The sequence below is a fragment of the Ochotona princeps genome, chromosome 11, assembly GCF_030435755.1.
Source record: "Ochotona princeps isolate mOchPri1 chromosome 11, mOchPri1.hap1, whole genome shotgun sequence".
Classification (NCBI taxonomy): domain Eukaryota; kingdom Metazoa; phylum Chordata; class Mammalia; order Lagomorpha; family Ochotonidae; genus Ochotona; species Ochotona princeps.
In genome coordinates this window covers 45,317,867-45,389,955 of record NC_080842.1, presented here as the reverse complement: position 1 = coordinate 45,389,955, position 72,089 = coordinate 45,317,867, and the positions used below count along the sequence as shown (strand labels likewise).

General features: G+C 35.4%; 1 protein-coding gene across 1 annotated transcript; it reads right to left on the bottom strand.

Annotated features, from left to right (window-relative positions):
- Window positions 1–15,014: 15,014 nt before the first annotated feature.
- Window positions 15,015–66,072, bottom strand: GABRG1 (gamma-aminobutyric acid type A receptor subunit gamma1). Its single transcript, XM_004579126.4, has 9 exons — window positions 65,829–66,072; window positions 50,461–50,609; window positions 40,388–40,455; window positions 34,315–34,535; window positions 32,842–32,924; window positions 30,782–30,919; window positions 30,503–30,655; window positions 25,873–26,084; window positions 15,015–16,051 (listed from the first exon to the last, which is right to left on the bottom strand). The coding sequence occupies exons 1-9, from the start codon at window positions 66,011–66,013 to the stop codon at window positions 15,782–15,784; spliced, it is 1,479 nt and encodes a 492-aa protein (XP_004579183.2). The 5' UTR covers window positions 66,014–66,072; the 3' UTR covers window positions 15,015–15,781.
- Between the last annotated feature and the right edge of the window lie 6,017 nt (window positions 66,073–72,089).

Here is a 72,089-nt window from a genome sequence, read left to right as displayed (position 1 = left end):
GCTTTTAAAATTCATTCCTACCTGGTTTCTTTAAACATTAAAATAATCATTGTTAAATCCCTCCCAGTCCATTGCTTTTTGCCCCTGATTTGTTGTTTGTTTGTTTTGGCTAATAGTTTTGTATGAATGTAGAATACTTCTTACTGTCATGTCTCTGTTGTGTAGTTGTCTCAAGTCTTTCTCATTTCATGACGATATAAGCCTCCTCTATTCTCAATTATTCCAGTTCTCTCTGGAGGCAGGATCAGAGGTCACAGGTTAAAAGATCTGTCCCACAAGACCACTTCACACATCAGAGAGCAGCTACAAAGAGCAGGTTGTCACCTACAGCTCTGACCTATCGCCTGTTCATCAGAGATCCTTCCATTTGAGTCCCAAATAATTTGCCGAGCAGCTCGCAGAACTCATTGAAGCTTGTATTTATTCATCCCAATGAGAAGCATCATGTAAATACATAGGCTGTGACATTATGTAGAAAATCCTGGGTTCTAGCACCCAGAACCCCTTAACTTCTAAAGAAAAAAAGTTACCATTCCTGTTTAAAAAGATACCTAGACCTAATTGTGTCATATACTATCATTAATAGGCTATTTTATTTAGGTCAAGAATTCAGAGATGGCACGGTGAGGATGCTTTGTCTTGCTGTCCCCACGTCTGGGGCCTCCCCTGAGCAGACAGGGAGTCTAGGGAGCAGTTCAATACTGACAGGCAGCACTTCTCTAACCAACTTTCAGTGTTGTGTTCAGTTGTTGATTACACATGTCAGCTTGGGACCATAGTTGCTCTAATAACTAAAAGCGTTCACATTGAGAGATTTTCTTGTATGGACTGTATTGGGCTTCCTCAAAGCATGCTGGCTACGTCAGAAGGTCAATTACCACATGAAAATTTGTGAGCAGTCGTGTTTCCTTGTATGATTTACTTTTGGACAGCTTATAATATGACTTTCACTGGACTCCTAATGCTACCCGAACTATAAAGTAATAACAAAGTTCTGACCCCTTAATGGGAGGAAGGTCAAAGTCATATTTTAAGAATATATGAATTAAAAAATATTGTAGAAACCATTTATAGAAAACATAACCCACCAAGCATCAGTTTAGTAAATTAATGGGACTCTAGAATTGTAATAGGATTCATACATCTTTCAAAGAAACAGAACATCTTTACTCCATTGAACTTTTCATTTCAGTTTAAATGCTATTTTAATTTTCGTCTTGATAGTTTAAGCAGTTCAGGTCATGGTTGAAAACTATGTCATTTAAAGACCATTAGGAGACATACATTTTCCAGAATAGCAGAAAAATCATTTTAGCTCCCTATTAGCTTTTCCTGTGCCGAATCATAAAATGAATCAGCTTTACACTAGGAAGTCACCGAGGCTCAATAAACTAATCAATGAACTAAGGCTGGAGCATATGGTAAACATATCTACTCCCCCCAAGATATTTTAAGCCTCATCAAAATATTCTAAACCAGATGTGTAACCAATCTTTTTAATACGATGCTGAAATCCATATAAAAGATTTTTGTTAAATTCTTACAAATATACACACTTGAGTTCTTGCCTGACTGCTTTCTCTATATGTCCAATTATTCACAATATATTGGAGCTAGATCTAGAGAAATTAAGGAGAGTCTGTAATACAATTGGCTCTTTGTGATAATATTTGTATTGGCAAAAAAGTTGAAAGAATAATGAAGCATACTGGCTTATGGCCCATAAGTAGATTGCTACCAATACAGCATTCTTCTAACAGGTACTCAGCCCAATAGATTGTGGAAGAAAGGTCATATGAGGTATATTCAAATGGCTATGTGTGACTGTTAACAAAAATAATATGTTGATGACAAGTTGCCAACTATATTAGCTTTTCCATTAGATTCCTTTAATCTTAGAGCTGTAATAAGCGAATGGAGTGTTTTTTCCTTCATCCGTGTGGAAATGACAGCTCATGTCAAATAGACAGTAGTATAAGTGATTCATGTTGTCTTTTGCATTAAACTAATGCCTCTAATCTTGTGTCTGGGTTCCAGAAAGGAAGAAGATGAAGTCAAAACTCTGAAATCTCTAGAGGCTCCTTATATTATCCTAGGATTTTTCCTAAGAAAAATAGTAAGACCTTGATAAAAATGAGAGGCCACTTGAATGTGTTCACAACTCATTAGGGGGCCTTAACATTACAAGAAATTTTGGGCAAAATAGCGCCACTAGTTTCTTTGCCTCAACAGTAGAGAAAGGATAGGAAACTGAATCTAAGTGTTTTAGAAGTGATATTAATACATAAAAGCTTAAAACATCATTTGAATATTTCCTGGGTTTTCTTTCCTCTCCTGCTCTGAAATGTTGTAAGAACATTTAATTTGATTTATTGTCTTGGCTTTCTATTTTTAAAAAGTAAAACATCTTATTTCTCCAATTTATTAGATCCTAATCAAATCATCTATTTTTAATCCAGTACTGGACACATGTATTCTGTTGAGCCAACCCTCTAATGCCAACAATTTCAAGAAATACAATAGAACAGCGTTTACAACTTACGTTACCTATGTACAGCTTGGGCATGTATAAGGATATAGTTTTGTAGTGTATTCTCAAGTGCAGGGTCCCAGGTACAGGTATGCATGATGAGTTAAAAGCAAGTGCAACTACTGGCTTTCGCTGGGACCTTAAGCTACTATCAACTAGATTGTGCTTCAGCTTCCTCATGTATAAATTTGAGATTGTAGTAATATCAACTTCTTCACAATGTTCTAAGAATTCAACCATATTTCATGAATAAAGTTACTGGAACAAAGCCAGATTCAATGCTTTATTATTAATTTTTCTTATTATATTATTTTTATCTCTCATTTTTCATTCTCAGAAATGATCTCATGAATTTTCCTAGAAAAGCATGTTTATTATATGTACATAATTACTTCAGTGGCTCATTTTCCATGTCCTATTTTACAAAAAAGTGAACAAATTACAGTTAAACATTTGTGTTCGGTTAGCATCACAGATGTTCATTCACATGACCAGTGAATACTACCAGTATATTCTGAAAATAATGATGTTGTTAATAACTCTGATAGTTCGGTAAAAACCCAGGTTGTACTTCTTTCTCTGCATGATTTTATAATTATCAATGACTCTTCCCATTATGGGTTGTCTGAGCATTTATGTCTCTGCAAGAAAAAGTGAACCAATCCAACCCGAGAGAAATTAGGTGCATCACACATTATTTTAAAATATTTGAAAGGAAGAATTACACAAGATGAGGGTGGGCAGTGTCCCCCAGAAGTATACTTGCTCCCCAAATAACCACAAAGCAGGAGTTGAGCAAAGCAGACAACAAGGAGCCTGCAGCTTCATCCAGACCTCCAACATGTACAGCAGGGACTCAAACATTTGTATCATCTTCTGTTGATTTCCCAGACCATTCGCAGGTAACTGGGTTGGAAGCTGAGCACTCAGGAAATGAAATAGCACCTATTTAGAATTCCAGCATCACAGGTAGTTATTCAACTCATTTTGCCACAAAGCCAATACCAAGTTGTATCACATTTGAGATAAAAGGCATATCTACATTAGTAATTGTAGAACTGCCCATAAACTATCTTATAAAATGCACCAGATTTTCTATTTCAATGTCAAGTTGCACACACAAGCTAGAAGAGACTGTGCAATTATTTTTTAGCATATGTCAGGCTCAAAATAACATCCATCAGGTCATGATTTGAGAAAGAGGGTTAACATCAGTGCTGGGAGACAAGAAGTTAAGCTGCAATTGTTTACACCACATCCTATTATGGTGCAAGTTCAAGTCCTGGCTGTCTTGTTTCTGACTCAGTTGCCCGCAGTTGTGAATGCTTCACCCCATTTGGGGAGTGAATCAGTAGATAGGAGATCTCATCATCTCCATTTCTTCCTCTTTTCTGTTTATTTGCCTTTCAAATAAACTGGTTGACTTAAAAAAGAAGGGTAACTGCTTTTAGTTTGATTAAACACAAAAAAAATAGATATTAGATAAGTAACAGTTTCAAATAGTTGTTATAATTTCAAGTGAATTCAGTTGCTTTCGTTTTACATACAGACAAGAAAATTGAAAAACATCATTAAAATCACATCTTTTTTTTAATGCCTAAATGCATGTGTGTGTAGGTTTCCAAGTTTTCCTTGCTAAGCCTCAGCCAAAAGATACTCATTCAAAAGTCTAGGAGAGGGTGTAGTGATTTAACAATTCTGGGCGTTCATAGCATTAAGATTAAAGATAACTAAACTGCGCATTGTCATAATCTTTTGCCAAGGAAAATTCAATTTTAAAGTGCTTTTCTGTATAAAATATTGCAGATTGTTTACACATGCATTCCAAAGTAATAGAGACTGACTTTGACACATGGAAGTAAGAGGGAAATGGAATATTAAAACAATCATCAACAATTTATACTCTGTTCGACTGCTTTCTACAACATTGTCCAGGGTGGCCAATTTTTAATAACCATTTAAGTATTTATTGAAAGGCAGAAAGCAGGGATTTTCTTTCTACTGATTCATTCCCCCAGAAGCCTGCAGCAGCTAGGGGTAGGTTGAACTCGGTCTGTGTCTCCCACATGGATAGCAGTGACCTAAGTGTTCAAGTCTGTGTCTCCCACATGGATAGCAGTGACCTAAGTGTTCAAGTCTGTGTCTCCCACATGGATAGCAGTGACCTAAGTGTTCAAGTCTGTGTCTCCCACATGGATAGCAGTGACCTAAGTGTTCAAGTCTGTGTCTCCCACATGGATAGCAGTGACCTAAGTGTTCAAGTCTGTGTCTCCCACATGGATAGCAGTGACCTAAGTGTTCAAGTCTGTGTCTCCCACATGGATAGCAGTGACCTAAGTGTTCAAGTCTGTGTCTCCCACATGGATAGCAGTGACCTAAGTGTTCAAGTCTGTGTCTCCCACATGGATAGCAGTGACCTAAGTGTTCAAGTCTGTGTCTCCCACATGGATAGCAGTGACCTAAGTGTTCAAGCCATTGCATGATTCCTTTTAGGAAACTGGAATGAGAGAAGAGTCGGACTTGAACCCAAACACTTCAATATGTGAAGTGGGTTCTCCACATGGTATTTTAACTCTTTTACAAATTTTTTACTCCTAATCATCTTTTTTGTCACAGGTTAGTTTCCTATCAGCTACTCCTGAATTAAATGCATTTAATTTAAATTAATTTAATTTATTAATTTGTTCTCCCCATAAGCTTCAGATTGCTTTGTGATTATTAATACTTATACATAATTATTAATTATATATTTATTATATAAGATATTTGATCAATTTGTGATTATAATTTTTCATTATATTCTAAATCAGTTGAGGTGATACACTGTGTCTAGTATGGCTATAATTCTATCAAGAAAGTAAGATCCAGGAAGTCTCTGTGTGTCTAGGCCCACCATGCATTCCTCCAGCTTATAATTTTACTTTCACTCAATGTGTCATAGCGACAGTATCGCTGAGGACAGCATCGCTGAGGACAGATCTAGACACAGACAACAAACTTCTGGGATGCACTAGCCAAGCTTTACTGAAGCCCAGCTCTGGCTTTCAACTCCACAACATGAGGCAGGGAGTTATTGTTTCGTGTTTTAAGGTAGGAGCAAAAAGTATATATAATCATAAACTATAATCATTTTAGTTGATCCTGAACCCCCAAAGTGTTCTTGACTGTAGCAATTTTCACTTTCCTTTGGAAATCAGGACACCACCCATTCCATTTGCCCTCTTTTCTGTGTCTCAGAAGAACGATTTGTCTAGATTACATCCATGAAACTCATTCACATTCAGACGGGGAGCACTAGAAGCACCAGAGAAAAGGAGGCGTAAAATAGATGAAGAGCAGCAAAGGGTGGCCTTGGGGTATGTGTACCACAGGCTTCCTCCAACAGGGTGATCCCCAGCAGCCAGCAACTGTGTGTTCAAATGATGCGGGCCGCACGTATTACAAGATCATTTGGGTGTTTTCTTCATAGCTTCCTGCAACTTTTCTATCCTTGTTCATTCTTTTGCCTCGTCTCCTTTTGTAATTAGCTGTAAGATTCTAGAAGATCCCTGGAGATTTTTACAACTCTATCTAGTCCACCTTGCTCCTGCTGGAGTGTCTCCCAACCATGTAGGTGATTGTCATTTTGCTCTGAGCTTATTAAACTCTGAAATCACGTTTGTACATCATGTTTTTCTTCTAAATTTATGATTGAGACATGTACTAAAATATCTTAAGCAAGAATATGTTTTCTGACCTTCCTTACTCTGTCTTGGGAAGATAACGTCAGGAAAACAGGAGGGATTAGCATAAAACAGTGTGACTATTTTGTAATAAGCCTTAAAGCCCAGGGTTTCCATTGCAAACACAGAATCTTTAAGTAAAGCTTGAATATGGGATTGTGTCATGTTGTGCAGTGGACCCAAAATCTCTGGCTCAGTGTTTTCTTATTCAGCAAATGGAGTGCTAATCAACTCCTCCCTCATATTCCATAGATTCTGTCAATGATCCGTTGAAATCAGTAACATAAAATGTCCACATAACAAAATTATAGGTATGTATTTTATTAATATCGAGGCAGAGTAGTCATCAAATATTCAAATTTTGTTATGATAGTAATCTTTGAAAGAATGATGTCAAAAATAATTGTGCCACACAATGATTTGAAGAAAAAAAACTAATTGGGAATTAAAACCTTGAGTCATATTATACATATATAAAAATTTTAGTAGATACTTCAATCAACATCAGATACATGATATGCCTAGAGCACGTTATTTCTAAAATTTTCTATTCTATGTAACTATTTTACAGATATGTTTTATTAAGTTGCAATGTTTAGCAAACTACTCTGTTATTATTTGAAATAAATTTTAATAATTGAAATGCACATATTGAAATACAAAAAGAAATTACATAAGTAATATGCAAGGTGAATTATCAATTTATTCAAAAGGGGTTGCTTAGTTTTAATGCTGTGAAATATTGGTAAAAGCAAGATTCTATATTAACAAAAACAATTTTAATGAGAAAACACATTTCTTGACATCTCAAGGGAAAATCATTAAAATTATCTTAACATTTGCATTTGTCACTTTTTATTATTTAAAACATTATATGTCACTTTTAGTGGTAGCGGCAACTTCTCTGTAGATTAGTCTACTTTTCCACTTCAAGTAATATTGAAATAATTATGAAGATGCATGGATTTTTGTTAATTAAACAGACATAAAAATAATTTTCTGCATATTCTAAAATGAGAAACCTAGCTTTAATTAATTTCTTTTGGGAAAAGTTAGGAGTATAAAGTACAGTGCAAGGGAAATTAAATACTTTAATTCACTTAAAACATTCTTCTACTCAAATATTTTTCTATTTAAAATTTCTTAAATTAAGTAAAAGCTTTTTGAGAATGTGGTGATTTTTAATTAGAGCAGTTAATGTATTCTCAAATAGGAATTATCCATCTTTTTTTCTGAAAAATGTCTGGCAGTAAGTTTTTAGGTTTTACAGGCTGCTTGATTCCTCTTGCAGTTACTAAACCCTGTGTTTATATTAAAAACCAGATTTCAACAAGGGGGATATATATGAATGGTTTTGTCTGAAAAATGACTATTTTTTGGCATAATTATCAACACCTTTTCAAAGTGGGCAACACTCTATTTTCTTCAATTTGTTTTTTGTTGTTGTTGTTTTGCTGCCTGTCACTGTTTGCTTTGGCAGGCAGTTGGAATCAGCAACCAGCGACAGAAATCAAACTAAGGCACTTGAATGTTGTAACTGCTGGTGAAATAGCCACGTTTCTCTCTAGCGTTGCTTATTTCAATATTGATAACTTTTACTTAAAACTTGATATATTACACACTTGAATTGAGAGTATTTTCACTTTTTACTCTAGGAATCAAATAATAAGAAATAATCTAAAGTTCATTTAGGAACAACAATTGAACAGATAATACAAAATAGTTGAGACATTCTAATTAAGGAAAGTGCTCTTTAATTGGAGGGGTGCTGGAGACAAGGCAGGAGACGCCACAGGCTGTGGGATGTGCTAAGCTGACCCAGAACAACCACTGGCATGCTCAGTACTGGCCTGGAACTGGCCTGGTTGGGGAACTAGGGGAAGGCCCTAGCTGGGTGGAGTTTCCCAATAAGGGGCACAGGAGCTGGAAGGGGGCTGAGTTCTGGCCGGGTCACGGTTGTAATCTCTCTTGGCATAAGTGTCGATTGGGACAAGCCGCATCGTGCCGGGTTAGACCGCAGCACAGTTTGGTGCTCCAGAGGACCAGGGTGGATGAGGGACGGATTCGGCCAGGTTTCAACCCCAAATGAGCCATATATGAGCTATACGTGGGTATGGACGAGCCGTGGCTGGGCTGAAACTTCCAACCGCAGGAACCAGAACGGGTTGAAGACCAGTTAAGAATGGCCGCTGCTCGTGCTGGGGCAAGAGATGGAATGAGTGGTGCTGGCCCATGGACCTGCTGGTATGCGTGAAACATGACTCCAGGAGGGGTCTAATGGAGGAACCTGAACAGTTCCTCTGACAGGACACTGACCCTACAATAAGCGCAGGAAGCATGGAGGTAAACAACCCAGAAGAGGCTATGGAAAGTGTCCCACTGGCATACATCTGGCTCAGGTTGAGGGCGGACCTGGCTGAGTCGGTTCGTGTCATCCACTGGTAAATCTGAGCGCTGGAGCTGTGTGGGGGTCTGGCCAGGTTCGGTTGTGATAAACACAGTACACAACACAAAATGCCAAGGCGAGGCTGCCTGTGCCTGTTAGGAACACAGCACCCAACTAGCACACATCCCACTGGTTTAGGTGAGGGTCGAGTGTGTGACGGGCAGAGCCGGGATGGACTGCAATACTCATTGGTTCCGGTGGAGGTCAGGGCTGAGAATAGAACCAACCCAGCGGTTGCAACCACCAGCTGATGGGGTGACGGACTGAGTCGAGCACTGTGTTTGCTAATACATATAGGAACCTGATCTGGGAAACCTCAAAGTCTTTTTGGGGATCCCTTCAATCAAAATGGAGGAAACAGAACATTAACCAAGAAAAGATGGAAGATGGAGTAGATCAACCAACCACCTCAGCTATATGTTGACAGCGAAACACTGGGCAAGGGGAGACTCTATGATGAACTATGTCAATCAGTGGACTCTGCACCTGCCTCATTGTACCTGGATTGCTGCTGATGGTATGTTGGAGCTTTTGACGGAGTGGGATGATACTCTGCTGGCTCTGCCTTCAGACCAGAGGGGGTCTCTCTGAGAAGGTGTTGAACTTGACTGGGCAATGGGACGCTGGACTATATGTTTGTTATATGCTGGCAATGAGGGAATCCCAAATGAACTTGAGCTGTGGTTATGCAACGGGGTGGAGGAATCCACCATGGGGGGAGGGTTTGGGGAGGGATGGGGAAAATCCCAGTACCTATGAAACTGTCACGTAATACAATGTAATTAATGTATAAATTAATTCAAAAAATGCAATAAAAATATTAAAAAAAATTGTAAGTATAAGTTATTCAAATCTGTTTCCAATCATGAATGTATCCTGACATAAAACTTTTACTTATTTCATGGTGCCATGTGTTGTTTTGATATATGTGAACATTGTTTAAGAGTTTGATTGGATATCAGAAGCAAGTTTTATATACTTTTAGTATATGGCAACAATATTGCAGCTGAAACGTGATCCATGTTTTTTAGATTTGTATTTTATTTTATAAGTGAAAGAGAGAGCTGGAGAGACAGTGAGAGAGCATGATCTTCTGTGTGATGCTTCACTCTCCAAATTGCCGCAAGAGCCACAGCTGGATCAAGTGGACACCAGGAGCCAAGATTTCCATGTGGGTTTTTCCTATGCATAGCAGGAGCCCAAGTACATGAGCCATGCCTTGCTACCTTCCCACGTGTATGAGCAAAACAGTGAATCAGAAGCAGGGCAGTGGGACTCGAACCAGCATTTAGATAAGTGATGCCAACATTGCAAATGGCTGTTAAGCCACTGTACTGCAAAGCTGGCCCAACCATTCACTTTTAAAACAAGAGATAACATAGATGATGCTACTATAATGCTAATAAGGGATAATGCACTAGTGTGTTTTTGTACTTTAAATATGATTGTTCTTCAGGTCTACTTCTCTTTTAGGAAGAAATTGTATTCTGAAGTTGGAATGCAAGCAATCGGTTTGCCATAAGAGTAGTTCTATGTTATTGAATGATGAAGGTCTTTAGAGTTGGGGGCATTTAAGTTTCATTTTAGTATTTAGGCTTATGAACATGGAGACTTTATCAACAATACTAAGTTTTAGTCTTACCATCTGTTAAAACTGTATCTTTGCTCTGAAGACTAAATTATTGGTTCTAGCTTCTAGTCAAGAAACGATCAATTCTCACACTTATTCTTCAGATTTTTAATGAAAACAGCATATCTCTTCTTTCAGATCTGAAGAAAAAACTGTCAATATTTTTTTGTCTCATACTGCAATGACAGAAAAGATCTAGAGTGTGTAGAAAGTAAAGAAGATTTTCTGGCTTTTTCTTTAGGAACTATTTCCTCGAGAGAAATAGAATGTTTTCATGACAGGCAATATTTTCGTCTAGGAATTGACTGGCTATTATGTACTGCTTTCAACTGTAAATGAGAATCTAGCAATTCTAATTAAAATGGAATCTTTCATTTTTGGAATAAACTATACAGTCACAGTTTTGGCAGTGAAATATCATGTATAAATACTAATAATTATTCCCTAATGTTTTACAATTCCACATACTTTCAAATGTCTGTATTGACAGGAGATCCTCATAAATTATTTTTAATTACATTGTAGTAATATAGATTGGAAACATCAGTTCCAAAGTCATGTTGACATATGGGGAATCAGTAAAATGAGTTATCTTTAGGAAAACTACCAAAAAACATGGTAATCCTTATTTTGTAACAAGTTATTGGGTTTATTTTGCACTCAGTATCATAGTAGTACAGAATAGCTTGAAACTTCAGATACTTTTGCCAAACATTTACAAATATTCTTCAAAACAATCAGAAACATAATAGAAGGCATTATAATTACAAGCCATAAAAGAAAAAAATGTGACTACATACACTTAATGGATGCAAACAATTGCCATTATACTGCTTTATGAAGACCCGAACTGTTTCCATTTAGTTAAGCCATGTCTTTTAATTTTATCTTTGTTATATTGCTTTCTATATATCATGGCCTTCACTATTCAGATGCAAAGTCCAAGACATTTTATCAGCCAACAATTACTTTTTTTTCCTTATCTTGAGACAGATATTTTAGAAATTGCCTAAGATCAAATATTAGCTTCCAATATTTATTGGCTCACAAAGCATCTATCCCTCTTCAAAATTCTAATCTCTTTCTCCCATTCAAGAAATGCAGAAGGTTCGTTTCTCTTTTGAAAAGATAGCAGAGGCTATTTTAAGGAAAATCTTTTTTATGGGGTTGTTATTTTTTTGTTCAGCCTTAATACAACAAAGGTATAGATTAGCAAAGAAAAAAAAACATGTGATTAAATTTAACATGAAACAAAATTATAAAATCTCCATATCTTCCTTGCAGTGTTTTAATATCTACTCACACACAGATGCCATTCCCCTGGTTGACACCAGTCACAGCTAGTCTCTTGGTTCCTGTTGCATGTGGATTAAACTTTCATGTTTGTCGCTTCTCCTTCTTATTCAGGTCTAGCCTTCCTGCTTCCTGACTGCAGCCTTGGGTCATCAGTGTACATCAGTTTCTCAGTCACAATCACCTTCTGTATACAATTGTTTCCCAGTTAGCTTTGCTTAGACCAAACATCACATGCAAGAGAGAGGAAGCGTTTACAGTTTCAATAATGGTTCCTTTGTCCCCAGGTATCTCCATGAACTCTTCATAAGTATGTGATATCAGCTTGCCTGCTGAAATTTGTGTTTTTGCCACTGTCTTTTTAGGCTCAACTCCTATTGAGTCTGTATGAATGTTAACCTCCACTTGAAACAGAACCCACATTCATTTTCTTGATGCAGGCCTCTTGTGTGATTGGAAACTTTGATCTTTCCACTCAGATTCAATGCATTGCATCCTTAAGCTCCGACCTCTAATGAAACCTTGCCGGTGTCATCCTCTGGACTTGAATTGTAAAGTCAACCCTTTTATCTCTATTGTTATATTCTATATTCCTTGAGAGTGCATCATCCAATTGCATTTAGAACAATACTTATTATGTGAAAAAAATACATATAACTATTCGAATTAGGTTACTCTGCTTTCAAAGTGCAAACAAAAGAAGATAAAGTGGGTTTTAATTTTTTAGACCAATGAGGTCATTAGTTTTCAGGAACTCCATTTGGAAAGTCTTTGACAAAGATTTGGTAATGGTCTCAGAACTTTCCTGTGGACTATAGCGGTGAAACAATCAAACCAAACTAAAACAAAAGATGATAAATAGGAAAGTAGTTTGCCAAGTACACCTGTTCTCCATATTTATAAGAGAACACTATCCAGCTCCCCAAAAAAAATCTCACAATGGAAAAAGAATAGCTTAATCTGTCAGTAATTACTTTAAAATGTCTCTAGTGGGTCAAATGCTAAGTTCTTCATTATATGTATCATGCAAACCCATGTTAAGAAATCACATAAATGTGGTATCTTTCTACAGATAGAAACGTGCAAAAGAGGCACTGGTATAGAACTTCAAAAAATCCACAGATTGTGTTTATTCAACTTCTGGTTGCTAATTTCAATTTTAGTCAAATTCTGTGTGAAGCTTGACTTTTGTGTAGTCAAAGCACAAGCTGTATTTTGTCACAATATATAGACTCAAAATACAATTTCACACATACACATATGAGTCCTTTCATTTGAGAATACTGTAAGCCATTATTTATACTGCTGAATCATCAGCAAGAATGACACCCTCAAGTTTGTCCTTCTTCTTCAGGAAAGACTATCTATCGTAGGGCTCCATGTTGATGTCAGACTCGAGAACACACCAAAGAGGAAGGGTAGAAGAAAATCATAATGGGTTCCTTTTTATCTATAAACTGTGTTTGGACTTAAAATTGATCTGTGAAAAAACCCTCCTAAATGAAATCTCTTACTGGTTTATAATAAAATGCAAACTTTGTATTTAGTTACATCTCCTGGGAAAATGTTTCCATTTACCTTCTAAATTCCCTGATAACATAAGTGGCTTCATTTTCTTTTTAAGAAAATATTTGATATTATAGGAATTTTCTGTGAGCTCAATATTTTTTATACAATTCAGAACTGAGTATTACTATATCATTGTTAATACAAAAGAAAAATCATGTCAGGTGACATTTCACATCCATACAACCTTTGTAGATCCTGATTATACATTTAGAAGATGAATCAATACAAATGTACGAATGCAAAAATGGATAATTTTTGCAAATGATGTTGAATACTTATGCTTCCTCCATTTTATATCCACCCTTTGTGTTAAAAACATTTAAAACATCCAGGAAAAGAAAAGTCCTAGCAAAGCCAAGAAAATATAATGGCGCAAGTAGAAAAGGAAGAGGGTCAGGATGGCAGACTAGAATATGAGTAAAGGAAATATAGGAATTGGACAACATTCCCTTCGACAATAATTTCTGTTTGGTTCCTTGTAAAGCAGTCTGAACATATTTTTTTTCTTCCCATTACTACTTTTAGAAATATAATTGTACACTTCTTTTTCTACATATTTGCATTGTTCAAAACATCATTGGCTTTGAAGACAAAGTGTTGCCTTGATGGTATTTATAAGGAATATATATTTTATATATACATAGAAAATCGTCTTTCATTTTTTGTCAATTTTGTTTTCACTCGTAAAGATTTTCAACACTCGCAAGCCGGGTAGTTAATGAAACATCAGCAAGTAAAGTCAAGATTACATCAAGCATTCTCCAGTATTTAAATTATAATCATGCTTAAAAATACTTGAAAGACCCTAAAACTCAAAACTTCCTTGTGACAATGAACAGGTTATAGCTTAAAACGTGGAAATATTCATAACACATCTTATTAAAGTGTTTTATTTTTCATGATATTTCATTTCCATTTATCTCTAATACATAATACAAATCTGCAAGGAAGTATGTACAAGACCAAAGTTTAATTTCCATCCAAAAGAACAATATTGGTTGATGTGGACACTATTATTCAATTACTAGTTTTATATTTAAAGGTACAAAGTGAAAAAATTTCACATTCAAGCTTGGAACACATCATGAAACATATGCATATTTTAAGAAAATAAAATTTTTACACTCTGCAAAAATAAGTATAGCCATTCCAAAACATCACTCAGATATTCTTCAGTCATATGGGAGAACTTGGCACACTGAAAACTGAGATGTTAAATTCACAGGTTGCCTCAAACCTTAAGATACATCATAAATGCTAAATCATAAAACTCCTCATTGTAATCATTGGTCCTGTCTGTAGAAGCAGGTGTTAAAGATCTACCTTTCTGGTACCTTCTCTAGATCAGGTGATGGTGAATGAATAACCGACAGGCCAAGGTACTCACAGGAAGGTAATGACAAGAGACTAAATCCAAATCTCCTTCTAACAGCAAAACACTTCAGAAACTCCAATTATCAACTGATAAACTTCATCTCTAGTAAGACTTGCTGGCTCTCTGTTCCTGTCACTAGGAATTTAGAATGCCATTTCATACACAAAACAAAGATGACTGCCATTAAAATTCAGTCCTGGTATGATTGGGGCACTGTCCCCAATTTTCTAGTATAGAAAATGCCATAAAAATTTACAACACATTTTTTTAACTGACTCAGTCCAAGACTTGGAAGCTGGAAGGGGCAGAACTAAAAATATTTCTTATTTATAAACTGGCTAAATTTAATGTTTTTCTAATTTTATTCATTTTACCTTGAAAACAATTGGCTTGTTAAGTTTCCGTGTAAGATTGTAAAATGTAGCTAGAGATTTGCATAATTTGTTATTAGGATGTGAACTAGACCAAAGATAAAACTTTGCTATTTCATCTGTCTTTAACAATCCTTAACAGAGTTCATATACTTATTCCATATTGTATTCATAAATCATAATATTGCTTGGTAGCCAAAAATTGATAAAGTTTCAAGAAAAATTGAATTCAGAAATTCAAATCAATTTTTCATGGAGTTAAAACATTTTGAACATAAAATTAAGGAAATCACAATTTTAAGCTTTTAGTTAGTTACTTTCCAAAGACTACAAAAAACTAAAAAGCAACAGGAAAAATTAGCAGTCACTTCAAGGATAAGAATTATTACACAAATATTAGATATTAGTTCCACTTAAAATCATAAACAAATCATATCTAAATAAAATATTTATAAACTGATCAATAAATATGAGTCACAACACTTGGAATTTCAGAATTCTAACAAAATGTAAGTAAATTAAAGAAAAATTAAAGTAAAAATTATGCTCCTCTAAAATGCTAGTAAAATATAAGCAAATTTTTAAAAAAATAATGTAATAATTGTGGTCCTATATGGTGTTTTAATGTTATGAATTGTAAAATCAATTGGGTTCATGTAATTTTAATTCATTTAAAAGCTACTCCTTTATTTACCAATGCCAGCTGTCAGTCAGTTATAATTCTAGTCACACTGTTCCCATTGGTTTCCCTGTGCTTTAAATTTAATCTTCCTTTTACTGAATTGCTACAGATCACAATGGATTTTAGTCAGAAATCTTAAAGAGTTTTGCCCAGTAAGTGTAACTCATAAGTAAAGATAGCCCACCCAGTAGACAAGATTGAACAGGGCAAAAGCTGTTGGGAAAAATATTCGAGAATAGGAGTCAATCTTGGCAATGCGGATGTGGATCCTGCCTTCCCGCCAGGAGCCGGCTCTGCAGTCTTCAAAGCAGCAGAAGAAGCTGGCACAATCTTTGCCCTCCAAGCACTGATAGCCGTACTCATCCTCTCCTTGGGGCAGAGAGGTGCTGCTCATTGGAATCAGGGTAGATCCAGGGTGGAGACCAGGGGACATCTGAGTACAATAAAAAGAGGTTTTGAATTTAAATAGCTTAGTAGGCAAAGATCAGTGTTCCTCCTCAAGGCAAACTCTAGGATATTACTAAGTAACAAACATGACATTGATTTACATATATCAAGTATCTTCAACTCAAGTATGTTTTTAGGACATAATTTACTTTGTAACACAATTACATTTTTGCATGCATTCAAAAGACGATGCAGAAAATAAGTACTCTTGAAAATCTACAATATGTTTTATACCTTTAGGAAACTGACCTGTCAATTTTCTGTATTGACCAATAGCTAAGTCAAAAATGTAAAACATATTTTATGCAGTCTTCCAAAAAAATTCACAGAAAATATGTATTATGAAGAAACTGCAGCAGATCAAAAATGTATGTGAAATTAACTTACTTCGTAATTGCATTTCTTAAACTTTTTGAAGTATTCTTGTGTTTTTATGATATTTTACACTGAAACATTTACAGTAATAACATATTGTGTCATTTGTTTATTTAATAGTAATACAGCAATTGGAAAAGCAGACATGTTAATAATGCAGAGTTTGAGGAACTGATAAGACAGAAACAATATGGAATTCGCAGCAGTGAGTAAACAAGGTGCCATATTGGAGATAGAGGATTCACAGGAATTAAAGCTAAGAATCAGGAACAGCTGGCTGAGGGTTCTGCTCATTCTACCAATTCATCACTACACGGAGCTGAACCAATCAGACATTTTTAGTGTGACAACTGGAATGAGTAAATTTTATAACTTAATGGCAAATGATTAATTTTTATATTTCATATTATCAGGTAATGTAATTTTCCAGATCATTCGAAAAACAGATTAAACTTTTTGTAAAACTGGACTTTGAATAATATTTAAATAATATAATTATGGAATAACATTTTTTATCATTCTGGGCTGGAAAATACAGTGTTTAAGGTAAGCACTTCGGAGTCAGACCAATTCATAGCTTTGCCAACTAGACTGGTGTCAGCTAGAGACCCAGTGAATGATTACACAGATGATGCACACAGCATACTGAATAAAATATTTGACAAGCATACATTCACCTATCAATGTGCAATGTTTATTCTCACTGATACTGTTGATCACTATTATTGAGTCTTTTAGGATATAGCACAATTAATTATAAAAGACACACCAAAGAGGCATACAAATACAATAATCACAAACACACGCCAGGATTTTCTGAAGCATATTGCTACACAATGAATGAGTTTGAATAAAATGGCAAATAAATTTGAGTGAACATTACAGCTTTGGTAATCTTTTATTCATCACAACACTTGCGTAATAGAAGGGCCACATTAACTGTTATGATTAACTATAATCAGTAGGTATTATCTAAATGCTAGCTATACTTTTAACCTGGTATCCAATTCCTGCTAACTCTAATCTTATAAATTGTTTCGCCCTATATTTTGGAAAAAAATAAATCTGCAATCATGAGATTAAACGATTTCTTAAAAATAAGGAAAATAATACACAGTAATAAGAATTTCTTGAAATTTGGAAATCAGTTTTATTCTATCAGGCAATATAACATCAAAGTCACTAATCATAAAAATTCTTTTTAAAAATAATTAGGACCCAGCATGGTAGTTTACTGGCTAAAGATTTTGACTTGCAAATGCCGGGATCCCATATGGGCACCAGGTCTAATCTTGGCCACCTCGCTTCCCATCCAGCTCCCTGCTTGTGGCCTGGGAAAGCAATCCAGGAATGCCCAAAGTCTTGGGACCATGCACCCACGTGGGAAAACCAGAAAAATTCTGATTTACATATATCTATGTATCCATATATATTCATACACATTTCTATGTATATGTATAACACATGCATATTTGAAATTTCTATATTTCTATCTATATACAATATTCCAGACCTAATTTGTCTGAAATACAACTAAATTATTTGTCATAGTTTGGCAAGTGTTCACCCTGCTGCCCTCTCAAATAGCAAATATTGAAAAATTAAAATAAATTAGTTAAGGATATATGCAAGGAAACAACATGACTAAAAAGAATATTTTCATTTTAATTACATGATTCTGAGACTACAATTGTTTCAGTTTAAAAGCCACTGACCATGGTCATCCTTACTGTTAAAGATAAGTATTTGTCTAGTTATTTATTATAGTGCTTCTATATTAATGATATAGCTCAATAAGTAAAATGTGAATGAAAGAATGCAAATAATTTCAGTGGGAAATACATCAGAATTAAATGTAACATGTTTTTCATGTTGCAAAGAATATGATTATTAAAATGCATTAAACTATAAAACATCAATATATTATTTTCCTAATGCTATGAAATTATGTCTGGGGCTTGGTGTGATAACCTACTGGTTAAATTCCCACCTTTCAACTGCCAGAATCCCATATAGATGCAGGTTCATGTTCCAGATGCTCCAATTCCCATCCAGCTCCTTGTTTGGGAGCAATAGAGGGTGATCTAAAGCCTTGGGATTCTGCATCCAAGTGGGAGACTCAGAGGAAACTCTTGGCTCCTGACTTTGGATCAACTCAGTTTTGGCCATTGCGGCTACTCAGGGAGCGAACAAGCAGATGGAGGACCTTTCTCTCTGTATATTCTTCTATGTGTGGGTCTCCTTTTCAATAAAAACAAATAAATCTTTTAAAAAAAGAATCTGAAATTATGACTGATATTATTGCTGATTTCCTCTTTTTAGTTTAAGAAATGTTTAAATACATTAGATTTTCAGGACCAAAGTTAATGCATGATAGTTAGAAAAAAATTTTGTTAATGTGTTATTAATATAACAAAACAAATTAAATGTTCCTCCTCCCTCCTTCTGTTTCTCCATTTCCTCCTCCCTTGCTTTCTAAACTGTTGCACATGAGAATGCCATTCTAAGCACAAATTTTCTTCACTCTTCTTTCACATAATGTCACTCAAGTATCAGTTGCAGTGTTCAAAAAGTACAAAACCCACTTTAGTATTAATTTGAAGATAGAAAGCAGATCTTAGCACAGGGGAAATGTCACTCAGCTTCTCAGAATTTCTGAGGACTTCCTGAAAGTCAAAGCATAGATGAACACAGACACATGGATGAAGTGTACCCACGAACAATGGATCTCAGAAAGGCACAGGAAATGGTAGTCTAAATGTGGAAGCTATTATTTTCCCATGCAAGTTCTAAAGATGAGTTATAGCACATAAAGCCATAACCAGAGATGCTAACATCCTGTGGGTGCTGGCTCTAGTCCTGGTTGCTCTACTTCAGATCCAGGTTCCTGCTGATGCTCCTGGGAAAGAAACAGAAGATGGCCCAAGTGTTTGGGCTCCAAACCCAAGTAGGAGTAGGAGACCCAGAAGAAGATCCTGGGCTCCTAACTTAGCCTGATCCATCTCTAGCCATTGCAGCCAGTTAGGGAAGGAACCAGAAGATGGCTCTCTTCCTTTGTGACTTTGCCATTTTTTTTTTAAGATTTATTGATTTTTTTTTTTTTTTGAAAAGCAGATTTACAGAGAGAAAGAGAGACAGAAAATTCTTCCATCTGTTGGGTCAGTCCCCAAATGTCTTCAATGGCCAGATCCGAGCAGATCCCCAGTCAGGGGCTAAGAGCTTCCTTTGGGTTTCCCAAGAAGGTGTGGTTACCCAAGGTTTTGGACCATCTTCCACTGCTTTCCCAGGTCATAAGCAGGGTGCTGGAAAAGAAGTGGAGTAGCTGGGACAGGAACCAGTGCCACTTTGAGACCCCAGAATGTGCATGGTGAGGATTTAGACATTGAGCCATCGTGCAGGGCTGGTGGCTTTGCCTTTCAGGTAAATAAAATTAAATATTAAAACAAACACAGATCTAGAGATGTTGCTCACTGGCTGGTAGAAAAAATAATTATGATAAAAAAGGATGGACAATTGCATTAATTAAATGGACAATTGCATTAATTAAATGTCCTCTCCAGATCAATTGTGAGTCTTTGAACTGCAACTCATAAAGCAAGCAAAGAGAAAGGAAACATGCTGACCGGCTGTTTGTTCATTCCTAAAACTCTAACTTGCAAAACAATCACTCCCTACCTCCTCAAAACATATTAAAATTCCTGATGTTAGCAAAACACTATCACAGTAATTGTCTCATCCACCTATAATCTGTGCCCTCAAGTGTATTTGCACACATATATAGAAGTGATGTGATTCTGTGCTTACCATGCAGACATGACAGCAAAACCTGACTTTTAGAATCATGAAGTTTACATGCCAAGCATATAGGACCCTTTGATGATCAATTAATTATGAAGAACTTTTGAGGTAAACCGATAATACAAAAGGAAAAAGTGAAGAGCAATTTTGCTCAGAACAACTAAATCTTAAATATTCAGGAATCAGAGTGGAGGATTAAATCTTCTAAATAGATAGAACATGTGAAAAATATTTGAGTAGCTGATACACCCAGGTGAAGAAAAACAGCATACACCCAGGTGAAGAAAAACAGCACAGTCAGCATTAAACCTCTTACAAATTCAAGATGTTATGGTGAAGTTTAAAACATTTGACATTTTCTGAAAGAAAATCTACAAAAAAAAATTTCTCACAGCGTAGAGCTGGAAAAAATTCTAATGAAAAATAGGATGAAAAGATACGGAATATATGGTTAATATAAGCAGAGTAAAATATATCTCATGCATAATTGTTTTAAAAGAGAAAATAGATATCAACTGGAACAATGAATCAAACAATTTTTCAGAAACACAGGATTCGTGAGATTTAAAGCTTCAACGCACATTGCTCCTCAAGAAAAATTTTGCACTCAGATAATTAAGATGTTGAAAAAATTCAGCCAGCGATAGAAAAAATTATCTACAAAGAAAAATATTTAGATTGGCATTAGAATTTCTTGCAAAAATGAACCTAGAGGATGAATTTTAAGTGTTATTTAAAGTTTAAAAATTAACCAATGCAACACTCTCAATAATAAGATGAAATAAGAATGGAGAAAATAAAAAAGCTATTTTCTCTATCTCTTAATTCCAAGGGGCAGCCTCCTTGAAATCTGATGCATTTAGAATTAGAAAAACATTGGGTGAATAAATGTAGAAATGTTTAAAATCAGTTTAATTCTTGGAATGAAGAGTACTACTTAGAGAATTATATTCTTTATTTGCATATTCATTTTTCCTCCTTCTTTGCTGAAGTCATACATCTTCTGACTATTAAAAGTACTTTATTTAGACAGGAGTTTTACTCAGTCGTTAAGACCCTTCCAGTTGGAACAGTCTGTGGTTCTTTCGGTGAGAAGAAAAGCCTGAAGGTGTGTGTTATCCGGAAGTCACAGTTAAAAAGAGCTATATTGGATGTGGTATCTTTACAGCTTCAGAAGAATATCCCATAGCCATTTTCCCAACTGACATGAAATGACTGCAATCTATTGAACGCATCCCATCATTCGCAAAATCTTAACAAATATTTAAATAACCTGCTTTCTGAACTCCACATTTCACGAACATCACATAATCCTGCCTGGGAACGTTGCCAGGTACCAATACACAAAAGAATTTTTCTAATTTGTAAAATGATATATTGATGCAGGTTTTCATTATTCTACTACTGTTCAAGGTCAATGCATGTTTATGCATATACTAAAAAGAGATATTTTCTTTGCAGAAAAGGGGCTGTGGAGTGAATGTTGGGATAAAAGAAGCAAAAACTAAAACAGAACATGAAAACACTTCCCATCCACTATTTCCATCTCATTATCAGGGTTCCAGCTATTAGTAATATATTATTTAATGATATATAAGGATTTATTTATTTTTTGAAAGGCAGAGAGAGAAGACGGAGATCTTTTATCCACTATTTCACTATGTAAATTGCCTGTTTTGGACCAGGTGAAAGCTATTAGCCAGGAATTCCATTAGGGTTTCTCACTTGAGTTGCAGTTTCTCACCTCAGTATATGGCATTATCTACTACTTTTCCAAGAGCATTATCTGGATGCTATTTCTGAAATGGTCCTACATTAACTTGAACTGGCACTCTGATATTGGCTTTGTGAGTGGTAACCTAACCACTGTTGTACAATGCTGGTACTTACATTTTGAACCATTATGAGTTTTTCCAAGTTTATCTCCCTATCTCTAATGACATCAACTCACATATTTATGCTATTTCTAATATTTACAAACAAATATGCAAATATGCCATCATGTTTATAAGCTTGTCTCACTTGCTGGTGTCATCAAGACAAAATTGGAATTCTTAGTAGGGCATTGCACAACTTTTGTGTACTCAAAATGGATGACTTTCCTAATGTTCCATAAGCCATAATCTCTGCCTTCCAGAATACACTAAGCAGCAAGCTGGATGAGAAGTGGAGATAACATTGTATCCCTGGCACTCAGACATAACCATCAGAGGTCTCCTTCTCCATCACCTGGCTCCTATATTCTAGAAAAGCAGTACCTTAGAGAAACTTCCAAACTTATGAAACTGTCCTATATCTGTGTTGTCCCTGTACCACTATTGATATGTACCTGCTGAGCATTTGAAATGTGGTTATTGCAACTAAAATCCTGAAATTAAGATGTAAAACATTTTTTTCGATGAATTATAATCAACCTGATTATATATGGAAAATGGATGGGACATAGGGCAATCCTCATCTAAAAAAATTTACTTGAAAGGCAAAGTGACAAAGTGTGAGGGCAAGACAGACACGGAGATGGCTTTAGGGAGGAAGGGAGAGGGTGGAAGAGAGAGAACATCCATCCACTGGATCACCCCACAAATGGTCACAACAGCTAGATTGGAACTGACAAAATCCAGAGGACATAACTCTAGCCATTGCTCACATTGGTCAAAGGAGCCATGTACCAAGGGGCATCTTCAACCGCATTCCCAGGTGCATTAACAGGAAGCTGGGAGGAAAATGGGGAATCCAGGACTCAGTCCACCACATATGGGATTCTGGCTTTGCACACAGTTGTTCAAACCGCCATGGAATAAGGCTGGTCTTTACAGTAGTCTACATTTTATTCTCACGTGTAAGTCTCAACTGGGTTGTCATGAATTTCTTGCTGTTCCGAAAAGCTGCAACTTATTCAAATAACTATTTCAATAATACTACATTTTCTCTGAGATTTTCTCACTCAAACTTTCTTTAGAAAAAGAAATTTTCTGAAGACATTAAAATAAATAAAATGAAAACATATCTTCCACCCTGTTGTGAGTGTCATTGAGACAAGCCTTTCTCTGTGGCATTCAGACAGTTTTTGTAGGCAATATCGTATGATAGCTTAAAACTGACTCAAACAATATTGGTAGGTCACAGAAACCAGCTTTTGTCTATTTCAGCAAGACTATTTCAAGAAGAACATCTCCTTAAGATATAAATTCATTTCATAAAAACATAATATTTTATATTTATATTCCTTGCAGAAAAATATTCTATTTCTGAGTAGTATCAAAAACTCTCCATGGGCTCGTTGTTTCCCTCATACGCTCCTTGCTTCTGTTTGTTTTGGAATGTTATTTACATTTTCTTTGACTATCCTCTCTGTGCATCTCTAATGTACTTTTCAACATCTACATTTAGCAATTGCTGGGTGCCAAGAATAATTTTTTTTTATTCTTAAATTCTTTGTTCATAGTAGATTAACTGCATCTGTTCATTTTACATTTCCGTTATATTTAAAGTCTACAATGCGTAAGATGTACTTCTCCAGTGGGTGTATCAGACTCTTGATGCACTGAGGTTTCCAGGGTTTCTCACAGCACATGTTGAATATCCAATTTCAACCTCATTCCTTCTTCAGCTGGTACACTACTGCTGGCTCTTCGTGACTTTCGCTTTTTTCATAAAGGGCTTTGATTCCATAATTCCATATAATTATTCTATATTCTCAGATATTGTTGAAAATAGTTGACACTAATATAATTGAATCATATTCTTAGTGATAATTTAAAAATATATTGGATGAAAATATAGAACAAAGTATCATCGACACTCATGTAACAGAGAAAGAAAGAATATGAAAACACAGGAAGAAGGAAGGAAGGCAAGAAAAGCAGTAGGGAGACAGGATACACGAACCAAACAATGGAAAAAGCCTGGAAGGTAGACGTGAAAGATGAAAGAATGGGGTGGGGAGAGAGTACAAGCTGGCCCAATATTTTATTTAATGTGAAAATTACAAATATGTTTTTAATTTATATTTTACTTAATGGGTTCATTGAAGCTGAAAGTCTATTGTGTTAAATATGAATTCTACCTAAAAAATAGAAGACATTCTAAGATTCTTATATTTTCTGATTTACCTCTTTGTAAGATGCTGTTACTGAACATTGAGTCAATTACAGAACCAGATTTGATTACATATATATCAATATATATGTGTATATATATATATATATATATATATATATTTTTTTTTTTAATGACAAATGTCAGTACTGTGCCTGGTACAATGGCTCAATGGCTAAATCCTCATCTTGTAACCATTGGGATCCCAGATGGGCACCAGTTCAGATCCCAGCTGCTCCACTTCCCATGCAGCTCCCTGCTTATTGCCTGGGAAAGCAGTAGAGGATGGCTCAAAGCATTGGAACCTTGCACCCTCGTGGGAGACCTAGAAGAAGCTCCTGGCTCCTGGCTTTGGGTCAGCTCAGCTTCAGCCATTGTGGCCATTTGGTGAGTGAACCAAAAGATGGAAGACCTTTTAATCTCTCTTTCTCTCTGTAAATCTGATCTTTCTTTCCAACAGAAATAAATAAATCTTAAAGTATCAGTACCTTATAAATCATATAATTGGACAAATAAAAATTACTTAGAGAACTTGGCTTTGTAAATTTGCAAAAAATATGCATTTGTCACTTTGGTAGTCAATGTATAGTATGCAAATTAACTTGATTTTTTTCATATAGTAGTTGAAAGCTATCATTTAATTTTCACTTATTTTCTATCTTTAGTATTTTTCATTCTGGGTTTGATGCTAAATTTCAAACCTAAGCACACTCTTTCTCTTTCTCTCTCATTCTTGTTTTTACCCTTGCTTTCTTCCACCAAGATGACACAGGTCCAACTCTTGGATCTTTTACTTATGAAATCTGAGCTTGCATATATAGCATCGTTCTGAACTTACTTGTAATCATGCTTGCAAAACACTCATAAAAACACAAGAACTTCGGCTCATTCAGTAAGTCTAAAATAATACCTTCAGATATCTTAAAATGCAATATGTATTAGCAATCATCCAATGTTAAATATTAATTATTTAAGTAATGAATAGAATCTGCAAAATAAATGTTATTTTTATGTTATTTTAATGTGATATAAATTGGGGTAGCTATACAAATGACTTGGAAGATGGTGTAAGGAAATACGTATGCCAAAAAAATGCAAAAATAATTTTACAGCTGTGAGGTCCAAACACAGGTGAATTCTAACATTAGAGAGCTATGCTTATTTCTTAAAGTGGTTAACTGTGTGGGCTCCAGATGCTTACATATCCTAACATTCACACACAAAATAGAGTCAAAATCAATATTATAAGTACAATAAATCTACTATTTGTGAAAACGGTCTTAGCAAAAGAAACTACTCTTTACAAGAAACACTGAATACTGATATTTGGGAATTAAAAATGCACTGTTTCTGTTGGTCAAGCCTAGGTTCACCAGTTTCTTTGTGACTATGTTTAGTATAGTCATGTTGCCTCAAGGATTCCTATTATTCTAAGCAAACACAGCATAATATTCCAAATAGTATCTCTAAGTAAACTGGTTTATGAAATACACACACACACACACACACACACACACACATATATGAAATACATACTGAGGCCCTGTTTTTTAGCTTTTTGTCTCTAGTTGTCTTTGCTTTTCTGTTGCTGGTAAAGTAATGCAAGGTTCCATACTCCATCAAGGCTGCAAAAACAAAAATGAAACAAACAGAAACAAAGAGATCCATCGCAGTTACATAGGAAACCTTGGGTAAAGACTTCCGGGCAATTGTACTCAAGGTTGTCATGGTCAGAACTGTTGTGATACCTGTGGAGAGAGAGAAAAAAGAAACAAAGTGAAAATGGAAAATAGCAGGTTATTCTTATTCATCCATCGGATTTGGCAATACTGTAGTCATACATAGACAAGAGAAGCAAATGAAATATTTACTAAATTTATTTCAGAAAAAAATCACTGGTTACCATAGATACATTATGTTCCATGTAGTGTTTGCTTCTGTGTGAGTTTTAATCATTTAAAACTGCGGATTGCAGATTTCAGTAACAACACTTGCCTTCCTTCACAGTAATGGGAGAGTCAACTTTTGGCTAGTGCAGTTGCCTGCAAGAACAATTTTGCTTGCCACCTACTCTGCAGTGAGTAACTTTGCTGGCAGACACCTGTGCCCATAAACTGTGAATCAAGTGAAAGTAACAGCATAAACAGCATCAAAAAGATAATCTTAAAGAGAGGCAACAACCTCCTTTCCCCTCCTCCTCATTGCCACAGTCTGCTGGCGTACAATGGCCAGAGCTCCAGTCAGCCCCTCAGACCTTAGCAAGTGTTTGCATTAAAAATCACCCCCGGGACAGCGAAAAGCTTACCAACTTGGACTGCCTGTCTGGATTTTCAACTCAGGAAATGAGCATTCTTTTTTTTAGGAATTATTTATTTTTATTGCAAAGTCAAATATGCAAAAAGGAGGAGAGACAGAGAGGAAGGTCTCCACCCGTTGAATCACTCCTCAAGTGGCTGCAATGGCCAGAGCTGCGCCAATCTGAAGCCAGGAGCCTGGAGCCTCCTCAGATTCTCCCACATGGGTGCAGGGTCCCAAGGCTTTGGCCCATCCTTAATTGCTTTCCCAGGCCACAAGCCGGGAGCTGGATGGGAAGCAGGGCTCCTGGATTAGAACCGAGCTCATATGGGATCCTGGAGTGTTCAAGGTAAGGACTGTAGTCGCTAGGCCACTGTGCCTGGCCCGGAAATGAGCATTCTTCCTCCAGCTAGAGCAATAGTGATTTACCATTTTCTGCCATATTCAATTGATTAATTTAAATTATGAAAGTAATTTCTTACTTGACATCTTGAGTTAATCCTATTTTAGCTCAGTTTAGGTGACAAATAGAAGCATAATTAAGTAGAGGAATACACAGACGTACCAGATGCACGTCTAATATTCATAATTCAGCATTTATAATGGGACGTACCCCTGAACCACACTCCTTTGTGTCCTGAGAGATGTCTATTTCCCTTCCCCACTGACCACGTGATTGTTGGCACTTTGCATTTAGGTATTCTGAGTCCTAGCTGCACCAGCTGCATTCCCACGTGCCTAGACGACCTTATTTATCACTTGTTTTCCCACATGAATGGAATTGCTTATTTTCAAAGATGTACTGAACATAATGAAAAAAGCTTCTGGGGGCCTGGCGTGCATGCGTGTGTGTGTGAGTGTTATGTCAATATCTCCTAGTGGCTTAAGTCCTTGTCTTGCCCGTGCCAGGATCTCATATCAGCACTGGTTCTAATCCAGGCCACCCTGCTTTCCATGCAGCTCCCTGCTTGTGGCCTGGGAAAGCAATCGAGGACAACCTAAAGCCTTGGGACCCTGCACCCATGTGGGAAACAGGGAAGAAGCTCCTGGCTCCTGGCTTCAGATCGGCGCAGCTGAGGCCATTGCAGCCACTTGGGGAGTGGATCAACGGACAGAAGATCTTCCTCTCTGTCTCTCCTCCTCTCTGTATATCTGACTTTCAAATAAGAAATAATTAAATATTTTTTAAAGAGGCTTTTCTTCTGATATTTATATCCATGTTGATAAAAAAAAATAAAAAACATATGGGTTACAGCAACATGATCTCTCTAGCACAGTAAATCTTTAGCTATTTCTTGCTGCTGCATCTTCATTCCTGCAACCCACTCTTACACCTGCTATCAGAAGTTCATCCTTTTGTTTATCTCATCTTTTAAGATTGGCAAAATTAAAGGTGTCACTAATGTGGATGAGTCTTGGAAATGATCTCTAACTCTACCACCAATCTATGTTGTCATTTCCATAGAACTTTCTTAACTACTCTCTGCTTCTCATTAAAAATCAGGCATAGTAATACTCTGCACAGTGCTTGTTAGGAATAGATACAAAAAGTATTTCGTTGGTTTATGTCTTCTTACTGTGGATACTTAGGGTCCCATTGCTAGATTTTCTCACACTGACATTTTAAAGCTGCACTTTCCACTCTATTCAAAGCTTAGCTACATCATACAAATGTTCATGAGAGGGGTATTTTAAAAAGTTGACAGGGAATATTTACATTGAAAAAATTTGTACGCACTTCGCCAAATTGCCTCACAATTAGCTTATATTTTAAGTTCATTTTCTCACCAATCCTCCCATGTTATGCTCGCACCAAGATTCAATTTGATTTTCTTATTTCTCTTTTCAATCATGTCCCACTGCTACTTAATAATCGTATCAATGTGTGGTTTGATTTTGCTCATCATGATTGAGCTACATTTTATTTCAGAAAAATGCTGTTACACTTCTGATTTCTAAGGAAGCAAAAACTACAGCAGAAGTTAGATTTAGGTTACCTTTCCAATTCAGTAATTATTGTCACCATGATTAGTTGTAGAAGAGTACCACAGATTTCATGAAAGTATCTGTGATTCCAAGACAACAGGAAAGTACTTGAGATGTTTAGAGGATCACAAAGCATATCTAAAAAATCTTTGTTATTTCTGCTGTATCTTCCCCTGCTCAAAATTATACAATAGTCTGCCTCCACATTTGGAATAAAATGCAAAGTCCTTAAGATGACGCACTAGGATTGATGTGATCTGACAATTGGCCACTTATCCAAGCTCATCCTCCAGCTATTTTCAGTATTATTTTCCTGAACAGCAGGGATGGTTAGCAGAAAGTTTCTCTTCAGAAACTGTGGTCCTCCCTGCCTGAATTTCTTTTCTACTCAAATATCCTTGAGAACAGTCTCTTGCATCTTCAGACCACTGCCCAAATGCCATCTCCTCGGACAGATCTAGGTCTGTGCAGTAGCAAACTTCATAAACACCCACACCCCATCATTCTCTGACCATCCCTACTGTTATCTCTTCCTTGTGGTTATCACTCTAAGATTTTAGTAGGTACTTTTATAGTTGCATATTTCCAGTTTTCCTCACTAAAATGTCAACACAATAATCATCTCATAATGTTGGTTCACTTTTTAAAGCTGCCTGTTCCAAAGAAAATACCTGACAAACGTTTGTTAGAATAGGTTTCAAAGCTCTTGATTGTCTAAGAGCCCAAAGTAATTCATACACCTTGAACAGAAAAAGCTTAACTTAATTTCAAGAAACCTGAAGGGTGAATGAGTTGTGTGTGTGTGTGTGTGTGTGTGTGTTATGTCAATATCTCCATTTAAACTCCCAAAGAAACTCTATTTCCAAGAACAGAGCCAGATGCCTCGAGTTTTATCTCTGCATTTATGTGTTCTAGATTTTACTACATCTCTGAAATGGAGTTGTGTAGCATCTGCCACAAAAGCCACAAGAAAACCTCATTATGATTGAAGATAGAAAAAGATCTCAGCTTCCTTTGTGTTTTAGATGCAATTATCAGGAGTGTGACTTGTGTTTTAGTTGGGTTTTGATAGTGAATTGATCAGCAAGTTTTCTTTGCACATTAGTATATGAACATAGGTCATAATTTTCTTTCAAGTAAGTGTGCATTAATTAGCCAGTTATTTTTATTTAATATGAGTATTGCAATTGATTACTAGAGAAATAGATGAAAAGTCTGTTTTATCAAACATAAATTGTAAATTGCCCTTTTAGTCAATAGGATTGTGCAGATAGCTCTCAAATCTTCACAGGACAATTATATATTTTATAGGTTACAAAACCCATGTAACTTCTTGTTCTTTTCAATTACTTGTCTTTTGGAAGAGTTATTTGTTCACTTTCAGCACTATGAGCCAGAACATTTCAAACCCATCCTAATAGATACTAGTAAATATTTGCTCATTATGTAAGTGATTCAGCTAAAGTAAAAAGTAAAAAACTTAATTATAATTTATTGAAAATGTCGGGGCCATCAAGGTGACATAGTGAATTAACTGAGTGAGACGCTGGCATCCACATGAGTGCCAGTTCCAGTCGCAGGTATTATATTTCTGATCCAGTCCCCTGCTAACACACCTGAAAAGGCAGCAGAAAGACTGTCCAAGAACAAGGATCCCTTCTGCCTGGGAGGGAGATAAGGACAGAGTTCTTGGACCCTAGTCAGCCCGTCCTGGCCCTTAGTGTCACCATCTCTGTTTTTCATATACTCCTTTCAAAATGGTATCGTACTAGAATCCTGACTCAATTTTTGTTCTGATTGTAGTCTAAGGCAGTTATAAATTTTGAGCACAATAGTATGCATGTAATGATCCTATAATAGTACAGCATAACACTGCATATCTTACCAAGTGATGTTCTGGCAGGTACTGCATCTTTATTGATCCAAAAAGACACCCAAGAAAGAACAACAGTCAGGATGCAGGGGATGTAGGTCTGAATAGTGAAATACCCCATCCGTCTGCTCAGATCAAAAAAAATTGTCATAATCACATAATCCCCTGGAAGAAAAAAAGTGTTTTATGTCAGTTATAAAATACACAAAAACATAGATTCCAATCCATACATTGCAATAAAAATGCCTTTTAATGCCAGCATCATTCATTACTTCATGCTTTTTGCCTTACCAGAGATTGTGTGGGAAATTTCAGTTGAGTTTCGTAAACCTACAAATGCAAACTGATACAATCTCCAGTATTTAGGATCAGCCACTTCTACGGAGGGCTTTTTCCATTTATATTCAATTTCATTTTTAGGATATCCATCTAGAGAAAAAATAAAATGAAAAAATGTCCAGCTACATAGATGCAAATGAGTTATTGCAATGCCAACTTTTAAAAAATACGTATATGTGTGTACTTAAAATATAGATGGAGAGAAAGAGGAGAAAAAGACAGGATGGGGGAGTGGAAGAGCTAGAGGGAGAAAATATGCTGGTTTACTCCCTAAATGGACACAATAGCCAGGAGTGGGCCAGGCTGAAACTAGAAACAGCCTCTTGATCTCCCAGATGAATGCCAGGGAGTCAAACGGTCATCCACCTGCCCCGCCCCACCCCTCCTTTCCAGGCCATTATTAGCAAAGAAGCAGGATCTGAAAAGGAGTAGCTGGAATTGGAATCAGCATTCTGATATGGGTTGCTGGTGTTCCAAGCAGCGCCTTAAGCATCAACCCATGCAATAAAGACATTGCCCAAAGACAAACTCCTCAAATGTCTTCCTCAATTTTTATTATAAGATATAGGAAATACAGTAACTACATAAAATGTCTGCCTATACTATAAAAATTAATCATTTAATAGCTATTTTATCCTATTATGCTTTTTTAGAGGAAGTTTGTCTTTAAGTCTATAGGTATTGTATGTGTATTAGGGGCAGCGGGAATTTCTTCATGTAGCCCTAAGTGTGTAGCTGCTTATTCCCCAGGCTCATGAATATCATGTTCTATTAGGCATCTGCCTCACAAGTCTGTAAAACCACAGCTTGAAGTTACAATTTGGTAAATCTTCTGAGATCACAGTTGACTGCAAATCTAATTTTGAAGCTTTAATTTTTTGTGTGAATTTTTGTGGCTAAAATCTCAGCATATTTCTGATCATTTATCTTTCTTTGGGAATATTTTAGCCACATAAAATATAGATTGCTCCATCCTATTGCAAGAATAGAGCTCACAATCCAACTTTAGAAATTTATAAAACAATGTTTCATGTTGCACTAGGATCCCATTTTAGCCACAGCACTAATAACTGTTATCTAGGTGCCAACCCAATCAGGAAGAATCTGTCTCCCTTCTCTTGTGTTCTCGATCCTGTTCCTTTTACTCTCTACGAACCCAGTCATCTTGCTTGCTGCTAGTTCTTATTCCTTACCATTATAGAGGCTGTAGTGGTAGTTTACAGAGTTTGGGAACAAACACAGCTAGTTAGACATGGAACCATTGCGATCTCATGACACTAGCTTACAAACATGAGATCACAATGAAATCTTGCAAATATTTATGGACCATGACACATAGGTTTATTTCTATGTTTTACTATTACAGAGTACCAGAAAAAAATAGTTGGCAGTTATATTCGTCATTGACACCCATATATATTCACAAGATAGATTATAAGTTCTGATAATGATATTCAAAGCCAAAACAATGTTTGAGACAACATGGCAGTCAAAAGACAGTATAACACAACATTATCAAATATTTTCATATAATATATTCTTTAAGGTTTTGCTGCTATTTGCTTGATTTATTATTTAATATTTAAATTTAAAAATTAATGCAGTAGTTATGAAATTGTAGTACAAAAGAATGCTTTACTCTGTTAAGATATATTTGAAAATACTATATAATAAAGGAAAGTTTGTTTGCAGAAAGATGGATAATATCTGAGTTAAGTTTTTACTCTTGCTTATAGAAAACGACTCAGTATAAATTTTTCTTCATCTTTAATCAAAAGAAGAAAAGAAACTTTGAATCAAACAACACTTATAAGCATATTTAATGAAATATACACACTCATACTTAATTTTACTTTCTTTTGTAAAGAAACAAATACATTATTGGTAATTATTTTATCTAAGATAGTTGCATATAATACATAATTTTTGAAAGCTGAATTTGTATTTCATTTTATGTTTTAAAACAGTTTGAAGCTGAGTCTCTGTGAAAATATGAATTATTTATCACTTACAGCTGGAAAACTCAAGTGGACAGGAATGTTCATCCATAGGAAAATTATGAAGCTGAAGATAACATTCTGCATTAATTGTCAGCCTATTTAAAAGGAAAAAAATAAATAAGCATTAAATATGTGATGTAAAGCATTGAAAGATGTTCTTCTAATTCATTTAAAGGCTTTTATTTACTTATTTGAAAGCTCAAATAGCAGATGTAGAAGAGAGATCTTCCACCCATTGGTTTATACCTTAAAAGCCTGCAATATTTCAGGATAGGTCACACCAAAGCTGTTTAGCCATGTACTCTTGTCATGACTCCTATGGAAATGACAGGAGTTCAAACAATTGGACCATCATTGGCTGCTTTCCCAGGTATGTTATCAGGGAGTTTGACTGAAAATACACAGTAGTGAGAAGTGGAACCAGACATTGATATGACATACAAATGTCCCAAGCAGGCGTGTAATCCACTGTGTCAGAATGCCCAAATCTTTTATTTAATTCAAAATCATGATTTTGTGCTACAATAAAGGTCTGTGATGTATTAGAACATAGCAATTATCTTGAAGTCTCAAGGTCTTAATTGGCACTATTCATACCAATCACAATTGAGTATGAAAATTCGAACATTTTCTTTATCAGTGATTTACATGTGAATTGTTAATTAAATTACTTTTTACTTATTTGAAAGGCAGAGAAATGAATGGAGGGGGGTAGATCTTGGGCACACTGAATCACTCCTTACATGTTCCAGCACCTGGGAACTCAACTTGAATCCCTCATACAGGTGACAGGGAACTAATTACTTCATCCATCACTTGCTGCCTCCCAGGGTACACAATAAAAGGAGCTGAGCTGTGAGTTATGGGCTTGGTAAGCGCTAGGTAACTGCTATCCTGGACGCTTACCCCATTACTCGCATCTCAAAGTTCATACTGCAGGATTTGAGCACACGTACACATGCACACATGCAAATGAGCACATGCAGACAAGATGAGCAATTATGGAGGGTTACATGTGGTGATTTTTTTCTTATCGTTATATTTTTTCATTTTGAATGATTCTTTGAAACAGATATACCTAAGGGAAATGAGTTAATAAAGTACAACCTTACATATCACCCTTATGTATTGTTCTTTTGTTAGATAATTTTACAACACTTTTGAAATTAGAGCATCAAAATACAGTAGCCTTATAGGCTCAAATATTTGCGTATAGCTTTCAATACCCAATGCTTGTACTATAACCTTTTCTGCTTTGAGTAAAGGAAATCAGAATTGTTTCTGGTTGTTTTGTGGGCTTTCTACATAAAAGTAACTTCAAGCTTCTGGAACAATTTTCACAACATATCTTAACTTTAGATGTTAGTTAATGAAAGGAGATCCACATACTTTACTTTGCAAGTTTAGAAAGGGACAGCTCAGGAATGGATAAAGTATTAGTATCAAAAGTGAATTAGAGCAACTAAATTTTTTAAACACTATTACCTTAATGTGTATAGAACTCGACCGTCATTCCAAATTCTTAGCAGACGATTAGGAGTTGTTATCCAATGAGCGTCCGATTTTCTGGAATTTCTAAAGAATGTGTCAGGAATCCAAATTTTCCCTACCATATTACTGTTAAGCATTAGTACTTTCATTGTGCTATTGAACTTCAAACGACTGTCAAACCAAGTTTGGGCAAAAATTATATCTATTGTGTATTCCTAAAATGTAAAAGAATATTAACATATTAGTAAATCCACTATTTTAGATGATTTCCTCAGAAGTCAAAACATTTATATTGTGAAATTCCTGAAAGTAAATATCACTTGAACAAGTCTTTGTGGAGAAAAATACCATAAAATTAACTTTTTTAGTAAACTTTTTTAAAGTTTATATAAGTCATATAAAATTGAATCCTTAAGTGGGATCACCCAGTATGGTTTTCTTTTTTCTTTTTTTTTCTTTTGAATTTTTTATTCAAGGCTTTTAGTAAATGAAGACATTAAATGTAAGTAAAACACAAAAGAAAACTACTTCAGTGTTAAAAAAAACCTGACTTCTAATTTTATAATACTTTGCAGTGACTACTATAAAAAATAATATTTATTTGGGGGTACACAAAAAGGGACACATTTTAAAGAGCAAACAGACCGTTACATATGACATCATTGGTGTATTTGTTCCTTGAACCATATGGAAAATTACTGGGCAGACTCACTAAGAACATCTTAAAGCTTTATAAACTTGTTCTCAGACCTGATACTTTATTTTTAAATCAACTATAATGAATCCAACCACCCTTTTCACCTTGCACAAATGTTTATACTTTCAGAATCAAGCAGCAGTACATCCTACATTAATGACATATTCTGATTTGATTATTTGCATTTTAACACAAAGCAAGCTCATAACTCATTCTATTGTAATTGCTAGAAAGAACATTGAGTTGATTTTATTTGCCATGATTCTGCACTTCCTTTGTGGGATCAGGCAGCAGAAACTGCTGAAGGTGTCAGCCACATAGTGCTTGGCTGAAATCCAGCACTGGTAGACATATGTTCAGCTGCCAGTATTCCTAATCGAGTTACACTGGTCGTCATTGAGACCTGTTTCATCTACTGCGGAACTTCGCAAGTAGCACTTAGCTGGAAAGTTTTATTTAGGATATCTGAAACTCACAATTGTTCTCTCATTCTAAGACATAAAAGGAGAAGCTGTAGAGTATGGGGGGGTGGGTCTTGAAAATTCATCCTTGCTAAATACTTGTGGTGTTTCTCTCAAGCCCTTTTAAGTTGCTAATCTTCAAAATATCCTGCAGTAAGATAGAAGGACCATTAAAGTCTGTACCACTTAATATTAACTGAAGAACTGAAGAACTTATTTGTATTAGTATCATTCCCAGAAAATGTTCAAGCTGTGTTCTTGTACTTGATGTCCGTATTTAGAATTATAATTACCTGAATATTAAATAAGCAATGCAGACAGGAAATGGAATCTCCTTTCACTCAGAATAAGAAGTACTTCAGCTTTTAAGATAACAAATAGATCATTAGCAGTTGAGACCCAATCAATATAATGATAGTTATTGTGTCTCCTCCCAAGTTATCTGACTAAATAGCATAATAAATGCAAGGCTATCCATCCTGATTAAACTGTGTTGATTCAAGTTTGTAGTATGGTCTCACTATCACAATGCCAGTTTTCCAACTACGTACTTTAATCTCACATATGAAAATACTATGACTCAAGCTAATAACGTTTATTACAGTAAATATAGTATGTATTGTAACTATTCATTAGCTCAGTATTACCATTTGTTGAAAAACATGAGAACTTCACACAAAATACAAGGCCCACATGGGAATTAAGGTATACTCCTAATTTTGTCATGAAGTTTGGCTGATACTGAAATCCTTATCTGTCATCCCCTCCCAAATGATCTCATTGTGGTCAAGACAGAGTGATGAGCCAAATCATGGTTAGCAATGAATCTGGTTATACAGTTATGATTTGCGGAGAATAATTACTCATCTAGCTAACCCACAGCACAAATGGCTCTACACTTGATTAAAACAGTATCATCTGTCTTTTCTCAATCATTGTAACAGCACCAGTATATTTCCTTGTACTACCAAGGAAAAGAATTGATTTCATTCTATTTTTCAAGGGATAAAGAAAATAAAAGAAATAAAGAATAGTAAATTATTCAAGGCATGCATCAATACACTGACAGAGGTTTAAAACATATTCAGCAAGCCTGATTCAGCTTCCTATACTTTGGGTTCTATATCATTTTTACATCTACAGATGTATATGGCAAAAGGAACATAAAATTAACGAATTAGCTTTTTTTGCTCATATATGCATTGTTTCTGTTACTTCTGTATTAAACTCTGTTTATATTGATTAAAATGGAGATTTTTTTTAGATGTACATTTAATAAATAGGAAATTAATAAGATATCTAGACTTGCAATTGGCCAAGTGACTAGGCAATTTGGCAGCCTACTCAATGTGACAAAAAATAAATAAAAATAAAAAAATAAAACATCACAGAGTGATAACGGCAGGAATAGACCTCATGGAATCAGAAAGTGAATCAAAAAGTAGGGAGATTAAAATCCTCATTTTCCTCTTCAATAACACAGCTGAACCTAGGTAAGAATAGAAACAATGTGTTTGCTTAATAATCTTGTGCTATAGGCACAGATATCCATAATACCATCTTGAATTCCCTACAGAAATCAGTGAGCTTAGCTTGGTTTGGAGATTTGCTATGAGATTTGAATGTTATGCCCATTAGTTAGAGGGTAAGACATTATTATTAAGACATGTACTTAAAATACACACGCAAAAATCTTCTAAAACATGAAACTTCAGAGAGAAAGAAAAATTTAATTCCAATCCAATAATATCTATTAGTGGCATTCTGCCTTTATTTCTAATGGTACATTTTTATTCTGCCTACATTTAAGAAGCTTTTAATCAGAACACTCATAAATTGAACAGTCACCAATATTTTGTGTTTTATTCTCTCCTTTATTAGCACATTTGCCACTCATTTCTATTTGAAGTTCTCAAAATGGAAATTATGGAAATAACTATTTATTGACCAGTATACTTATTCCATCTATATTCAATTATCAGATACTCCATTTTTATAAAAACAACATTGAAATCACCAGTCTCATCCTGGAAAAAGTAAATATCCATACACACATATACATATGTGTATATATCCTAATGTAGAATAATTTTGTTTATATAGGTTTCCAATGGTCTGTAGAGGTGGAATTTTAGATAACCAAGTTGAAAAAGAAACATCGATTTTTGGCAAAGCAAACTCTAGCTAACTTTAAAAAAATACAGTGAAGCCAATTCGTTTAGGTGTGTTCCTTTGATAACTTATATTGCATTTGTAGTTAAGAGGGAATAGGGAACACTGTTCTTGCTTGCTTAATTACATCCAAGTTGGCTTGCTTGATTACATTCATATTCCGGGCAATTTTTCTCATATTATGAAAAGTGAATTCTAATTTTCCTTCATTGTTTAGTTAAACTCTTCTACAGAATCTAGTTTTCATTAATCCCTGGTATGACAATGCTTTCCTTTAATAAACAATATCGTATGTTCCACAGAGCGTTTTAATGCCATTATTATCAGTAGCAATTTCATTTAATTAGCAGTTTTTCAAACGACCACTGTCCAAGGTTACCATTACGTAATTACTCCACTGGGAAAACTAAATCTTTAGTACCATGAATCTTTTAAATAGGAAGATATCACAGAAATCTCTTGGTAACCATCATGTGAATGCGTCTCTAGAATACTAATTCAGCATTGAATCTTCTCTCTCATTATTTTAATGACCACATTTTACATTTAAAGAATTCATGCAAAACAAGAACAAAATTAAAAACAACAACAACAAAAACACACAGTTTAGGAGAGCACAGATTTTTTCATACTGTTAGGCCTCTCTACTAGAGGCAGTACCTGCTTAGAGATTGAACATTAAAATGGGTTTACAGCTCAGCAATTAGGACTAACATACCCACACCAGTCCCTGAGTTAATACCCTGGCTCCATTCCTATCGCAGCTTCCTACTAACACGAATCCTTGGAGGCACCAATGAGAGCGCAAGTAAATCGCTAACGTTCCCAGGTCTTGCCTCTTGACCTGCTCCAGCACCAGGCACAGTGAGTGTTTGAATATTTTTCTCTACCTCACAAATAAATAAATCTATCTTCCCTTGACTCTCAAACCCCCTTCTATTCATACTACTCCTGTTTTTTTTTAACGAACAATGAATGATTTTCCTGAGAAGAAAAATGAACATTTTAGTGATGTATTACTATATGAGATCTCCTATTTGAATGATAAAAACTTTAACATTTTTGTTCACAGGTATGTGAAATATGTTCTATTTACAGAACTACAGTGGGTTTTACAGAACGTTGTTTTGGTCACAGATAATACTTGGAAACTCATTGAAATCTTCTGTTTTGTTTCTATGTCACTGCCTTCCTACTCCTTGTCAAACCTGCTGCCTCCTTGACTATCTCAGAATCCCCTCCAAGTCCATGAAGGCACATGCTCCCTTAGCTTTCCTACCTTTCAATTCTTCAGTCATCATTTTTAAGCCTTTTAAATATTTTTCCTCTAATTTCAGAGAATTTAACTAGTTCCTCATAAGATTTATTGTTCAGCCCAGATTTCCCCCAGCCTAATATTTAAGACTGACTTCTTTGACAGTCTGGGAAGACATTCCTTACTCTCTCACATTCAATTTATCCAAAACCAGTTTCTATCCATTTTCCTTAAGGTAACAAAGATGTCAGGCATAGTCCAGCCAAAGTGCTTTTATTGCACTCATCAGGGCAGACAGCTGTGAAAGCTGATGACAGTCATGCATACAGCAAGGTGAGTCAGGAAAACTTGGATTTAAAGTAACACTGTAAGAATAAGCAGACCAGCAATTGTCGGATACAATGCAATGACACGGGGATTCAAGTAAGTGAAGTGTTGTAGTAAAGAGGTGATTTTACTGTTTTAACAATAATCTGTTATCAATTCAAACATCTTCCCAGAAAAGTAGGCAAATAACACAAAGTAGGACCAAACAGCTTCTTCTGAATGCATCATTAGTATTGGGAGCACATGCTGTTCCTAATCGTCATCTTTAATAAAGACCATACTAGCTGCAAAATATTTCTTTATCTTAAAGTGATACAGTGTATAATTAATGAGTTATGAAATTCCCCATCCCCCCCCAAAAAATCTCTCTAATATTTTTAAAGAGTGCTGTTGTCTTAGCCAGGTCAATTGCTACCTACTGTGCAAAACCTTAGATATCTACTTCCCAGAATAATAAACCAACTTCCTAACTGATCTCTCAACCCCTGACCTCAGCTTCTTGCATTCATTTTCTATGCTATTAAGAGGAATGTTCTGAAAGTAAAAATCAGAATTAGAGACTCTCTTGTTAAAAAGCTTCCAGTAATTTCTGTTATTCAAAGGGTTACAATTCATAAAACAGCATTTAAGCTTCCTTTTATAGTTGTTTATAAGAAGAGCCTTGAAAAGCCTTTAAACATATCTTTCTCCATGGTTGTTTATCCCACACTTTATATTCCAGGGGTATCAATTGGCTGAAAGCTGCCCTAAACTTACCTGGTGTTTCATTGCTCTGTGATTTTATTCATACTGCTTTCTCAGCCAGAAACTCTCTTTCCTTCTCTGCCTGTTTCCCCCTCTCACCTTTTGACGTCCTTTTTCCAGATATTTTTATGGACACACTCTGAATGGCTCAAGTAGCAATGTTTTTTAATCCTCTGACATAACACTTTCAAACACAGCTCATTGTAAACATGGGCTAAAAGCAGGGTAAAAATTCTTAGATAAAATATTTTGTCTCCAGTTGCCACTACCAGAAACATAACCATTTTCCATGCTGGTCTGGATTCATGAAAAATCAGCTGTAAAAAATAACCATTAGCAAGTTGAGTCAAATTCTCTTTATTCTAAACATGCATGTTTGAGATCTCCATGTTTTTTACATTCCTTACCTACCATGTTTATGGGATCAACTGGTCCAATGCTGTTCACATAAACATCAGTTTCAATTACTGTGGGCCTCACTGTAAAATAGCAACACAAAGAATTTTCAAGGATTAGAATATAGTTTTGAGTAAACATCAATTTTAAATAATTTTTATTAACATACACTATTTTGTCATTTCAACCACAAATCACTTCCGATTGTGAAATGCAAATTTATTACTCATAAAACCAAGAAGAATTTTTCAGTTTACAAAGCAGTCACTATGTAAACATTAATATTTTAGCTGAAAACGTCAATACAACCTAAGCATACTGATCGTCCACTAAGGAACATAGATGCATACAGAACAAGAATGGACTCCCAGTGAAATGATTGAAGAGGCCCTGACAGTAGGCTGCTAGACTTTTCCACATCGTCCGTGCCTATATTGTTGGGAGATAACTTCAATGGCAGCATGATGGACTTACAACTGTTCTTGAAAGACACCCATTGTAAAACCAGAGGGGAAATCAGTGGGGAGGGTAGGGAACTTGGTGAGGGACACGGGATATCCCAGTGCCTATTAAACTGTCATAAAGCAAAGCCAAAAAACATCATCCACTAAGATTAGTTTATCCAAAAATATGTTAAATCATTGGTTCTGAAATAGTTATAGAGAGTTTTAGGAGTGAAGCTCATTTTGAATCTTAAATAATATCTAATCTGCTTACTGTTTATCAGTAGTGTGTGCTGGTAAATATTTAACAAGTCTGCTGTCAGAGGGCGTGGAATGAAGCCTTGACTCACAGCTTCTGTTGATTTCACATTACAAATATTCCCACCATGGTTGATTTAAAGATAACAAAGAGAACTCACTGACAGCAGAGTGGAAACAATATAGCAAAAAATAACAATTGTAAGCAAGTCTGAGGGAATTCAGAGGCACACACTAGAAATTGAAGCATAGTCATAAGAATCAAATCACGGGCCCGGCGGCTTGGCCTGGCGGCTAAAGTCCTCGCCTTGAACACCCCGGGATCCCATGTGGGCACCGGTTCTAATCCCGGCAGCTCCACTTCCCATCCAGTTCCCTGCTTGTGGCCTGGGAAAGCAGTCGAGGACGGCCCAATGCATTGGGACACTGCACCCACGTGGGAGACCTGGAAGAGGTTCCAGGTTCCTGGCATCGGATCGGCGCGCATTGGCCCGTTGCGGCTCACTTGGGGAGTGAATCATCGGATGGAAGATCTTCCTCTCTGTCTCTCCTCCTCTCTGTATATCTGACTTTGTAATAAAAATAAAAAATCTAAAAAAAAAAAAAAAGAATCAAATCACATAATGTACCTTTTTTTTCTATATGCATATTTAGTTTCTCAAACCAGCTAATTCCTCTCAATGTCACCTAAGATGCAAAAGTTTCCTTCATATATATAAAGAAATATATATAGTATACATATGCATTTAAACATAATCTTTATATACAATTAAATATATAAAATGCAGATAGAAAATATGTAGACACTGACTATATATATTCAGGAACTATTATTGAGGAGAAGGTATGTAAGTGGACAAGGAGGATTTAAAGAAAGAATGAACAGGACATTTGGTCGTTATAGCGGGGCCAGAATTGTGGTGTAGTGGGTTAATCCACATCTCATAACCAAGTGCTTGATTTGCAGTGGCTTTATTTCCAATCACACTTCTTGCTAATGCAGCTAGGAAAACAATGAGTAGTTTACAAGTACTTGAGTCCCTGCGCTCTATGTGGAAGACCTGGATGGAATGCTTGGCTTCTCACCTTCGTCTGGCCACATTCTCTCTCTCCTTTCCCCTCTCACTCCGTCAAATTATTAAATACATTTCAAAAAAAGCATAATTATGGAGACCAAACCAATGTTATAATGCAGAAAGATTACTTTGTAGATTATGATGTTGTGCTATTGTAGCATATTTTTTCAGCAATTTTCTCAATTCCTTTTGTTCAGTTAATCTCATTTCTCTGTCTGGCCTAGTGTTTATTGTTCTTGATACTGCTCAGATGTAGTGATGGACGGAGTTGACTTTATCTCGTCCTCTAACACACAGTGGGCATCTTTGGAGACCTAGCTTCCCTGCTCTGACATGTTACAATCTGACAGATACCCCAGCCAACTAAACTTCAGTGGAATACTAGAGGCATTTTACTTAGGTGTCTATACAATGTTAAGCCCAAGATTTATCTCCATCCTTTCAGCAAAAAATACATATTTAGGAAAAGGCCCAATATATACATAGCTTACTTTTCATCAAGGACAGATTTTACAGCATGATACACTTTTTATGAGTAAAAAAAAATAATAAAATAGATTTTTTTACAAATAATCTCAGTATGTGCATTAGGCATGAAAAGGTAGTTTAGGACACTAGCCAACAATTATCTGAAGTAGGTTTTATGATTTATAAAAGGTTTTCCAATTTAACATAAGCTACTGCTCTCTGAGATAATTCATCTTAACTGTCATTTATCTCTGACTAGCTATGAATTGTAGCTGGTAAGTGACAAATCAACGAACACCACATGCTTGCTCACAATGCACAATACTTGATGTTGGACATGTGTACAATAACAAATAAATGATTCTGGAGGATTCTTTTTTATTTATAGACATTCTTTTTGCATATACAGTATAGGAAATTTTAAATGTGAATAAGCCATCCTAGTTTATTGATGTAACTTCTTAAAATCAATTATGAGATGAAATTTAAAATGTTAAAGCAATAACTCTGGAAGTGGATTATAAAATACATGTCACGCACATGTATTTCTGATCAACATAAAGCAAGTGTGCCTGAAATGAAAAACTAAAAAAATCCTATCAGTAAGTCCAATATAGAAAAATACTTTACATAAAGAAGACACTAAACGATTGTGAAATATGTATTTACAACCTGTAAATATTTTTATAGCCCATTTTGTGACTTTGACGTGCCAGTGTATGATCTTGGCTTTTCTCCTAAAGCCCTAAATCAGGAACGAGACTAAACCTGAATATAAACTAAAACAAACCACATCGTGGAACTACAGCTAGCAATAGACACATATAATCACTAGAGAAAAATAACAGAAATCTGTAAATGGACCTTGATAATAACTCATTGCCTCTTCTATTGATTCATGTTACATGCAGTAAATGTGGAAAATTACTTAAAATAAAGGTTTGCTGGAATTGTTCTCTTTCATAACATTGTGATTTTCAGAATCCAAAGTTTGTTCACTCTTGTGATAGCAATAATGTGCAAAAATAAAAACAGATTATTTGAATTCAAAGCTGAAAATTTGAGCTAAAATGAAATTGTCATTCCGGGCTCATTAAATGATGTCTTGAGAATGGACACAGACTATGTTTAATTCACTAACACATACAGAGATCAAAAATCCCTTTCTTCGCAATTGTGTAGCACTGAATGAGAAAACCATGTACTGCCATGGTAAATTACATTTTTACATACAGAAGGCAGGGAAAAAATGACACGGTATTATTTTTGCAAGGACTCTTTCTGTGCTGTGATTCAAAGTAATTTGGTCTAAGTACTTCCACAGAATAGAAGTATATACACTCTCAGTGGGGAGTGAGTAAAGACAAAGAAAAGATGCTCAGGGCAACTTCAAGAAAAACCAGCAAAGATGCAGACGAAAAAAAATGTTGAAAGAATAAAGCACTGAAATCAATTAAGATTTCCACAATGTTTCAGGGTGGCTAGGGAAAACTAACTCCAGAGGTAAGTAATTGATGTCTGAATCAGAAAACACAAAGAAAAATTGATTTAAAAATTTTTTTCATAATCGATCTTAGCCATGCTTTCTTGGATACTCTGTTCTAAGATTAGCATAGCATTGTATGTATCTTCTTGTTCATCTGTATTTAAAATTAATTGCACAATTAATCATTTGAATTCCAAAGAATATTTTAAACAATTCTCTTGTTTTTCTCCAGGATAAGAATTTTTTTTTAGAGAAGATGAAATAGATTCCTTAACGGAGATACTACAGTTACCACACACAGACTTCATTTTACTTTGTATCATTATATCAATAAATTTTATTTACTCAAAAATTCATAAAAGCAAGTATATCCTTGTACGGGACATCAGTAGAATCTAAGTTCATGGGCTTTTACACACTGGTTAATGTGATTCTCTTCCAGTCCTTGCTCATATGCAGATCTCCTTTTGTAAACCTGTGCTGCTGAAAGGCTCTTGTGTGGGAGTGTACAGGTTCAGGTCCTATATCTACTGCAGATTCCAGTTTCCAGTTACTGTGCACCCTGGGAGGGGGTGGTGGGTGACGGGTTTATGTACTCGGGTGTCTGCTTCCCATGTGGAAGGATGTGGTTGGATTTTGGGCTCCTGGCTGCAGTTTTGCCCAGCTGGCTGTTGCTAACATATCTGGAGTGAATGAACCAGATTTTGTCTCTCTTCCCGTCTCCTTGCATTTCAAATAATGTTAATTATAAAGCAATGCTCAAAACTTTATGAAACATTCCTGAAAGTTCCTTTGAAGAGTCAAGTTTGTCTGAAAATGTTCCCTCTGAAGTATCAACTCTGGCTGATAAACTAAGAGAGATGTTAGTCAATAGTTTTATTTTCTAGTGGTCTCCAAGAATAACACAGTTTGGGCATTATGCTAGGTCAGTGAAATAAGTTGGAAGTTCCCTTTCTTCTATTTTCTGAAAGATATTTAAGGGTAACACTTTTTCTTATACATCTTATAGAAAATCAACAAATGAATGAATGAATACAAATGAATCAGAATATAGAGTCAGAATGTTGGGCAGAAGTCAGCATGAGCTGACGCAGTTAAGCTGCAGCTCAAGATGCCAATAGCCCACATCCAAGAGATGCTTGGAGTCCCAGCCACTCCACTTCCAATCCAGCTTCCCAATGATGAGTCTGGGAAGGCAATGGATGATAGCCCAAGTCTTGAGTCCATGTGAACCCTATGGAGATGGAATTTCTTGCTCGTGGCTTTGACTTGACCCAGCCTATACTCCCTTTTACGAGTCAAGTACAAAAATACCTAAATTAAAGATAAAGACGCAATATTTGGCCTATGCTGCCAGGCTTTTGAGTCATTTTCCTGTTAACACACTTGCAAAGGCACCAGGTGAGGACCATCCACAAAGCAGACCCACAAGGGTGGCAGATTGTGTGTTCTGGCTGCTAGTCAACATGCGATAGTCACGGATGGAAGTCACGGATAGTCAGTGGATGGAAGATCTTTCTCCTCTCTCTTTCTCTTTTTTTCATCTCTGTCTCTATCTCTTCCTCTTTCTGTGTCAGTCTGCCTTTTAAATTAATACATCTTTTTAAAATGAATAGCATTTATGTCACTCATAAATACAGCTGCAAAATGATAAACAAAAATGATCAAATAGAAACTAAGCCCACATAAAATACATAATGTATCATGACCAAGAGGTCTTTCCAGGAATGCAAATTGTGTTCTATTAAATCCAAATAGGAAAAAAATTGAGATTATTTCCAAAAATGTTGAAAAGATATTTATCCAATTCCAACACCACTTCCTGATTTAAAAATTAAGATGGATAGCTGGGTTTTTTTTTTGAGATATATACACACATGAAGAAAACACTAGAGACATTTCCTCTAAGATTCAGAATATGAACGTTGACCACCAGCTCCAATATTTTTGATGGTAAAGTAGACCATAATTGCATGCTATCGGCTATGATATATCAATTAAGTACACGAGTTAGTAAGAAAAAGTGTGATTATTTATGTTTATAAGATGTGATGTCTCAGAGAACTAATGATTTAAGTACTACAAATTTACACAGATAATTTTACAAAGTAACATAGCAATATAAAGTAAACAATATTACTTATCAATACCATGTTCAAGAAATCATAACCTTCAACAGAAAAAGCAAAACTAATTAGCATTAAGCTTAATAAGTGTAAAAATGTGTATACGTATTCTTTAAAGTACTTTGGATGACACATAATCAATGCAGAAATTGATACTAGAGTCCTTACCCTTGTGTTAAGCTTTTCAATGTTAGTTCTCCCCAAATCAATTTGTATATTTCAGACAACTACAATATAAATACCAATAAGATATTTTTCCATAAGCTAAACTTTCTGAAGAAAAAGCCTATTTAAAAACACACGAGTAACTACAAAAAATGGGGAAAGAAAAAGATCGAACAAAGTAAAATATGAGATGAGAGTAGCCCTATAAGACATTAAAATGAGTGATGTAGTCTCAGGGGACTATTGTACCACCCAATGATATAATGTAACTGTGCATAAATACAGAAGTTGAGCAGAGAATGAAATAGAAGAGCTAAAAATAACTGAAATACACAAGAAAATGTAATGTAAATCAAAGTTGATGTTTCAAGCAAGAGAAAAAAATGTTGACATTTTTAGTAACTGATCCTGGCTCTACAGAATAACTCTTTGAAAAAGGTGAAGTTAGATTTACACTTTACGTTACAGACAGCAATAATTTCCAAAAGGGTCTGAGAACTAAAGATGAAAAAATAAAATTGCACAAATACTAGAAGTAAACATTACTGGGGCCATAAAATTACCATAAATTGGCTTAAAACATCATTGGTTTCTTCTTTCTCTTCTGGCTACCAGAAATCCAAAATTAAAGTTTCAACAGGTTATACTTCCTTAGGCAACTCCAGACAAGATTCTGTTTTTTGTTCATTGCAGCTGATGGTAACTATAATATCCCTCACGCTATGGGCCTTCTCTCAGGATTTTTCAAATCACTTCAGCCTTTTTTTATGTATCTCTACTGATTTGTTCCTTCCTCCTACCAGAACATGTGTCATTGGATTTAGATCCACAGGGAAATTCCAAAGTGACCATCTTTTCAATTATGCTCACATGCAATGATTCTGGGATTGGGATGTGTACCTGGATTTGTGGAAGCTGATATTTAGCCTGCTATAGAGTCTTTTGTAGATTAGGATTCTCCTGGTACAGGTGTCAAGATGAGGGATTAACACAACCGCATCCTGTATCTCATATCTGAGAGCCTGGGTTTAATTTTTGACGTCAAGTTCTCACTTCAGGTTCCTACAGATGCAGACCATGAGGGAAAAACAGGGGTGACTCAAAAAATGGGGTCTTGGTTTCCATCAGGGAGACCTGGATTGGGTTTCAAACTCCTGGCTTCAGCCAAAAACAACTCTAACACTCCTGCCCTAGCTTCCACCTCTAATTGCCACCTTCTCAAGTAAAAATTAAAAAAGAAGTCATAAAACAGAGGCATAGGGTCCAGTGCAGTAGCCTAGAGGCTAAAGTCCTTGCCTTGCAAGCACCAGGATCCCATATGGGCTTCTATTTGTGTCCTGCTGATCCTGCATTTGGGTGGAAGACCCAGAAGAGGCTCCTGGCTCCTGTCTTTGGTTCGGCTCAGCTCCAGCCACTGTAGCCATTTCAGTAGTGAATCATTGGATGGAAGATCTTCCTCTCTGTCTATCCTCCTCTCTGTGTATCTGACTTTCCAATTAAAAAAAAAAGAGGGATAAAAACCCTAAAATCCATTATTAAATGAGAAATAAAACAGAAAATTCTAAAACATGATATTAATTAAATGAACCCTGAACTAATGACATTATGAAACATTTAGTAGACAAAAAACAATCAATAAAGATAAACCATTTCTGAGCTAACAGGATGGCCAAAACTAAAAGTTCTGAGCACATATATCTCAATATTCAGACTACAGGAAAATTAGAACTCTTACACACTATTTTTAGGAATTGAAAATAGTAATCTTTGTGGGGAGAACATTCCTCAATCAGTTTTGAAGTACATATATACATATGTCTTAATCCCAAAATGAAATATGTAGCAATTAATTTTGAATTAATCATTCACTAACATTATTTATGTTTTTATATATATATATATATTTATATTTATGTATATAAAGAGAGAGAGAGAGAAACAAATGTCCTAAACTATTAATTGCTTTACTGTTGGTTATTTGCAAGATACAGGAATCAACCATATAAAAAAGATTATTGCCTTAATTATAACATAATTCCACAGTGGACTATACTACATATGTTAAGTAGACTATGGAAGATCTAATTGAAATAAAGCAAAATACAAATTGGCATGTAAAGTAGACCATCTTTCCAACAACCAGATAATTGCTTGTAATAATCTCACTTCTAAAAAAATATTAAAAGCAAGGAAAACATGAACACAAATACTTGAAAAATACTGTGCCAAAGTGAAGAATAAAATCACCCTGGAGAGAAGATGGAATGTAAGATCTAACTTCAGTGAATTTGGAGAGCAATAAAAGAACATGAATGGTGCAAGTGTTCGTTTATTTTCATAGGTTCATAACTGATCACTAGATATACACTAAATTACTCAAACAGAATTGTAGGGTCATGATATGATGAGCAGTTTTCAGAAACTTTATGAAAAACTTAATATTATAAAAGCCTGCAGGGATGTTAGAGATCTTCTACACCAAAATAAACTCATATTTTAATCCTATTTTATACAAACTTTTAAAATATCCTCCTACAGTTATTCCTTATGCTATAATTACAATTAAAATCTGTCAAAGGAATGAGTCATCACCTGGCAAGTAGGAAAGCAATAACTGTCACAGGTAAAGAACCGTTAACAATCCTAGAGAAACAAGCCATTGTGATGACACACGTACGCAGTCTCACGGCATGTCCTTGCAACACTGCAATTAATTGAAAATGCATAACTGGAAATGTCATGGGGGAAAAATTTAAAATTTAAAAGAAACCACCAGCAATAAAAAAAGAGATGGTATCCGGCACTTTCTTCTATAATACACTTAAATGGCACAACATCACTGCTGTGGTATTCCTAGTTAAAATGTATAAATCCACTGTAATAGTACTCAACTTAGAACTCTAATTCAAAGTCCTTGGAAGTTTTAAAATTTATTTTGCAGCGTTTATTTATCTTCTGGTCAGGAAAGATACTGACCAGCTATTTGATTTTCTGTAATGACTTTTTAAGTTTTTGAAATCAATGCTATGCTAACAAGCACCAATACATTACGTTTTCCTCTCTTCTCATCTCTGATTTCAGATGAATACTACTTTCTACTTAAGTAATTTAGAATAACTAAATTTTAATAATTAAGACATTAACTATTATGTCTTACTGACTTATTTTTATGGAAGGAAGCTGTACTAGTTATACGTATTGATGTGTATATACAAGCTTTCTATTCCATTAATGTCCACTTGTTTAAAATTAACAATTTAAATTTTAAAATGTCTAATAAATAAATATTTTATAAGTTTTTTTGTGTGTAGTCACCATACAGTGCTAAATAGCATTCCATAGCTTATCCATTTTCAGCCTTTGAATATGACTTTTAAAAATTCACATGAAATTACATCAGATAATTCTCTAATACAGAAATATATTAAACCCCCTAATTTGGAAGTCTATTTAAAAGACATATACAAATTTTTCTTTATAGAAAACACTAATACAAACTAAGTAATACATAATGTTCATGAATTTGGTGTGGGAAAAGTTGCACTCGATTAAGAATTCAATCTCTGTATGTTGACTACGGATTTAAAGTCAAGTTCAATGAAATTCTCTGCTTATTAATGTTTGCTTGTTTTAAAGAGTCATAAGGAAGATCTTGCTATTTTATAAGTTTTACACATAAATGCAAAGGACAACAATTAATTGCTTTGAAGAACAAAGCTTTTTTTCTCCATGAATCATACTATTCTTTCTCAAACAGTGCATAATAGACACACTACTGAAGTTCTTTTTAAATATTAGATCATATTTCTCATATTTAACAAAATCCCCCTATTGTATCTCTTACTGTAGAAGTTACAAAATAATTATATTAAGCATGTTTATATGTTGTTTTTTTCTCACCTCAAACTATGAACATCTCAAACTGACCATTCCTACGAATAATCTTCAAATCCAGAAGGCTCTCTGACTTATTTCAGATGCTCAAGTAATATGAAACAAATGATAAAAGACCATTAGCAAGATTTTTCATAGCAAGCAAAACCTCAGAGTGATAACACAAACTCACCACCTATATCTGGACGAAGTTTGTTGTCATATCCTTGAAGCAATGAGTTGAGAATTTGTGTGATATCTCCTTCATGGATTTTTGGTGCCAAGACCCAAGTTTTATTCACTGTCAAATCCTCATCATCTTCATCATCTGTTTTATCAACACTAAACGATTCGAAGAAAAAAATGATGTCAGAAAGTTGAACTAATACATATGTATAATATGTATAAATATTTTATGCATACATTTAGAAATACTTTAAGATAAGCATAATGGCAAAGAGAGTGGTGACAGTGAAGAAGTCAAACAATGTCATACTCAATAGCACTAATTAGTAAGACTAATACTTCCATCATCTTGCATGTTCTTTCCCAATATTTTAAAATGCTCAAAATTGAAATATTAGCTGCAAAAAGTACATACAATGTAAGAAAAACAAGATAGATTTTGACTCTCCTCACAACCCATACAAAAGGAAACATATACAAATAATGGATTGTATAAGTGAACAGATTTGAACACCTTCTCTACAATCATGTTTGGTGACCATAAGCCACCAAGTCCAAGAATAAAAATTAACAAGTCAAGGAATACAGGAAACATTTGACAAGCCTGTAATATTCATGAAAATATATGCATAGAGAAATTTATGAAATCATATACATAGAGAAGAGCAATTAAAGAAAGATGAATGGGAAATGTTTCAAAGAAAGTAATTCATACTCCTATAGTCACTCCTTTAAAGTGATTCAGAAAAATCATGAATGGGTGACTTATTCATCCATATACAAGTAGCATTGGGAGCATAAGTATCAGATTTTCGAGAAGTAAGACTTGAATGATCACAAGGACCCTGGCTTTATTTTACAAATGAGAAAGCCTAGGTAACTAGCCAAATCATAATTCAGTTGATCTCTGTCTCTCCAGCTGTTTCGTGCATCCAAGTCTTAACAAGCATAAGAATCAACACAGATTGGCTTAGAAATGTGTAGTAACATAGGTTTCCATCTATAACTCATAGGAAATAACAAGCTTCTCATGATTAACCATTATAACCCCATCTTTCTTTGAGTAAGATCATTCTAGTCTTAGTCACTAATTTAGCAAACACTCTAAAGTTCCAGTGAACAGCAAGCAGTAAGCACTAATGTTGGAAAAAACAAGTAAATGTACAGCCTACTAAGTTACTTACGTATATTTTCCAGGAATAAATAAGTAAGGCTTTGTCTCAATATCTTTAGCTAACCTTTGTAAACTATCCATTTAGGTATCTTTTGCTTTGGAACCAAACATCTTGACAAATGCAGCCTCCCCTCTTTCTATCTATAGTGAACATCATCATTGTACATGAAAATGTAACTTTCAAATTATGCTGCCTCATTCCATCTTCACAAAGCCCTATTGTTGTTATTAACAGAAGCTGAATCTATTGTTATCTTCAATGCTTTTTCTCCCCTTCTTGCTGTTTTTGTCTTAGGCATGTGACCTGCAACTTCTTCATACCCAAGAATTTCACACCTCTGTTCTAATGACCTCAGTCATGGCCTTATGATTTATTTGTCTAATGATATATAAAATTGAGCTGTGTCATTACTGAGTGGAAGGTTTAGTGTCAATAAACTTTGTCGTGTCTCTTGTCCTTCCACCAGAAGATATGCCATATTCAGAGTTTAACTTCTTCCCTGCTGGAGTGAAGGTGACATGGAGAGAGCAACAGCTACAATACAATGGGCACTAAGAATGAGCAAGAAGTAAATATTGTGGATTGTGAATCAGAGACTTGAGAGAATTTGTTATAACACCCTAACCTAATCTACTCCAACTGATAGCTGCTCTGCAGTTTTCACAGTATTTTCATTTAGTGTTTGAGAAAACAAATTGAAAGATGTTAGATAACATGTACCTCAGTTCTCAACTCAAAAATCCCATCAGTTCTTATCATGAATGCCTACTCATCACACAGTCTTAAAAAGTTCTTCCTCAAAAAAAAAGTCTAACTTCCTCAAATGAGGCATAAATTAAATAAGCACAATGTGCTTGTTTTGCAACATCCTTAACAGAGGATAATTCTTATCCTTGCATTCCATCACTTAACACAAAGAAGAATAACATCTGAGACGCCAACATGACCGAGGCGATATCATTAACACTGTGCAGCTCAGCTTTTGATACTAACACCAGTACTCGACATAGACAGTATCATGCTGATTCCAACACAACAGAAATTCATAGATGGATATGAATGAATGTTGTGCTTCTGTAATTCTGTTGAAACACTCTTAAAACAAGAAGCTTTAATGTCTTTAGTTAGCTATTAAAGTAATTGTCTTGTTATATTTAACATGTGGTATATACACTGCTGAAATATTGCTGTACATTTTCCAAATAAATTCCTATTGTTTTTCTAAATTTATAATATATATATATCCATATATATATAGTGACTACTGTACTATAAATACTGAAGTCTTAAGAATTCCTGTCACTGTGAGTTTCTTGAAATTTTTCTTACCTAATTAGACTTGTTAAGAAGTAGCCAACCACTGAAATTTTAGGTTACATCTGCCTAGAATGGAACATCGGTAGCATATAGACAGGCCTGATACATGCAAGCATTAGATCTTTCCTTGAAGCGGGAGTATAATAAATGAAATTTCTGTGAAAAATGATGACTTATCTTTTTTTTTTGCTGGAAGAAGCATTTGGGAATTTAAAGTCACAGGCTCATTTAATGGCTACGTTCTTTTCCCAGTAGCACAGAAGTAATATGACAATAAACTTCAGTAATAATGTGATGATATACTTCCTTTTTGCCAATAACAGAATGGATTTGCATTATAGTTAATTTATCTACATCTTCCCTCTAAGCTCTCTAAATTGACTTCAGAATATTCATTTATTACTTTAAATATTGGGGCTTTTTATTATAAAGTAATAGTGTACCTGCCACCTTCAGGTCTTTTAAAGATCTATGAGATTCTTGTAGCTTCTGTCTTTTTTAGATCACTATATATTTTGAGAAACAGGCATAATTTCCTTAAATAATTTTCCAGGAATTTCTAGATTTGTGCTCAGGGATTTTTTTTTTACATAATTGAATTAACTGGCATTCTAACCTTCGAGAACATACATTTAGAACCTGATTACATGATGTTATTTGTTTACTAGAATGATGTTTTCCTTCTTTTCTTCAGGAATTGAAAATACCGATAATGCATCACAGATGTTTACCATGTTTGAAGAGCATGTGTCCCATTCCATTCAACTGTTCTAATTTAAGTCACAGTTGAGAGAATTACCGCAGCATCCCTGAAAGCATGCTACTTTGTTCCCCAGCCATGCTAACATCACTATCCTGCCAGCCAGATGCCCATTCAGGGCATCAGATCCAAATCTACAGCAGATCCAAGCTGTCCCAGGCAGCAAGTGAATGAGGCAACGAGTGAATGAAACAGGAACGCAGTGTCCCCTCTGTCGGTGCTGAAACTTTCTTACTAAGGACTCTGCCTTGCAGACTTTTCTGATAGTAGCTTTCTCTCCCCACCTCTGCTTTCTAGATGTCAGTAACCCATGAGAACTGGAGACCTCTCCTGTCCAGATACAACCTTTGCCTCCCATTTCCCAGGCATTTCTTTCAAACACACCTTATGTACATAATCTTCTGCTTTTTGCATTCTTCAATAATAAATCGTTTTCTATTTAATTTTTTAACTTCAGGGAGAGAGAGAGGGAGAGACAGACAGACAGACAGACAGAATTATGCTACTCTGAAGGTGGGAGCCAGGACCTTCTGGGTCTCTTGTGGTGTTGCAGCAGCCTGAGTAATTGGGACATCCTCTGTTGCTTTCCAAGGTACATTAGCAGAGAGCTGGTTCAAAAGTGAAACAGCCAGAACTCAAATTAGCATCAATACGAGATGGTGGTATTAATTGCTTTAGCCAGTATACCATAGTGCCGGCCCTAGAAAATTGTTTTAATTGCAGGTGAAATACACTGTTAAGGCCGATTGTAAACCTCATTGGCGGCAAAATGACAGGTGCACTTACTTGTAGTGGATATATTGTGTATACCCATATTTTTCATGTATTTCATATTCACTACTATTCAGCTGTATTCAGATTATTATGTATAAATAATTTGGTAGTAAATGCTATAAGCGTTTTTCACTGCTACTTCTACTTCCACGCATTTATCTCTTGGTGATTATATACTCATGGAGAAAATGTCCAAACTGTTTCTTTAGAAGTAAATATCAAACTTATCTTACATTTGTCACTTGAGGTTAATACAGCTGTCTTTTCTAGAAACAAATATAGCGAGTGAAATTTTTAATAAGGGAATCAATTCAACAGGTTGCCCTAAATGATATGTAAGCACATTGGATCAAGGAGTCTGATCTCTTGCCTTTTACACTTGGAAAATAAGGACATAATTTTGTCTAGAAATCATAACTTGTTCTTTTGTTAATTGGAACATTTTTCTTGTTATCATTTTAATATTAATCACAATCGTGTAGATTATTTGGGTATCCTTGTTAGCATTCATGTAATTAATTGAGAAAAACCAACCATTAAGATTGAATAAACCATCATTTCATACTCAAAATCTATATTTTATATAATATTTTTCTATATTTTATATAACCTTACTTATGACTTAAGAGTTGAATTCAAGGGCCAGGTTTCAGTCTAGTAGTCAATGCACTGACTTTCCATGACAGAGTTCCCTGAGTTCGAGTCCCTACTGCAGCTCCAGACTAGAGCTTCCTGAGAATGTAGACTTTGTGAGATGGAGATGCTGGCTCAAGTAACTCAGTTCCTGCAACTCCAATGGGAGAGCTGGTTGTTGGAGGGGTTGAACACTGCCTGTCATTCTGTTTCTCTGGCTCTCAAATAAGTAACATAAGTGCTAAATTCTGTTTATTTAACTGTATTTCCAAAAACCTATGTAACTTCTCCAAAGATTATATGTCATTTAAATTGTCAGTTGCGTATTAAGCATTTTAGAAATCCAGACTATTGGAAGTATCTACATTTCAGAGGCATAATGGTCTACACTTCACACAATAAATAAGGAGAGTGGAATTGTAAATATACGAATAACTTCATTAGGAATGAAAAGATTCATAATAAAGTATAATAAAGATTCAGGCTACTGGAAAGGTAGATCAAAAGATTGCTGTACTATGTGAGAATTCATAAAATACTTAAATACTTATCAGAAGTACTGTTAGAACAATATAAAATTATCAGTTAACTGGAAATATTTGGAGAAAAGAACCAAGGAACATATACTGGGAAAATTGCTCAATATCAGGAGAAAATAAGATTTTGTATTTTTATATGCATTTCTGAAGCTGGTTAAAAAACGCACTGCACTTTACCATGATCAGTTAATTTTAATTTGAAATGTAGTAAGTTCTTTTCATATAAACTCAGATTAAATAGGTCTTCACATATTTTCATGAGGAGCAATGATTTGCTCAGTTACTTTAATAAAGAAATAGTTTTGCTGAATTCTTTCTCATAGTTGCTTTACTTAACAAGGTCCAAGCACACATAGGTCAAATAGAAGCTAAACGTATAATTCCTGTTCTTTACAATGTGTTTGCAAAGTTAAATAAATACTGGGAATTTGCTTTATGAGAAAATACAAAATGTGGCATATGTTTTATCTACTTTATAAAATTGAGGGTTAAAACTGGGCAAATGGAAGTGCTTAAAATTACTTCAAGATTCAGAAATAAATGGTGATAAACACCATTTTTGCACAGTGTTTCGTTGTTGGAGTGTTGGCTGTTCCCAAACCTCTCTGCACTTAGGTAATATAGTAAGATCATATACAAAACTGTGAAATTCTTTTAGGAATGAGAAGAGACAGAGATATTAAAATTGACTTTTGAATTGAGTAGCATCATATTTTTAGAAAGATTAAACAAATCATAAAATGAAAAGTGTGTTAACGGCTTTAATTATACATTTGAGACTACCATATAGGAAGGATGCTAAGGCACAGTGGGATAGATCATGCTTTTGGCTGCCCACATCCCACATGGGGCTGCCTGTTTGTATCCTAGCATTGCCACCTTTGATCTTTTTCTAATGCATCCTGAGAAGAAGCAAATAATAACTCCAATTCTAGGATTCCTGCCTTCCATTTTAGATATTTGGTTGGAGTCCAAGTATCTGTCTTTAGAAGAGAAGTGGTTCCAGCGGTCAAGGACATTTTGGAAGAGAAATAGCCACTGCAAGATTGTTCTCCATCTCTGACCCTGTCTCTCTGCTACTCTTTCAACTAGATGAAAATAAATAAATACATGTTTTAATTACTATAATTCTTTAAAAGATAGATAATTTTACCAATCATGTCACATATTTTATCAAAGTTGGATTTTTTTTAATGGCTTTATATGGCAGGTCAATTATCTTCATAACACAAAATTTAGAAAACTTAGAACCATTCATTGAAAGCATTGTCTTCAGATGATGTGACTACCCAGAGATAATAAATGTTCCTTTGAAACCATTTCCACGTGAGTGCTTCTATGTAGGAAAAGAAAAAAAAACACCATGATTTTCATTATATTTACTAAGAAAATGGCTACTGTTTAGAGAGTATGTTAAAACAAACATCAAGTTGTCTGTGCTCCACTGTGTAATGATGGAGACTGACAGAACATAAATTAGATTTAGAAACAGTACAACCCTTCATGACACATCAAGTCTTTGATGTTTTTATGCATCAAGTAAGTTCTTCAAGGTTGCTAAACATGTAGGCGATGTGGAAGCATCATAGTTAAACATATTAGAAGAATTTAAAAGTGGAATAAAATGGGATTTAATGCTGAACTTAGAAGCACTTAATTTTCTTACTAAAAATAATTACTGAGTCTTGGTATCTTAAAGTAAGAGTGAAATATTTTCAATGACATAGAATTGTCTTGAACCATTCACTGCAAATGGAATACAAATGAGCACAACAAAACAGCCAAAAATTTTTTCCAGTCAGTTCCACTATGCCTGTTTCAAGTTTATCAAAAAGAATTTTTGCTAAGGAAACTCCAGGAAAAAAATGTACTCATTGCACAAGTGACTGGAGTGAAAATTGCTTTTACAATGTGGATATCTGAGCTACGCTTAAATTTAATCTGATCTATGTGGTTTTGTTGTGCCAATCTATGTGGTTTTGTTTTGTGGAAAGAATGGTCCTCACTCAATATACTCTACAATGAGTGCTAGGAAAATATACTTTCTAGATAATTGTACTCATGATTACTAAAAGATGCATCATGTTCCAATATTTAAGAAATTCCTATTTTGTACAAGCATAAAATGATAATCCCAAATAATCAGCATTAGCAGTGTTGAAGCTACCTGAAGAAAAACAGTAAGTCTAATCATACCAACCTTACAGTATTTAAATTAAGCCCAATATTCTATAGTTTCTGTCTCCTGCTTTTCCCATGCCAGCTATAAAATGGAGATCAGGGTCTATGTTAAGTTACTTCCATATCCCTGCTTTTTCACCCCCATTTCCATGACTTTCTTATCCTTTAGTACATGTCTAAACAAAGGAGAAGTGTTACATTTTAGTACTCACTCTTTGTGGAAGGAAAGGATACCCATAATTCAGAATTTTGCTTTGAAAATAAAATACATAGGATATTTTCCTTATTTGAAATCTAATGGCACTTGCTAAAAGATTGGGATAAAGCAAGTTTTCAAATTGTCGACCAAGCTATGAAACAATACATCTGACCGCATTAATACAATCTATCTCTCTATCCTTCATTAACACTGAACTAAACTTAGCTATGACAGCTGACAGAACATGACCATTAGTCATAGCTATGTGGATAGCAGCCTTCTTAATGCCTGTACTACACCTCACCCGAAAATTCTGACTGGTAATTTTGGTAATTTCTTCTTATTATTTGTTTGTATTAATAAACCATCTCAACACAACGTGTCAGTAAAAGTTCAGTAGGAATGCAATCAGCATAAATAAGAGATCCTTACAAAGTTCAAGGAAAATACATATTATGACAAATATGCTGTTTCAATCCTTTTGCGCAAAAAATAAGCTCCTAACAAATGGATATAACATGTCTGAGGGACACCTATTTTTCAGATGTTTAGTTATTTTCATTTTGTTTAAGTCACAGAAAGACAGTTAAAAATTAGGGAGTATCTTCCATCTGCTGATTCACTTCTCCAATGTCTACAATAGCTGTGAATGGGATAGACTGAAGTCAGAAGCTAGAATACAGCCCATGTCTCTCACATGGTCAACAGGGATTCAAATACTGGAGGTATCACCTTCTGCTTCCCACTATGCACAGCAGGATGATGGATCATGAGTGATGGAGATGGGACATGAACCAGGGATGAATATAGGATGTTGGAGTCCCAAATTGTGCATTCATCTGTTTCAAAGCATTAAGAACAAGGCTTTAGTTTGAACAGTGCCAACAATGACATGAATTCTGTTAAAATTGAAGGAAGAACACATAAAATGGATGATAAAACCAGGTGGAAGAACAAAAAAATGTTTGATGCTTTATGAAGTTTGTTAGGGTGAAGAGGGACTATTATCAAAAGGACAGATAGCAACAAATTTTGCAAATTCTGATCAGCAGGTGGAGAAATGGAAATTAATTTTATTTTTTTTAAGAAGAAAGGAAATGTTGGCTTCAGTGTTTCTATAAATACAGTTTTGTTAAACTTTGTCAGATTTATTTTTTTTATTTTGAAAGCCAGAATTACAGAGATAGTGAGGAATGTAGAAACAAAGAGACTCTTCCATCTGCTGATTCTTTCACCCAATGGCCAGTATGGCCAGTGCTGGGCCAGGTCAGAACCAGAAGGCAGGGACTTCATCTGGGTTTCCCACATGGACACAGGGGCTTAAACACTTGTCCCACCTTCTTCTGCTTTTCCTAGGCCATTAACAGGGACCTGATTCAGAAGCAGAGCAGTTGAAATACAAGCCTCCACCTGTACAAGAAGCCGGCATCATGAACACTGGATTTAACTTTTATGGCCCAAAGCCAAACCCTTGACAAATCATTTTTAGAAGAGACAAGAGTCTGTTGAAGATGAAACTTTGCAATGGACACCAATCCACCTCCACTTCAGGGAAGTGCATTTAATTTTTTTTTCATACTCTGTTGTCAATGGACTGACAAAAATAGCAGCAACAGTAATGCACAAATAGACATGTCAGTTAGTTGAGCTTACAACACCTTTGATCAAAAAATTAAAGTGAAGCAAACACTGCTCAGTGGATACCTAGATTCTCGCACACATATCTCCTGCAAATATCCCTGAAGTGTTTCATGGAATTGTAACTGGAGATGACACAAAGTTTTACCAGTAGGATACTGAAAATGAACTACAGTCACAGCAGTGGCTACCCAGAGGTAAAAGTTACTCCGTCAAAGCAGAAGAAGAGTCATGAAACCCAAGTTCAAGACAACACTTTTTGGAGATGCTCAAAGGGTTGTAGTTACTGACTTTCTCCAAGGCCAAGGAAGAAGCATGTTTGAAGCCAAAGTGCCAGCAGGAGAATGCTGGGCTGATGCTTCACCAAAGAATCTTTTTTCCACCCTGACAATGACCCAGCTCATTACTCCGGTTGAAAAAGAGGCCAATCTGAGGGGAAATGATTAAGTGTTCACTTTCTATTACAGAGTTGGCTCCTTCTGACTTATTTCTTTCTGTTTCTTCATCAAAAGAAACAGAAAGGCATTGATTTTACTTCACCTAATAATTGACATAGTTGAATACCCAAAGCATTCAGTCCCTTGGGGCTGGACAAAATGGTTGGTATCAAAACTGACACAGATTTTTTGAACTTAATGGAGTTTATATTGAAAGAGAAATTTCATTTAAAATGTTTAATTCTGCATTTCCATGAACTTTTGTTTAAAAGTTTCCTATTAAGTGGAAACTAGACAAAAGCACTGTAATTGTGAATTCCGAATTATAACACTAAGGCTAGCCAAATGGAGAGGCAAGAGAGGGAGCTTGGATCATGAGCACCAAATTTGATATTGTATGTACAAATAGAAGGAAGAAGTTACATGATATCAATCCTAATGACACATGAATGCGAAAATAGTCATTATTTTGTTTTGAGCAAACACAGCCTGAGTTTTCACATAATAGCACATAAATATCTACATTTTTTAAAATTAAAAATAAAAGCATCCCATATGCTGTGATATATATGTCAGCTATATATTACACAAATACTACCAGGCAAGGACTTGCCTTTCTTATCACTGTATGTGCATTTCTGAGAATCTTGCGTAACACACAGTTGGCTCTCAACAAATATTTGTTGAATAAATGAGAGAGGCAACTAAATGTTTACTACATAAATTAGTGTTAGGAGCCAAAATTGTGGTGGAGAAAGTTAAACAACCTGCATCTTACACAAAACTAGTTTGAATCTGTCTGTCTCACTTTAAATTCCGCTCTCTGTTGAGGTACGTGGGAAAGCAGCAGGAAGCAGCCTTAGTTCCTGGACCTACAAGACACTTTAGGGAGTGTTGTCCGGAATTCCTGGATTGGTGCTTGCACTGCCCAAGTCCCAGTCATTGCCAACATTTGAGGAGTGAAGCAGCAGATGGATTAATTCTCTTCCTTTCTGTCTCTCCCTCTTCATATGACTCTGTCGTTCAAAAACATAAACACATCTTTTAAAAGATAACTAAATCCAACATGAAGCTTCGTTCGGATGAGTTATTTCAATTCTTACACTTTGGATTTTAAGATAAGTAAAAATAAGTAAAAGTGCATTGATTTCATCTGCCTCCTACTGAGCACAAGAATGTTCTCAAAAGCTTCTGCCTGAGTAGGTTTATTGATAATGAGTCTATTATATTGTTTAAGAGTTTATATAATGGAAGAAAATCTGCCTTTATATGGCCTTCATTACTTGATATTGTTTATCTGCTACATAAATATGCAATGATTGAATCATGACTTTATGTAGCATTTTAAAAAATAAGGTAACCATCTAATTCCTCAATAAAACCGTTCTAGAATTTTCAGTTTTTTTCTAATGATGTTGTTCTGATATAAGCAGTAGATCAGAGATTTCTCTGATCTCTGGCACACACTGCTGAAAGTGCGTAACAGGTACAGATTTTTCTGCGTACTTCTTTTATCAATGGGCCCCTATTTTATCATCTTCATTTCTCTGCCCTGCCCTTCCTTCTCTGTTATCTCCGTTGCTCCTTTGCTGTTCCTATTCTTTCATTGTTCCTTCATTCTCAGTCATGCTACTTATATTGTCCTGTATTGCATCTATAATCTGAGTGAATTGGTAGTGAAACTTCAGGGTTTTAGCATAAAAACATGTGGATTTGAATGTTGAACTCTTACAAACAGCATGACCTATAGTAAGTTCACAGGAACATTTTTCTGCCTCAATTTTTCCATCTGTGAAATGGAGAAAGTCCAGGTATTTAGACTTTATTTTTAATGAATGCTCAATTGGCAATTTGTCTAAATACAGTCACCCGGGCTCAATATTTTTAATCAGAATTTTGTTGATACTTGCCTCCCTAGTTTTATGGCGTTACTAGAAAGAAATGTAGTGGCTCTGTAGTTCTTTCTCCTTCATTTCCGTTCATTCCATCAAATCTTTCACCTTCAAAAACGTAGATAGCTGTTTTATATTAGACATTCCAAAAGTGTATTTACTTATTTTAATTATAGATGTATCACTTTGAACAACATGATAAATCTGATTTTAAGCAGTAGGTGTAACCTGATATGGCTAATAGTAAACCCAACGTATTGTACGAAGTGTAGTACAGAATAGAAGCTCATTAAATATTTATTAAATATATCAACAATCTCTCTCAAATGTAAAATAAACTTGGTAATACACAGAGGTCTTGCCATATCTAAAATCACTTGGAAAGGATAAGTAATACTAGGTTCACTGTGACTGCATAAAATACTTATTTTGACATTCTTTTCAGTTTAAAAAAAAATAACTACTGCATTCTTTGCACAAGACCAAAGAACTGATCTTGAAAACAGTTGGAAATGCTGATGACATCTCTATTTTTCAAAAAATAGGTGCTTGTTCCCCGCCCCCCACCCTACCCAAAAAATGTGCTTGAAGTCTCTCTACTTGGAAATGGTGGAACTGAAACTGTAATTGGACATGATGAGAAATTCCAGAATTCTCATTTGATTTCCTCCCACAGGTGAATTATTTCATTGCAGCCTGTTCATTCAATTTATGCTCCCATACCCTTTTCTCTCACGCCATTTATTATATGTTGATACTCATTTTCTCAGTAACTTAGAGCCATTTTACAGGTTCTTACCCTTTCCCATCTTTCTTATCATATTATTGGACATGTTTTAAATACTTGTATATAAGTATAAAATATTAAATATATTCAATGTTTGAATGAGATGACAAACATTTTCTTCTGTAGTTAAGACAAATATGTATTACATAGCACAGATGGAATGAAATTGAAAATTGGTATTTCTTGTTTGCATTACCTAGAAGACTCTCCACAAGGGGGATTTAGCAAATATGATAGTTGCATGTTAGCTTCAAAATAATTTTGTCCCTCTTTTTGAATATGTAATTACATCACACCAATACTGAGTTATTTTTTCTCAAGATTTCAAGATGATCATCGGCAGTTTATATAAAAATTAAGCCAAAAACCCTGAATATGTAAATAAACATTATTCATTCACTTCTTTATAAAATACAATACTGAAATTACTTGAAAATAATATATTTTGCAAAGCAATGTAATTGCATATTTCTCCAAAGGCACCTCAATGCTATCTTATATTATCATTGGTTATTTAGAAAATTAGAGTAAGTTATTTTACATGAGATTTCTCAAAAAAGTTTCTTAGAGCTTGTAATAAGTTATTTATTTTTAAAACAGCTAAAATATCAAGGCATCTTTTCAACTCCTTTTGAAAAATCTAATTATAATTAGATGTTTTCAACATTAAAGTTAGGCAAATCTACTTGAAGATATTTTAACTAGCTTGAGAAGATGTTAGTCTCTTGGAGGATGAAACACAGAAACCATGGTTACAGCTTTCAGCTGCAACAGGACAGACTTGGTTTTTTGTTTTTTTTTTTTTTAGTTCAACAATAAAAAAAAAAATCAATGCACTATTTCTCTTGATGGGAGCTAACAAGGAAACAAGACATTCCCTCTGATTCAATATAAGAAACATGAGCTTTCAATTTGGTAAATCCCAAGGCATGACTTTGAAGCTTCATTCTGAAAGTCAGTAGTATGGTCTGTATGTGGTTCTCTTGTAAGAATTTCAAAGCCAGACCAACCACTATCAGTTTTACATGGCCATCTCCAAAGGAGAAATGGACAGAAAGCGAGGATTATATAGCCAGCAATATTGATATAAATTGTCTCAAATAAATACTAAAAAGATGATTCCGTAACTATAGCTATTTTAAGAAATAAACACATGATCTCTATTAATGAGGCCCAAAACCTATTAAAAGAGCAATATACAGATGTGTTTTTCAGTATATACTGTTTCAATGCAGAATAATCAATATTAGCTACATTTCCATGATAAAATGTATTATTTATCATCTTTAACTGGGCAGCATCTCATCCGTGATTACAACATGGTAAAAAGAGATACACAGCAGTCACAAATAAAATTTTCTTTATGAAAACCACTAAGACAGACCAGGGAAGCAAACATTTGAATTATTTTCTGTTTCAGTACAAACCACAGATGTATTTGTTGTGAATCTGTAAGATGTCATAAATGATTTCCTATAACTTTTTATTTCTTAAGTGAAGAAACTGGGTTCAGAGAGGTTAAGGATTCTGACATGTGAACCCATGTCTCCAGACAGTTAAACCTCAGCTCCAGGTACTCCACCACACAGTTCTTCCATTTCAGTAGCAAGATGAGAGTTTTGGAGCCAGGAACAATGGTCAGCTTCTAAATATTCTTAAAAATAGAACACCTTTTAAGTGAAACAAACGTGTCTTTGCATAGACCTAGACACTATGATCTTCCTTGTTTCATTGAAAGGAAAACTTGTAATGAAAAGATAAAATAGCATACAGGTTGTTATTTCAGAAAACCATTTGATAAAGAAGTTTCTGCTTTTGTACTATCTGCAAGGTATGTATGCATACCTTGACTCTATGTGTCTTCTGCAAGGTTTTATAATATATTCAAAGCCTGAGTCATTAACATGAGACATACAACTGTGTACACATGCTTACATGTGTAACTGTGGAATAACCAAATCAGAAGAATGTTGGCATTATATACAGAGCATCTGAAGTAAAAAAATAATAATAAACTCTAAATGTAAAACTTAAAAAACAAAACACAACATCAAAATTTTTCAAACGTCTTTCATTTAATATACTTCAAATCAACCTCTATTTTATGAAAGGATATGTGCTTGTTCCATCTGCTGGCAGTGGCAAAAAATCCAATGTAGTTACCAACTCAAATTATAATAATTTATTTTAGGATTGATGAAAACCATGAGAAAGGCATAGTTGTATCTTCACAGTGGTTGTGCTTTACTGGAGTTCTAAGTAGGATTACATAATACACAATGTAACATGCATTAATTTCTCTCACCCACTACTACACACAATCCAAGTATAACATCTGAGCAATTAATTTTGTCTAAGAATGACTCCAAAGTTTCATTGAGAAGTGTTAGATCCTAGTTTTGTTCCTGTTTCATTGGATGCATGGGATAACTGTTTACTCTTATTTCCCGTGTGTGTGCGCACACACACACACACACACTCCTATCACCATAACATTTCCTGATTACTCGTGAATAGACAATTCAAGTTTAAAAAAAAAAATAATTGAAAACTGTTTCTCTGGTAGATTTTTTAAACCAGATCTTTCTTGATGTCAAGCATTGATCAGTTCCGTCAAGTCACAACACAAACAAGCAGAGAAAAGGACAATTTAGTGTACAGCAAACAATCATTTGTATCATTCTGTATGTGTGTGTGTGTGTATGTGTGTGTGACAGCAAGTTTCTGAATTCAGAACCATCCAGAAAGTTCAACAATGACATTCCTTTACTAAATGTAGTGGCAAAGTCATTTGTACACTCTTCATCCCTTCCGGTAACCGAGTCTTTAAGAGTAAAGTTAAATAACAACCAAAGTAACCCCGATGCTTCCGAAACACGCCAATTTCCTTCTGAGTAAAATATCTGATCAGAAAATAAAATGCTGGTAAATATCACACATGTTGCTGGGAAATGTAAATGACTGAACTTGGAATGAGATTTTTAAAGCAGAAATAAAGGGTGAAGGGAAGTAAGAATAGTTTTCCGTCCCTGAATTTACTCACCAATTTCCCAGATGTAGGGTCAGTAGCAAGAACATCAATCTCACCCCTCTACTTTGATTCCACAGAAGAAAAGGGGTGAAGAGGAAAGCTTTCCAGAACCCCATCGGGATAGCTTTCAGGCAGCCGCACTCGCTCAAGCTTGCATGCCAGTTCTTTTGCTCCCACTTCCTAGCAGCCCGCGGCATCCAAGCAGGGAGAGAGTAGGGAGCAGTGGTACACCTCCTAGCCAGGTAGGATGCGACTCCCGCAGGAACTGAGCGGGACAGCCAATCACAGGGAGAGGATGCTGGTATATATTATCTTAAAAAGATCTGCGCCAATCGGTGACTTTCAGGGGCGGGGCTTCCCCTACTAGAAATTGAGCCCAGTAGGCAAAAGGGCTCCGGGTTTTTAAAAGAAAAACAAACCTCTTCTCCTTGGCCGCCTGGGGGAAACGTTTGAGTAGCCTTGACAGAGGCCCTCCCCGAGGGAAAAGGTGGCATTGCTACTACCCGACAGTCCCCAAGGTCTGGTTTGGGGCCACCGTCTCTTCCCATTCCCGCGTTTAGACCCAGGGAAGCAAAAAGCGCCCACTCAGTGTTGCCTCATCTTTGTTGGTTTGGGGGGTGGGGCGGCTTCTCATTTCCCTGCAGACCCAGCAGCTGGCACCCTGCCCCGCACGGAGGAGCTCTCGGAGATGCGAGATGTGGAACTGAATGGATGAATGAGCCTCTCGCTGCGTGCCTGCCTGGTGACCACGTTTCCTTCTCTCGCAGGTTTAATCAGGAGACGATTTGCAGTCTGCTTCTCGCGCCAGGCACCAAAAGATTAACATTGACTAGTAACAGTGTGCAAGAACTGCCTCACTGTACAGATACAGGAAGCAACAACAGGGACGGATTTTGAAAAGGTTCTCTTAGCGGCAGGAATTGTAAACCCTGAACAGGCGTGAACCTGCTTTGCCTCTGCCTCCCCAGTCGCCGTTGAGCACCAGTGCAGGCTACCTAACTTCAGAGGTTCTGTTCTGAGTTGACAGCCGAGCCAGAGAGTTGCTATGGCAACCAGAAAGCCTCTGGCAGCTGGAACAACTGTACAGATGAGGACGGTGGTGGGGAAGCAGGCTCGCTCTGCCCAGCCATCTTCTGCCTTCCCAAATCCCTGTTTCCCACGGAAGCCGCCTGCACTAGGGGTCTTTGGCTCTCATTAATCAAGCCCCACAACCACCTGGAATGGGCCAGATGCAGGGATGATCTGCAATTTACCACCTCATTACTTGCGAGTGTTTGTCGGCACACAGGGCAAGGCAGAAGTAACTGGCAGCCAGAGAACTGTTGCCACGCTACCCTTCCAAATCACTATTAGGAACTGGATATAGGTAACAAGGTCGCAGCTCATTTTTTTTTTCCTTTCTTTTTCTTGCCTGGAATAACAGTGCAGTGCTGGGCGTTTCTCCCCTCTGATTCTCCATCCTTCCAGCCTCCTTCAAAGACACCTATTGACTCTCCTTGCTTTTCTTCACCAGCACATATTAATTGGGCAGCGTTTTTCTCTTCCAAAAGCCATATTCACCAAGGTAGCCTGTGCAGAACAATTAATATAACACTAAGGTCACAATATAATAGACTTTTTAGCTAGTATCTTAAGATAAAAATAATACCAATATAAATCTAAGCTGCTGGCTTTTTCTTATTTTTAGTGTTTCAGTTAACATTATGCTTTGGATAGTTATTCTACAGTTTCACTAGATGCACCTATTAGTTCAGTGGACCAATTAGCCAACAAAAGAGGGAATTCATTCGCTAGAAGTAGGTTGTGACTAGCAGACACTTGTCCAGCTACTACTTTGCATTTGGCTAAGATTAGATAAGATTTAATGGGAACAGGATATACCTAAATCATAAAACCATGGTTGATAATTCTCCCACCAATAATTCCTAACATGCTTTTACTCCTTTTTATTCCATAACTGAAAGGCATAGAGCTCAGTTAAATCAGAGAAAAAAAGCGAAGGATATAATCTTGGATAGTAACACACTTACTGTTTATTTTAATGAGAGATGAATAACTTTAGTAAGGGAACAGCCATGTCTTTCTCATAATGTGTTTTTGCTAATTTTATAAGAACATATTTCCAGTATGTTTTATGCCTTTCTTCTTTGATCTGATGCTTCACTTTGTATATTTTATATACTAAGGATTGATAATGATATCAGTTCTAGTATTGTATTATGCTTTTGATTTTTGTATATATTTACTAGAAATATTCTTCCCTGATGCAACACCATGAAGGTGAGTGTTTTGTTACTATCACAACTGTAAACCTATTGTCTAAGACACTGACTAGTACTTAATAGACACTCAATAATCATCTGTAATGAGCACATGTTTAAGGTGTTCTTTAATGAAAAAGCAATGAATGACTTCAATAATTTTTATATTTCTGGAACTATATGGGAGCCTTATTCCTCATCATAGTGACAAATTCCAAATCTTGATTCTTGACTTATTTTTTTATACTAGACCACAGGAATTAATTATTTTCCTGATGTTCAAGAACACAAGATCAAAATAAACAAATGTAACCACTCAATGTATGCAATCAATTTAGTACTTAAATGAAGCAGAAGTTAGAGTAAAACCAGCACAAGATTGTAACAACTACAGATACATACCCTTTCTATGCCAGTCTGGTAAATCTCTGTAATATTGTAGTTGATCCCCAAACGTAGCCAAGAGAAGGGATCCAAAAGCTGGCTTTTAGTGTGGAACTATTGCTTCTAATGATAAGACCCTTTTTTTTTTGCTTATTTCTTATTTTTTTGAGTCTCAACTTCTTTCATTGCTTATTTCTACTGTTTCCTAGAGTCCAGTGTTGCAGTATGTTGTAGTGTGTCAGGCTGAGCTGCTGTTTGTAACACTGGCATTTAATATCAGAGTGCTGATTTGAATGTATTCTGTTGCATTTATGACTCAGTTGCCTGAGAAAAGACGTAGGAGAGAAGTAGAAAATAGCACTATAATCTGGGCCCTGCTCAGATCCAGATGGAGTGCCCGGTTCTGTTCCTCAGCCTAGCCCATCCCTGGCTGTTCTGGTTATCTGGGGAGTGAACAAGCATGAGGAAAATCTCTCTCTGTTTCTCCCTATTGTTGTGTCAATCTACCTTTAGAGTGAATGACTCAATTTAAATAATAGATGGCCATCCTTGTCTGACTGATTCTTTATTCACTAAATTTTGTTGTGACTTTCATGTGTATGACTCTACAATCTCTTACTTAGGCTCTGAGAAATTTCCAGAATGCAGTTTCTAGGATCTCTCACCCACCTTCGAACCAGTTGGCCATTCATTTCTTTCATTTTTTCTTTTTTTCAGAATATTTCTGGTCAGTTTGATATCATGCTTTCCTGTGCTTCCTCTAATATGTTCTAAGTTTTACATGTTTATTCTACCTAAATTCATTAGTTTGGAGTTCCTCAATTATAAGTCTGATCTCTTTTCATTTAACAAGCTTATTTATGCCCAACTCTGTACAAGCCATTGTAAAACTTTAAAATTACTTCCTGCACTAGAATTGCAAACCAGGAAATTTCTGTTGGACTTGTAACAGTTGGATTTGACTGTCAAGCCTGAGGCACTATATATTGTGTTTACATAAAATACATATCTGCTAGCATATCACCAATTCTATTTAATATTCCAAAATCTTACTTCCAGTCTATCCTGCATAAATATGCCTGAAAGATAAGGGTCAAAACCAAAATCTTCTACTTACAAATTTTTTTAAGGATGGAAAGCTTCTTTGTCTGTTTTTTTAATTTCAAGACAAAGTGTGAAGAGGGAAAGAGACAAAGACAGACAGAGATCTCTCATTTGCTAGCTCACTTTTCCAAAATCTGCAGCAATCAAGTATAGGTCAAGTCTAAGCTGGCAGTGATGCACTCAGTTCAGGCTCTTACATGGCTGGCAGGGATCCAATTACTTAAGCCATTATTTACTGCATTTAAGAGTGTATATTAGCAAAAAGCAAGATTATAAGCTGAGGCAGAATTCAAAATCAGGCACTTGGATATGGGATATAGGTTTCCATCACCGTCTTTACTACTGCAGCAAATACCAATCCCAGAAAGCTTTTTTTCTTTCCAGTACCTTAGTTTCCACACGACTGCCCTGGAAATTATTCTAGCTAGTTCCATTAGGAACTTAGAATTATACTTGGTGCAGAGCGAGTACTCAAGATCACCTAAACAATTTTTGTTATTGTCAGTATCATTATCTGTCTATTTCTACTGTCAGCTTAGCCAAGTGAGCCTCACATTTACTCAAATGACTGCAATAATCATTTACAGTCTTCCCTGGCATTTATTTATTCTTCATATATTTTTCAGAATGATCTTTGACTTTTTTCTACTCACTATTCAATTATGTATTATTGTACTCAGAACAAAATATAACAATATTGTATAAGTTTTTGAGACTGTGCAGTTTCTAGTCTCTGTCTTCCTTCCCTGCTTTATCCTTACAACTCTTTCTTTGTTCGTGTTCCAGGAAGAATACCCTAACTTCATCTTCTCCATTGCCCTGCCTCTTTTTTTTTTTTTTTTAACATTTTTTCTAAGATTTCTCTGCTCTTGCATCATTCACCTTGCATTGTATCATTTATTTTGGCTATTTTCTCTGTGTGTGTGTGTGTTTCTTTTGTTTCTGGAAAATACTGGAAGGAACACTTATTTTCCAATTCAGATTAACAACACAATAGCATCTATTGGCACCACTTTTCATTTCTGACAGTGCTGTATTTTATAATTTATTGATTCATTGAGTCAAGAAAGAGTTCCTCAGCACCTGGGTTTTAAGCACTTTTCAATATATACATAATACCATCACAAATAAAATATGCATTTGAATGAAATTGCCATAATATTATTTTCTTTTGCTGCACTGCACCCAAAGGTCTCACAAAGCTTGTATAGTAGATATTTCTTCAAAGAAAAATTAGGGAAGGAAGGCACGGCAACTTTTCTCTATTGCAATCTTGATCATTTTGACCATCACATCTCGTTTTTCCAAATCTAAACCTTTCCTCAATAATTACGAACAGACTAATAATGTATAATTATCAGAGTTAATATTACTAGGTAATATAAATAAAACATCAATGAATCACAGTAAATTCTAAGACTAGAGTATCAGAGCAAACACAAGCATCACAAAACTTTTAACTAAGTTACATTGCAATGATGAAGAAATGCTATGCTAAATGTTTTTGTGATATGTGCCTCTGGACAACATCTCTCTGAATCTCAAATTTTTAAATTATGAAGTGAAAATGCCAGTTATTCCTGGGCGAATATGAAGATTAAATAAAATAACTTTGGTTTATCTCTTTGGAAACTCTTTGGAAATATTAGCTTTTGATCTATTGCTTTTTAACAATCTTTTTTTACTTAAAATTTATGATAAAAGAATACAAAATACCCAAAACCTAAGCTTTTGGTTTCTTAATTGATTTGGACACCTGTCAAGTATTTTCTGCTCATTTCTTTATTTTGCAAATGAGGAAACTGAAGAACACAAGCCAAGTAACTTCGCTTAGTTAAATGGTAAGCCAGAGGCAAAGCAGAAATCTCAACCCAGAGGTTTTGACTTTCTCTGTGTTAGAATCTTCCAAGTGGTCAATGAATCATGATATATGTTCAAAGGAAATTACTAATATTTCTTCCCAGTCACCTTTCTCCTCTCGGGTTAACCACCACGGTTATTGCCATGACTACATGCCACAGCATCATTGTCATTAAAACCTTTCATATTTCACTTTAAAGGGCCTTCCTCTAAAAATGTCAAAAGTAGGGAAGAATTTTTGAGAAATGATCCTTATGCAGGCATGTTTCAAAGGAGTGCACTCCTGTTTAAGCTACGAGACACTTACAGGAAAGAGATCCAGCACTTGAAGATTTATTGTAGGCTGACATTTAATGAAAACCCTCAAGGTTTTGATGGAACTTTATTATATCAATTACTCACTCACTTCATATATAACCTAATATATTTTATTTTAAAAATGTCTTGCTAGCAGGGAACTGGCATTGAAATAATAGCCCCCAGGGCATCTTTGAAAGGGTCTCATCCAGGACCAAACTCCCTACTCATCCAGTTTATAGTCTGTGATGTATCTACTTATACAACTTTGACAAGGAGGCACAGGATAATGTGATTGTCTATGGATGAGAGGATCATGATACAGGCTCCTTTAATGAGTCTATTTCCTTTCTCACTTATCTCACTG

Bases quoted from the DNA above. Each gene is read 5' to 3' on its own strand.
- GABRG1 (XM_004579126.4), bottom strand. From the start codon at position 66,013: ATGCCGCGGGCTGCTAGGAAGTGGGAGCAAAAGAACTGGCATGCAAGC. The intron at 30,920-32,841 runs GTAAGTGATAAA...TTTTTTCTCTAG, and splicing joins TCCACTTGAGTTTTCCAGCT to ATGGATATCCTAAAAATGAA. The intron at 26,085-30,502 runs GTAAGATATGCA...CTCTCTCCACAG, and splicing joins ACCTGCCAGAACATCACTTG to GTATCACAACAGTTCTGACC.